Raw genomic sequence first — 72089 nt, forward strand, 5'->3', positions numbered from 1 at the left:
ATCTGCTATGGGAGATGTATAATTTGGACGTCGAAGTCCAGTACTAAGGCCATTATTGGCCATAACTCTCTCTATCATGGCAGTTAGTGTTAGAACAAGATTTGTTCTTATCAATTATCTTAGTTTTGATGATAACAATAATATGAATTTTGCTTAAGATAATATGGTACTCTAATCCAATGCAATTTCCCTTTCAGGAAATATATATAAAGAGTACGCATAATTCAGCGCTCAGAAGATGTGTCTCAAATGGTTCAGCATGCAACATCAGAACATGGTCTGGCAAGACATCAGAAGATGGTCGAAGCAGAATCAGAACATGGGTCTATGGAAGCATCAGAAGAACATGAGATCAGAAGCACTGAAGATCAGAAGATGGTATCACGCTCAGAAGCACTTCAAGGTCAGAAGATCAGAAGATGCTGTGCACCAAGCTGTTTGACTCTGATGATATTCAAACGTCGTATTCACAAACATCAGATCAGAAGGAAGTACACGTGGCAGACTACGCTGACTGACAAAAGGAACGTTAAAGCTACTAAAGGCTACGTCAGTAGACACAGCGTGAACAAGGCTCGAGGTAGTTGACAAAAGCGTATAACATTAAATGCAAAGCTGTACGGAACACGCAAAGCATTAAATGCATTCAACGGTCATCTTCTCAACGCCTATAAATATGAAGTTCTGATGAGAAGCAAGGTTAACGATTTCGCACCAATACAATTCAAATTAACTTGCTGAAACGCTGTTCAAATCTAAACTCAGAATCTTCATCTTCATCAAAGCTCACTACATTGCTGTTGTAATATCTTAGTGAGATTAAGCTTAAATTGTAAGAGAAATATCACAGTTGTGATTATCGCTTTTAAGAAGCATTTGTAAACTCTTGAATTGATTACATTAAGTTGTAAGGAACTAGAGTGATCAGTTGATCAGTATACTCTAGGAAGTCTTAGCAGTTAGCTGAGCAGGAAGTCTTAGCAGTTAGCTGAGCAGGAAGTCTTGGCAGTTGGCTGAGCAGAAAGTCTTAGGAGTGAACTAAGCCTAGAGTGATCGTGTTGATCAGTAGACTCTAGAAAAGTCTTAGGAGTGAACTAAGCAGTTGTTCCTGGAGTGATCAGGTTGTGATCAGAAGACTCTGGAAGACTTAGTTGCGGCTAAGTGGAAAACCATTGTAATCCGTGCGATTAGTGGATTAAATCCTCAGTTGAGGTAAATCATCTCTGCGGGGGTGGACTGGAGTAGCTTCGTTAACAGCGAACCAGGATAAAAATAATTGTGCATTTTATTTTTATCGCTCAAGATTTTAAGTCACACTTATTCAATCCCCCCCTTTCTAAGTGTTTTTCTATCCTTCAATTGGCATCAGAGCGCCGGTTCTAAGGTGCAAGCACTTAACCGTGTTTAGAAAAGATTCAGGAAGAGAAAAACGCTTCATTTAAAAGATGGTTGATGAAAGTGAAAGGACTATACCTACACCTGCATCTACATCTGGCTCTGCTGAGCAATACAACGGTAACAATGGTTATACTAGACCGCCGGTATTTGATGGTGAAAACTTTGAATACTGGAAAGATAAACTGGAGAGTTACTTTCTGGGTCTAGATGGTGATCTATGGGATCTTCTGATGGATGGTTACAAACATCCAGTAAATGCCAGAGGCGTGAAGCTGTCAAGGCAAGAAATGAATGATGACCAAAAGAAGCTTTTCAGAAATCATCATAAATGTAGAACTGTTTTGCTGAATGCTATCTCTCATGCTGAGTATGAGAAGATATCTAACAGGGAAACGGCCTATGACATATATGAGTCCTTGAAAATGACTCATGAAGGAAATGCTCAAGTTAAGGAGACAAAAGCTCTTGCATTAATCCAGAAGTATGAAGCCTTCAAGATGGAGGATGATGAAGACATTGAAAAGATGTTTTCGAGATTTCAAACTCTGACTGCTGGATTGAGAGTTCTTGACAAAGGATACACCAAGGCTGATCATGTAAAGAAGATCATCAGAAGCTTACCCAGAAGATGGGGTCCGATGGTGACTGCATTCAAAATTGCGAAGAATCTGAATGAAGTTTCTCTGGAAGAGCTTATCAGTGCCTTGAGAAGCCATGAGATTGAGCTGGACGCAAATGAGCCTCAAAAGAAAGGTAAGTCTATTGCATTAAAATCAAATATCAAGAAATGCACTAACGCTTTTCAGGCTAGAGAAGAAGATCCTGAAGAATCAGAATCTGAAGAAGAAGATGAACTGTCCATGATTTCCAGAAGGCTAAATCAACTCTGGAAGACCAAGCAAAGGAAGTTCAGAGGCTTCAGAAGTTCAAGGAAATTTGAACGTGGAGAATCTTCTGATGAAAGAAGATTTGACAAGAAGAAGGTCATGTGCTATGAATGCAATGAGCCTGGACACTACAAGAATGAATGTCCAAATCTTCAGAAGGAAAGTCCCAAGAAAAAGTTTCATAAGAAGAAAGGTCTTATGGCAACCTGGGATGAGTCAGAAGATGATTCAGAAGATGAGCAGGCCAACTGTGCGCTGATGGCGACAGAAGATGACGGATCAGAATCTACATCAGAATCAGATTCTGAAGAGGTATTTTCTGAACTTACTAGAGATGAGTTAGTTTCCGGTCTAACTGAACTTCTGGAACTCAAGTCTCAGATCAGTCTCAAATACAAAAAGCTGAAAAAGCAATTTGAATTTGAAACTAAGAAGCTTGAGTTGGAGAATTCTGAATTAAAGGAAAAACTTTTAAAATTATCCAATAATGTTGGATCTCCTTCTGATTCAGAAAAATCCACTCCCAGTCTGAACCATATTCTGAAAGAATATGATCTAAGTTTCAGGAAGTTCCTATCTAGAAGTATTGGCAGAAGTCAGCTAGCTTCTATGATATATGCTGTGTCTGGAAACAAAAGAGTTGGCATTGGTTATGAGGGTGAAACCCCATACAAACTTGAACCTGTTGATAAAATGAAAATTACATACAAGCCATTGTATGATCAGTTCAAGTATGGCCACTCACATGATATTAGGCACACTTCACATGCACAAAGTTTTCACATTACACACACTAAGAAGCATGTGACACAACCTAGGAAATATCATGAAACTCACATTAAGAATTATCATGCTGTTCCTCCTATTGCTTACAATGTTAAACCCAAGTTCAATCAGAACTTGAGAAAATCTAACAAGAAAGGACCCAAAAAGATGTGGGTACCTAAGGATAAGATTATTCCTATTGCAGATATCCTTGGCTGCAAGAAGGACAAAGCACAACATGTCATGGTACCTGGACTCTGGATGCTCGCGACACATGACAGGAAGAAGGTCTATGTTCCAAGACCTGGTGCTTAAGTCTGGAGGAGAAGTCAAGTTCGGAGGAGATCAGAAGGGCAAGATAATTGGCTCTGGAACTATAAAATCTGGTAACTCTCCTTCCATCTCTAATGTACTTCTTGTAGAAGGATTAACACATAACCTTTTATCTATCAGTCAATTAAGTGACAATGGTTATGATATAATCTTTAATCAAGAGTCTTGCAAGGCTGTAAATCAGAAGGATGGCTCAATCCTATTTACAGGCAAGAGGAAGAACAACATTTATAAGACAGATCTGCAAGATCTTATGAGTCAGAAGGTGACTTGTCTTATGTCTGTTTCTGAAGAGCAGTGGGTCTGGCACAGGAGATTAGGTCATGCTAGTTTGAGAAAGATCTCTCAAATTAACAAACTGAATCTTGTCAGAGGACTCCCTAATCTGAAATTCCAATCAGATGCTCTTTGTGAAGCATGTCAGAAGGGCAAGTTCTCCAAACCTGCATTCAAGTCTAAGAATGTTGTTTCTACTTCAAGGCCATTAGAACTCTTGCACATTGATCTGTTTGGCCCAGTCAAAACAGCATCTGTCAGAGGAAAGAAATATGGATTAGTCATCGTAGATGATTATAGCCGCTGGACATGGGTAAAATTCTTAAAACACAAGGATGAGACTCATTCAGTGTTCTTTGATTTCTGCATTCAGATTCAATCTGAAAAAGAGTGTAAAATCATAAAGGTCAGAAGTGATCATGGTGGTGAATTTGAGAACAAACCCTTTGAAGAATTCTTCAAAGAAAATGGTATTGCCCATGATTTCTCTTGTCCTAGAACTCCACAGCAAAATGGGGTTGTAGAACGAAAGAATAGGACTCTTCAAGAAATGGCCAGAACCATGATCAATGAAACCAATATGGCTAAGCATTTCTGGGCAGAAGCAATAAACACTGCATGTTATATTCAGAATAGAATCTCTATCAGACCTATTCTAAATAAGACTCCCTATGAATTGTGGAAGAATAGAAAGCCCAACATTTCATATTTCCATCCTTTTGGATGTATATGCTTTATTCTGAACACTAAAGATCATCTTGGTAAGTTTGATTCCAAAGCTCAAAAGTGTTTCCTTCTTGGATATTCTGAACGCTCAAAAGGCTACAGGGTATACAATACTGAAACATTGGTTGTAGAAGAATCAATCAATATCAGGTTTGATGATAAGCTTGGTTCTGAAAAACCAAAGCAAGTTGATAATTTTGCAGGTTGTGATATTGACATATCAGAAGTTGTTGAGCCAAGAAGCAACGCATCAGAAGCAGAGCTTCTCAGAAGCAAAGAATCTGAAGATCAAGTAACAGCTTCTCTGGAGGATCTAAGTATTTCTGAAGAACCATCTGTCAGAAGATCATCCAGACTCATCTCTGGTCATTCAGAAGATGTCATTCTTGGAAAGAAGGATGATCCAATCAGAACAAGAGCATTCCTTAGGAACAATGCAGACTGTCAATTAAGTCTTGTATCTTTGATCGAGCCAACTTCTGTTGATCATGCTCTAGAAGATCCAGACTGGATAATTGCTATGCAAGAAGAACTAAATCAGTTTACAAGGAATGATGTTTGGGATCTTGTTCCTAGACCAGATGGATTCAATATAATCGGTACAAAATGGGTCTTCAGAAACAAGCTCAGAATGAGAAGATGAGAAATTCTTACGTATGAATATCCTTTGATATGAAATTTTTTTTGTCTGTTAAGAAGTTCTGATAGAAATCAATTAGAAATTGTGTTGCAGTTATTACTAACGTTTCAGTGTCTAAGTTGATTCAGAATCTCTCTTCAAAGCAAAACAGCTGTAACTGACTATCCAGATGGTAAACACGTGTTCACTATTCCTGGACAAGCGTGCGTGCAGTTGAGGGGACGTCTTCTTAGGTAACTGTGCAAATCACGTCTTTTGTCATTATTATCTCTCCTCATGTCACGTAACATTAAATGCTTTTCATCATTTACTCTCTTTTCAGTTTTCTTTTTATACTCTTCAAACGTTTCTTTTCCCTCTCATATTTCTCTCTCTCTGCATTCGGTTTCTTTTTCATCTCTCTCTTTTCATATCATAAACCCTAGCTATTTCCATTATCTGGAAGTTCATCATGAATCCATCGTCAGGCTCTGGAAATCAAGACAATGATAAGAAACAAAAGAGAAAGGCATCTGCTGAACCTGAAACCAAACCTAAAAGAGTTAGGATCTCCTATGACCCTCTCAAAATATATCAACCCCTTGACGACTCTCGTCAATCACCTCCCTCTTCAAAGACCTCCACCACCTCTTCCTCCTCATTCATCCTCTCGGAACCACCTTCTTCACCATCTGATATCTCCTCTCCTTTAATCCTTCCCTCAGATATTTCTTCATCCCTCTCATACCCTTTTCCCACCAGAACACCTAATCCCTATAGCGTTGTTCTTCCCGACTCAAGGATCACTGTCAACCCTCCAACCCCTACCACTCAAACATATCTGGAGCTCTTACATGCTGATGTAAGTGGCTGGTTGGAGATTCTTGGTGCTGCTCACCTTAATCATCTGGATGAGTATGCTACAAACAACCTCTGGAATACCTTTCGTCAGGATTTTCTGGAGAAGGCTACAGACACTCAGAGAAGGATTATGTCTGAAGCTCCTGGTGTTCGTGGTCTCCGGTTGGAAGTTGGTGAGAGCAGCCATCACTGTCTCATCAGGAACAGAAGAGTTCTTGAAGAGAAGATACCTGCAGATGAGTTGGAAGAAGAAAATCTCTGCAAAGATATCGTGGTGTGGAAACCCCGGTCTTCTGTGCTCTGGTTTCCTGTGCTGACTGGAGATTTTCAGTGGCTGTTCAACTGGTTCAGAATGAACCCTTCTGAAAATGCACCTCACATGGTCTTTCCAGTAGTGGTTTATCGTGCTGAAGTTGCTGGTCCTATTCCTCCAACAAACCTTGCAGCTATTCTTCAAGCATTGGAAGATGGAGCTTCTGAGCTGCCTGAACCAGAATATACTAAGGCTCTTTCTGAGTCAGACTCAGATGAGGAAATGGGAGATGCACAAGCTGAAGATCTTCCAGAAGATCACTCTGCTGAGATTGCTGTCCCTCTGGGCAGAAATACTGGTGCTTCTTCTTCGGGTGAAACCTCAGCTCTGATGGAGACCTTGGAAACTCTTCATCAAAATCAAGATATGCTGGCTTCTCGTTTGGATGCGCAAGAAGCAGCCAATGCTGAGTTTCGTTCCTTCATGACAAGGCAAGCTGCAAGCACTGACGGGATTCATGCTGTTCTGGCGCGGATTTTGCGTAGGCTAGGATCTTAGTCTTTTAGTCTTTGTAGTCTCCTTTCCTTGTTGCATCTGTTTTCCTGCATTCCTGTCTTGTAATATTTTAATTATCAAAAAAAAAAAAAAAAAAAAAATTTTCTTTGTGTTTTACATTCCAGTTAATGTTTCTTTTGTCGTTTTATACATCTGAATCTTTTTATATATATACTTTTTGATGTTATGACAAAAAGGGGGAGAAAGATAAAAGATAAATGATAAATGATTTGATTAAATCTATCAGTTGCTGGGTAAAGGCTCCCACACATTCACTAACAAGAATATAAATGATAAATGATTTGATTAAATCTATCAGTTGCTGGGTAAAGGCTCCCACACATTCACTAACAAGAACTGCAAGTTCTATATGGTTTAAGTGTTTTGCAGGTACAAAGAAGTGAAGTGAATCTTCAAAGCAAACACTAGAAGCAAAACCATTGAAACTGAAGCAAGCTGAGTGCTGTTAAGCTTCAGAGATCAGAAGCAAGAAAGAAGAATGAATCAGAAGCACTGATAATAGAATTTGAATATCATTGTCTATCCTGTTCCGACAAAATTCTATTTGCCCTGATACACATAATGTTATGGCTCTGATACATTACTTGCTCTGATACATGTTTTTAGCCTAAAATGCTCTGATACATTTGGCTCTGATACATATCATGTATTTGAATATACATTTCATGTTCTAACTCGTTCATGCTGACTTTTGTCGTTTAGTTTTTGTTCTGTAACATTTCAGGATGTAGAGATGCTCAAATGATGCTCTGGTACATTCAACAATGTTCTGATACAAATCTAGCATGAAGTGATGTTAGTAGACATTCAAAGTTCTGAAGCTATCCGAGGGAAGCAGAAATCAGAAGATGTGAATGTTCTAAAAGATCCAGAAATTCAAGTTCTGAAGCTGTCCTGAATGGAAGCAGAAGTCAGAAGCTGTGAATGTTCTGAAGATCAAAGAAATTCAAGTTCTGAAGCTGTCCTGAATGGAAGCAGAAGTCAGAAGCTGTGAATGTTCTGAAGATCAAAGAAATTCAAGTTCTGAAGCTGTCCAATGGAAGCAGAAGTCAGAAGCTATGGATTCTCTGAAGGCAGAAGCTCATATGATCGTCTCTACCGAAATAATCAGGGAAGTCTTTTATTAAAGTTCTTCGAGTATTTATTTCAGGGGGAGATTACTTATCTCAGGGGGAGATTGTTGATCTCAGGGGGAGACATATTCATATGCTTATGCTATAGCTGTGTAATTTGTCTTTTGCCGTCTACTCTTTCTGATCGCAAATTCATATCATTTATATATGTTTTTGTCATCATCAAAAAGGGGGAGATTGTTAGAACAAGATTTGTTCTTATCAATTATCTTAGTTTTGATGATAACAATAATATGAATTTTGCTTAAGATAATATGGTACTCTAATCCAATGCAATTTCCCTTTCAGGAAATATATATAAAGAGTACGCATAATTCAGCGCTCAGAAGATGTGTCTCAAATGGTTCAGCATGCAACATCAGAACATGGTCTGGCAAGACATCAGAAGATGGTCGAAGCAGAATCAGAACATGGGTCTATGGAAGCATCAGAAGAACATGAGATCAGAAGCACTGAAGATCAGAAGATGGTATCACGCTCAGAAGCACTTCAAGGTCAGAAGATCAGAAGATGCTGTGCACCAAGCTGTTTGACTCTGATGATATTCAAACGTCGTATTCACAAACATCAGATCAGAAGGAAGTACACGTGGCAGACTACGCTGACTGACAAAAGGAACGTTAAAGCTACTAAAGGCTACGTCAGTAGACACAGCGTGAACAAGGCTCGAGGTAGTTGACAAAAGCGTATAACATTAAATGCAAAGCTGTACGGAACACGCAAAGCATTAAATGCATTCAACGGTCATCTTCTCAACGCCTATAAATATGAAGTTCTGATGAGAAGCAAGGTTAACGATTTCGCACCAATACAATTCAAATTAACTTGCTGAAACGCTGTTCAAATCTAAACTCAGAATCTTCATCTTCATCAAAGCTCACTACATTGCTGTTGTAATATCTTAGTGAGATTAAGCTTAAATTGTAAGAGAAATATCACAGTTGTGATTATCGCTTTTAAGAAGCATTTGTAAACTCTTGAATTGATTACATTAAGTTGTAAGGAACTAGAGTGATCAGTTGATCAGTATACTCTAGGAAGTCTTAGCAGTTAGCTGAGCAGGAAGTCTTAGCAGTTAGCTGAGCAGGAAGTCTTGGCAGTTGGCTGAGCAGAAAGTCTTAGGAGTGAACTAAGCCTAGAGTGATCGTGTTGATCAGTAGACTCTAGAAAAGTCTTAGGAGTGAACTAAGCAGTTGTTCCTGGAGTGATCAGGTTGTGATCAGAAGACTCTGGAAGACTTAGTTGCGGCTAAGTGGAAAACCATTGTAATCCGTGCGATTAGTGGATTAAATCCTCAGTTGAGGTAAATCATCTCTGCGGGGGTGGACTGGAGTAGCTTCGTTAACAGCGAACCAGGATAAAAATAATTGTGCATTTTATTTTTATCGCTCAAGATTTTAAGTCACACTTATTCAATCCCCCCCTTTCTAAGTGTTTTTCTATCCTTCAGTTAGGTTATTTTCTGTGGCTAGGTTTTCTCTCCTGACCCTCTGAACTACTTCGTCTGGGTGTTCTTCCCTACCTACTACCCTTAATCTGGGCCTTTCCTCCTCAAACTCTTGCTGAACGGGGATAGTTCCTCGGTTCGAAGGCTCTAAATCTATTACCCGATTCCTTTCGACCGTTGTTGTTCTCGATGGAGGAATTACGCCAGCAGTGGTTGCAGCAGGCGGAGGCACTGTATTTTGGATACGTTCTAGAATGGGGTCTCCTTCTCGATAAGAGGATTGGTTATTTCTCCGCCTGGGTTGTGGAACACCCATAAATTCTGCCATTCGATTCATTTGGGATGATATCTTTTGAAAAGTTTCCACATTCTCCCGATTAGTATTAGCAATATTTGTTGCTAAAGGATTTAAGATTGACGATAATTCTCTGGCCAGGGTTCCTAACATATCGTGATTACTTGCGTCCATCTCTTGTCGGAATGCTGCTTGATTGCTTGTCGTAAAATTGGGTATTTGGGCGGAGAAGCCAGTGTTTTGTGCGCTTCGTCCTACTGAACCAATATTTGGCGAAAACGCTGTGGGATTTGTAGTATATGTGGGTCCTGCCCCCCGTGTACCTGTCATGTATGGATTTGGCATGCCATATTGACCGTTTGTTCTCCATTCGAACGCGGATGATCCTGGGGTAAATAACTGATTTCCAGCATTCGTCGAAGCAAATTGCATTCCGCCAGCATTCGAAGACGAGGGCGCGGTAGTCGATATTGAAACTGGATTAGTCCCTGTCGTTGATGTATTATTTTCAGGTATAGCCTGAAAACTATCCATGGGTCTTGATCCAGTCGGAGCCGGTATCTCTTGCGCTCCTTGAGTAGAAGTCGAAACATGCGTGGAATTTGCCGCTCCGGTTCCTGACCCTTGTGGGGGATCTTGATCTCCCCCTGCACTGGCCGTAACGACCATTCTCTTGTTGTACCTTCGTTTGGGAATCGATTGTGCACTGTTTGTTAATTTACCGTTCCTAAGGTTCATACAAGGTCTTGATATTTTCTAGACAAAACAAAACAATCGATTAATAACAATCTGTTTGACACTGTCCCACTGGGCATGCCAATTTGTTTACGGTGATTTCCGGTAAATAACCGCTAGTCTTCCAAACTATAATAAATATGATTTGGTTACTCGCAGGATCGACTAGATTGATCCTAGGACATAGTCAAATAGGTTGTTATTCATGATAGTTTGAATTATGTCTATGATTGGTGTGTCTCGAAATAAGAAATGCTTAATCAAATAAATAAAGATTAGCAATCACCTTGTTATACACCTAAATATAACACTAGCGAAAGTTAGAGATAAAACATAAGACAAAACTTGTAAAAGTGCGAGAATCTTAAAGTGCAGAAAAGTTAAGTATTTCGAAGATAAATGACATGAAAATAAAGAGTGCAGTAATGTAAATGACAAAAAATAAAAGAAAGCGTAATAATATCGAAAGATACTTGAATAAAGGAAAATACACATGTATTTAAATTGGTGTTGGGGTCATACGTACATTTCTCAGCGAACTCTTTCTCTTAACACTTGATACTTGAGCAATATGTGAGTGATTTGTACAAAATGAACACACGGAATCCTAACATTAAGACCCTTATTTATACTAATTTCGACCCTAACGGTCCTAGACTAATCTAATGCCACGTTGCCTATAGAGAATCCAGGGATGCCATCTGTCTTCGTGCGGTTACATAAACTGTTTCGAAATTCAAATCATCCCGCCTGAATCCTCCTTCGACGCGTGGCAACATAGTTACAATCGAGAACACCACGAAAACACGCTAAGCTTCAGTACTTCGCATATTTCGCAAAAACGTCTAAGTCCCAAAGACTATTCTTCTCAAATTTAGCTTCAGTGCTCAATATCTTTGTCTCAACTTAAACATCATTCTCGAAGCATGGCCATCAGTAGCCATTCCCTATCTTCAGAGATGGTCATCAGTAACCACCTCCTTCGAATTTCATACCTTGGAAGGACACTTCTTCTTAAACGAAATCTTCAGCTAACATGTTGGTGTTGTCTTCCTTCCCAAAGAAGACGAAGGTGTTGTTGTAGTCAACCTCCTCGATGATGTTGACGAAAATGACAAATACACAATGAACAAAGTGAAAATGAGGAACGATAAATAGTGAACAATGGTGTTAGGGTTCAAATTGTGTATTGTTTCACAGTATTGAACGTTAGAGGTGTTTCGTCTTATTTATTTTTTTAATGGAAAAATGGATACTGAATAGACAAGCTAGATAGAAGTGAATAATATTTACAAAGATACCACCACGGTCAATACTGTGAACCGTGATGATACATTATTTAAATAATGAAATTTCATAAAGAAACATTAGTGTTTAACCATTTAAGAATTTTAAGTAAAAAAAACAAAATAAATAACAACGGTTGCTTAAAACAACCGTAGTGATATCCCTTTTATTTTTTATTTAAAAATAAATAAAAAGAAAAGGTGCGTCTTTACGTTAAAGGAATAAAATATTTGAGAGCACTAAGGTTTGAACCCATGAAAGTTTGATTGTATCACCACGGTGAGTTCATCAATCGTTATTATTTCCTAACAATTTTTAATAAAAAAAATTTAAAAAAAGTTAGCGCCTGAGTTTAGAGATGTCACCACGGTGTTTGAAAGAACTATGGTGACTTGGGGCATTATTGTATACGCATTTTGTAGTAGTGAATTAGTCCACTAGCTAATTTTACCATAAATTTTTTAGCATTGTTGTCAGAGAATGTTGATAATTTCAACAAGTAAATTATTGTCCGACGTTTTGTTTTTATTATAATTTAAAATTTTATTTTCTCTAGTTATTGTTTTATTTTCTATTCTTATTTTGTTTATTTGGTGCAATGCTACTAAGGTGTTGTCTGTTTGTTAATGCGAGGTTCGAGTTTGACACTTTGTAAGATTTAAAAATTTAAAGAACAACATGAGCAATTGAGAAAACAAGAAGAGATGCACTGCAAGCTAAAGAAGAACTGGAAGATGAAAGAGAATAGATGACTAATCCATCAAGACAAGCCATAGGAGATTAATGCAGGAGAACTAATGTTGCACATATGTCTTTAATTTTTCAACCTGCTAACCCGGTTATATTTTATATCAAAAACTTTGAGCTTTTAGGTTTAAGAAATAGCTCGTTCGATGGGAAAGCTATCAAAGATCCATGAGAGCATCTGACTAAACTTTATGAAACTTGTTCGATATGCAAGCCAAACGATGTGACCGAAGATCAGGTAAAATTAGATTTATTTAGTTTTTCTCTAATAGGTCGAGCAAAATATTGGTTGCAAAGTTTACCAAATGACATGGATCAAACTTAAAAGAAATTGGAAGACAAATTTCTAGAGAGGTTTTTTTTTTTCAAACGCTCAATTTGTATAGAGGATAACTGGAATGTCAAATTTTGACGAAGTGATTATGAGTCATTATCTGATGCATGGGAGAGAGTCAAGTTGTTACTCCGAAGACGTCTTAATCATGGGAGAGATTCAAGTTGTTACTCTGAAGACGTCTTAATCATGGGAGAGATTCAAGTTGTAGATGACACACTTTATCAAAGGTCTCAAAGCTCAAGCGAGAATTTGGATGTCTTAGTTGGAGGTACCACCATAAAGACTAAGAATGAAGACAAAGTGAAAGAGTTGATTGAAAAAATGTACCAAAATGAGTATCGCTCAACAAGTGACCGAACAGTGAAACCAAAATATGTGTTTGAATTAGATTTGAATACCGCAATGTTAGCTAAACTTGAAGTTATTTCAAAATAGTTAGCAACAACGCTTATATCAGCAAATGTGAGTTAAGTTCAGACACTAAAGTGTGATTTTTGTGGAGAAGTACATGCAAATAAAAATTTTGTACTAGAAGGAACAATTGCTGAAGAGGTGTGATTTTTGTGGAGGACTTGTGTACTAAAAGGAGCGATTGCTAAAGATCAATATGCAAACTATTAGAAGAATAATCCTTATTAAACACATGTAATCCTGGTTGGTAAGACAACCAAAATTTTAAATAGAGCAATAATCAAACTTTAAATTTAGATCAGATAATTTTACAGGTTTGAATTAGATGAAATCACTATTGGCGTCTTCTATGGGGGCCAATAACATTTGTGCATGCTTCAAAATATACACATGAGCTTCATTACCATAAAATTATTCTTTTAAAATATAGAGGGGTCCAGAGCTCTAGGTAAAAGAAAAATTATTCTAAAATTGGAGTATAGTGTTATATTATATGGAGAAAAGTTGAAAAAATGAGTATTGAGATAAAAAGAAAATACAAATTTGGGTTTAAAACAATCAAGTATAAGCCATTTAAAATATTTAACTAACTCTACTTACTTTATTTAACGTTCCAGTAATACAAATGTAAAAAAATATCCGGATATATTATAAAACCAAAATAATTAATTTTCACTATTCTTTTTACAGTAAAAAAGAGTTCAAAATTGGAAAATATTGTGAACTCGTGTTTTACTGTGTTTGGTTTTGAAGAAATAGGGACTTATAAGTTATAACTATACGAATTATTTTTCAATTAAATTCATTAAAAATAAATACACTATATACACCTAAGGCTAAATACACTATTCACTCAGAAAAGTTCTACACCCTTCTATCTATTTTACTTAGGAGTCTTTTTAAAAGTTAAAATTAAAATAAAAGGAATTTTTTATTTTTTATTTATAAATACCTATAATTGAAACTAGGAGTTTACTCTGGTTTATAAGTATTTGAAATCCGGTTAATTTCTATTGTAAGAAATATTTGAAGTCCGAATTCTGTTATAACAAACAAAGGGTAACCGTTTTGTTTCTCTTTGTAAGCTTTTTCTTCCTTGGATAAATAGGATCGTCACACTATTCAACAGAAGAAACTTCAAGAAGAATCAGAAAGAGAGAAAGAGAGAGAAATCGTGAGGAGGTGAAATTCAGGTTGGTTTTTGATTCATCATGTTCGTTGCTGTGCTCTTCTTATGCTTTTTTCTGGAAAAACATACAATGCATGTTCATTGATTCATCTCCGTCTTCGCATTTTCTTATGCTTTCTGATTTTTAGTATAAGTTTGTATATATATGCTCTTTTTATGCTATTTTGAAATCTTCTGTTGTAACAAAGTGTAACTCGTTTCTCTTTGTAAGCTACGTGAGGCTGAAATTTCAAGACTCAAAAAGAGATAGAGAAATCACGAGGAGGTGAAAATCAGGTTGGTTTGATTCATGTTCTTCTTCTTTCTTAATCTGTTCTTAGACTATTTTTAAAAAAAATCCAGTGCATGTTGATTGATTCTTGTTCTTCTTCTTTTGTATGCACTTTTTTTTGCTATTTTGAATTCAGAGTTCTGTTATAACCGTTTAGGTTCTCTTTTTATGCAGTTTTGTGAGTTTTAGTAAGTTGGTTGCTGTGCTCGCATGTTTTAGTAGGTTGGTTACCAACAAAATGCCATATAGAACTAGTTTGAACACACAGCCCTAACTTTTTCTTCTTGAATTAAGAAAAGGAGTACTAGGGTCCAAGTCCAACCCTTACAAGAATAATAAGATAATCCTAGGCACTTGAATGATCAAACACACAGCCCTAACTGATTTGATTTGGATTATATCCCGTGCATGATGATTAGGTTTATTGTTTCTTGTTTGCATGATCACATTTTCTTTAATTTTTGGCTAAATGCAATGTGTTGTAAAGTTTTGACAGTCACCTCATATGTAATTCTCATTTTTATGTCGATTATTTTCTTTTGCTAAAAAAAGTAAGTTATTGCTATATATGATTCTGTTATTAATTATTTTTGTTTACTACTTTTTCAAGTTTTCAAATGGACTTTTCTGCTGGAAATCCTGGAAACACTATTGGAAACTCTGGAAACACTGATGGAAACCATGGAAACACTGATGGAAACCATGGAAACACGGTTGGAAACACTGATGGAAACCTTGCTGGAAACCCTCCTGCCAACCCTGGAAACCACAGCCTTGTTGAAGAGCTTCATGAGAGGCAAAGAGCTCTAACGAAAAAACTTCGGAACCTTAGATATAAATTGAAGGAGTATAAACAGATCGTTGCTGAAAAAGAAACTGACTTGGATGAGCTACGCAGGCAGATTGAGGATTCGATAGGTAATTTTTAATTATTGATAATCTTCCTGGTTTTTTCAGAAAATGACCTTTCTTTTTCTTCAGATAACAAGGATGCAGAACCCTATGATGTACAGCCCCGTGTCTATGGCTCTGATGGAGATGAATTCTGCTATGATGCTGATCAGGAAGATGGAGGCAACGATGGTGGAGACGATGTTGAAAATTCCATGCCTATTGAATATGACTTTGCCGAGCCACGCCAAAAAGCTCCTGTTCCAACTGAAATCGACTATACTGCGATATTTGAGGAAGTTGAGGAAAACAGAGACTTCAGCTTAGACGAATATGTTCCTGAACCTGATATGGATGCTGCACCTGAACATGAAAGTATGTTGGAGTACGATGCACGAGTTCTTGATCGTGAAATTAAGCATTTGAATATGAAAAGGGAATTCATTGAAGACGAACTTGAGCCTCGGTTGTATGCTGAAAGAGAAGAAGTTCAAGAACAACTAGAAGACTTACTTTGATATTGGTGGTATTAATTCTTTGTTTGGAATTGAACAGCATTTACTTTACCCACTATCTCTTCCCCCTGGACTACACAGCACTTGCATGCATTTGGCAATGCTTTTTTTTTTCTTTTTTCTGTTAAGGACATGAACTCCTAGTGATTTTATTACATTGAGTTACATTTTCTAGTGGTACAAATGGCCGTACAGATAATGTTTGCAAATAATATCGGTTGCTTTGAAAAAGTGCTTTGTTGGTGGTTTTGTGATCAACATATGGATGGTGGTCCTGTGTTAGGAGACCATAATTCACAATATTTGCAATATTGGTGACAACATTGGGTTTCTATTCAATATTTACTGCTTCACTTCTGGTTTTATTTTATGTTAAGTTACAACTTTGAATATAACATGTTGGATATAATTGCTAGTTTGAGGATTATGAACACTTTTGGAAGACTCTAGAGTGATAACATCTCTGTGTTTGATAAACTAATATTAAAGTTTTGAAATGACGAAATAATCAACAATGTCAAGATGTTCTCCTGCCGGTGGTTAGCGATAGGAAATAAGAAGAAAGTGTTATGCAATTTCTATGAATGGAATCATAGTCCATTAGAATTTATGTAAGGGCAGGTTAGCAGGTTGGGGGGATGGCTGGAAAATGCCTGATTGTATTTGGGCTAAATACATTCTGTAGGTTAAAGCTGTTACAGGCATTTTATTTATAAAGTAAGCAGAAATCATTTTATTAAAACAGAAATCATTTCATTAAAACATATATGATATATCTCGCTTTATAGGATCCCAACAAGTCAATGCAAGGTTTAAAAAAAATAAGTTTACATATTATTTATCTCAAGACCATTTGAACCTATTCAACTTCAAATCCCTATTATAATAATAAATTCAAACTAATTTACTAGAATGAGTACTCCAACTCCATATTCTCAAATGAAATAACCCTTCAATTGCATTGACTCGAAACCACCTTGTATGGTTATATATCAACTTAAAGAGATAAGGTATGTTTACATCCGGCACATGAGAGTCTCATTGTCTTCCACATTGACACCCTCCATGATGTTGATATCAGTAGTACTGAAAACTAAAAGGTTGAATAACTCATTCTCATTGTTACAGAAAGTTGTTGGCGATATTGAGAAGCCATTACATTATCTAAAATCCAAAAGTAGTCTATATTGGGATTATATGTTCCAGCAATAAATAATTCCAATTGTCTAAGATTTTGATATTGATCCATATATTCCTCCATTAACTTGGATATCTGTTTACACATGTAACAGTTAAAGTGAACTAAAAGCAATTATATATTGACAAAGACATTAACTAGCAATGTATGGGTTTTGAGTGACTCACCTGTGAAAGGCTCATATGCATCGTGAAATTTTCAACCTGATTTAATCTTGCAATTGTAGCAAAGCTATATATATTTATCTTGTTAAATCTTGCATCCCAAAAAACCTTCAATAACTTTGGAGCCTCGAGAGAGATTATACTCCTCATGAGCTTGTGACCTCTATATTCAAAGGATAGTAGATTCGGAGCATGAATATCCATCTTACAAGAACGGTAATTCCTATGGCGACAATGAACTATGCTCAAATGACGCAACTTTGCACTGATAATTTTCAAATCAGACGTGAACCGGCACATGTTAATGGAGACATCTTCCAGTTGGAGACATTTTGAAAACAAATGAGTTAAAACATCACCATTTTCACGGAGTCCATCCAACACAATTGTTGTAACATTTGTCAGTCTAGAAAACTCAAGATTAAATATTTTAGCGCATCTGTAGGTCATGTTGGATAGCGTATGAGAGTTAATGTTCACATTGTGTAATATATGAATGTAAAACTTTGAAGAATATTCAATGGATAAGAGATTTGATGCAATGATATCAATATTCCTCCTTTTTGTCCTGATACGACCGCAGTTAATGTTCAAATGAAGCAATGATGTACTAGTTATATTTAAGTCAGATAGGAACAGACATTGATTAAGAGTCAAGTTCTCAAGATGAATGCAGTTAAAACACATATGTTGAATCATATTCTGCGACACAGGAACTAGATGCAACACAAGAGTTGTCAAATTTTTTAATCCAGAAAATTCCATAGTTGCTGCTATATGGCAGTTCTGTAGGTGTAGATATGTGAGAGAATTAGGGCCAGACAAGAAAGGAAATGAGAATTTGTATGGCTTTATTTTATAATCAGTTTTATTTGCGATGAGAAGTTCAATACGATTGGCACCCTTAAAAAGTCCTTTGTGAATCAATCCATCAATGGCATAAGTATGATCGACACCTAATGGAAAATTTATTCGAATTGAACTGATCATGTCACCGGGATATTTCTGCATGAATGTATCCAAACTTGCGGCAAATTGAGATTGAAGTTGTTGAAAGTGTGGAAGGGTTATTGGTAATTCTGGAACTGTATTATAGTCAAAGATATTATGGAGATCAAAAGTGAGGTCCTTCCTTGATCCCCATTCGTGATACCAATGTTTGGACAAAGCACTAGTTTTCACCAAATTCTTCAAACTTAACTTGGAAAAGATATAAGATATAACACAATCTGGCAACTCAATTGACTCATTCTTGAGTTTTTTAACTCTATTCATTGTTGCTGCAAACAATAATGAACAAACTTTAGAATTTGAATTAACAGCATGTTGTAATTATTATTGTTAAACCGGAAATTAAATTTCATATTCCAATTAGAAGCTGGAAAAGAAAATTGAGTTACAGGAATGATCACGACCTACCTCAGAAGTCAGAAGTAGCGGTCGAATCTACAAGGCTGTTGTTGGTCGTGATGCTTTGCGCTCTGCATAGACAAGTAGTAGGATTTTTATCGGTCTACAATTAGGGTTTATTTCTTTCAGATTAAATTTGTACTAGGTAAATTACTAGTGAAAAAGTAATGACATATAATATAGTTCGGTTACTCACTATATTATTAATGTAAACTTAATTAATAAATTAGTTTAGTTAAATTTTTTATCGAGGGTTATTTTCATATTATTTTTTTAAAAGATTTTTTTCCACAACTATCACTTTTTTTCATATTCTTTAACTTTTACTCAAAAAAAACATGTGAATATCGTGAGTAAGGATGTTAATGGGGCGGGCGGAGGCGAAGAATTCATTCTCATTATAATCTCCGCCCTCGAATCTATTCTCCGTCTCTGCCACCGGAGATTTTATCCCCCTTCTCTGTCCTCGCGGATCTCTGCGGGTTTCCACAGATCCCTAAGATTCACGCGGAGATCCATAGACATGATTTTTATTTTTTATTTTAAACCAAATTAATAGTAAAAATTTAAAAAAACTAACTACAGGAAATTTAAAAGTTATTCATTTATGATATATAAATATATTGTTTTAACAATATTTAATCTATAATATTGAGTGTCATGGCCACCAAAATTTCAAACTTAAAAAAAATTGAAACAATCATTTAGATCTCACTTTTTTACTAAGAATACATATATATTTTATATTTGTGTATAAGATTAATTATATGAAATGACATATAAACTTACATAATAATTTATATTTATATATATATATATATATATATATATATATATATATATATATATATATATTAAGGACATTATGCTATTTTAGGCGGGGCGGAGACTCCATGGAGCGGGAATATTTAAGCCACCCCTGTCCTCGCGGGGGAAAATTCTCCGTCTTTGGGGCCTCAAACGGGGAATCCCCACGGAGATTCCCGCTAATAGAGGCAAGTTGACATCCCTACTCGTGAGTGCTTGAGAACATGTGATGAGAGAGAAACTCTCTTCTCTCCTCTCTCTAATTTTTTCAAAATCATTAAATTTCTAGCAACAAAAATGGCAATAGGCAAACAGGTGGTAATAAATAATTATGATTGGTACAAAGTTTCTACTAACCAAACAACAAGGAGGAGAGGTAGGTTGAAAGCATAAAGAGGAAGTCATGGAAGGGGAGATCTGAATACAACAATTTTCTTCGTCATTGAGTTCTCGGAGAAGATGAGGGAGGAATATTTGTACAAGTACCTCAAGAATTTTAGGGAGATTGATAAAGTGGTGATTCCGACAAAAAAAAAAGATAAAAGAGGGAAGAAGTATGGATTCGTTTGTTATTTTTACGTGGTAGACGAAAGTAGGATGGCGACGAAACTAGATAATATATTCATACAGGGGAGGAAGTTGTTCGCGAAACTCCATAGGTTTCTAAGGAAAGTGTTGAAAGGGGATCAAAGGGAGATCTAAGGAGGCAAGGGATGAATAAGGAGGACGAGGTAGAGTATATTCAAAATACAACGGTTAACAAGTTGCAGCGAGATTATCATGGAACACATAAAATATTATATGCAGAGGTAACAAAGGAAAGATTCATGGTTAGTATTATAGGGGAGGGTCAATTCACAAACCATCCAAAAGAATATTTAGGCTTTGTTTGCGATTTTGGAGGGAAAGGAATGGAAGGGCTTTGAAAAATAGGAAGAATTGAGTGAAAAGAATAGAAAATTTTTGGATAGGAGGGTTTGATTTTATTCATAAAACAAAAAACCCCCTGTTAGTTGGCATTTTCGACACCACATTATTGTTGAATAAATGAAATTTATATTGAGAAAATTGAAATTTTTGACAAGATGACATGATTGAGGAAAACCTGTCGAAGTGTTTTTTGATAAGAAAAGTCGTTGGACATGGACTTAGAAATATTTTCTAAGTTTTGATATTTGGTTCGACAGAAACAAGTCTTCGATAGGAAGTTATGTCTATACGAAGGCGTAACTGCTTTTTCTCTTGATCGGTTGTGTAAAGGGACACGCGGAGCTTCGGGACAAAAGGAGAGCATGCTAAGCGCAACCTGGCACTCTATGATTGAAATTCCACTGGGACAGTTATTTCAAATTAGTATATATATATATAGGAGTCTTAGCGTTTAGATTCGGGGTGTTCATTTTGTACAAAATCTCAATAATTTACTCAAAGTAACTGTGTGTGAGAAACGAGTCATACTAAGAATGTACGTATAAAAACACCACTTTATATCATTCTTTTTTTACAATTTTATACAGTTTTAACATTTCTAGAATTTTATATTATTTTCTTTTACATTACTGCAATTTATCTTTCCATAGCCTTTACATTGTTTGTTTTACAAGTTACAACGTTATTTTAAAAAGATTCGTGTAGATCAAACAAACTTCAAAATGAGAACGTGATTCGTGTCGAATTGTTCTTCACTTTCTATGAGAATATTTAGAATATAAAACACATGTCCTATGATCAATCTAGTTGATCCTGTGAGTAACCAAAAGCTTTTCACTTTTGGAAGACAAACGCTTGTTTACCAATTTTCACGGTAAACAAATTGGCACACATGGTGGGACATGTGCTTTAATTTTCCAAATTTTCTTTATTTTGTACAGTTTGTTACGAAACTCTTTAGTATTCCTTTAGTATTTACATCTTTGCATGAGACTTAGGAGTGGTAAACTAGCCGCACACAACAAACGAATACCTAAGAGAAGATACATTAGGAATATGACAAGTCAACCACAGCCAACGAATCAAAATTCTCCTAACAATAATCAAATACCACCCCCAGTTTCTTCGATAGGGGGAACTACGGTTTCAACGCCTGTATCTGGTGCTATACCGCCCTTGACAAGTTCGGTGCCAGCACGGTTGAACACACAACTTGGTCCTGATTTGACCTACATAGTACCACAAGGTTCCGGCTCTACTGTCAATTCGGGTCGAATTAGCCAACCCTTTGAGGAAGGATTTTCGTCCCAAATGCCGAACTTTACAAATAATCCAGCGACAGTCATTAGGCAGCAAATGGACGAAGGTAATCATGACATGGTGCACAAGCAATGGGTACAATTTTCAACCCTTTGATTCAAAACACAACACAGGCGAACCAACCGATGGCGGCGCAAATAACGCGTCTTAAGTCAACCATTTAAAGTCATACTACCTAGTGCTAATAGAGAATAATTTCCTAGTGCTAATGGGTACATTAAAGTGAATGAACATTTTTAAGCCAATCATTTAATAAACACATTATCTTAAGTCAAGTCATAATACCTAGTGCCAGTGGCGGAGTCACGAATTTTAGGCACTCTGGGCAAAAACTTTACACCATTGATTGTTCATCTCTTTTAATTTTCACACCTTATTTTTACTAATTTTGCCCCTAATTTTTGTCTAAAAATTGACTATTAAATTGGGTGGAGTACAAAGAAAATAGGGGTTGAGCCCGGACGCCTGCCCGGACTAGCTGGGCCTTGGCTCCGCCCCTGCCTAGTGCTAATAGAGAATAATTTCCTAAATTCATTCTATAAATGATCAATATGTAAAAAGCATTAAACACAAGATATAACTAAAAATTGTAAGCTTTCTATGTGATTGTCGTCATACTAGACAATTCAACAATTACATCGTTCAGGTAAATTTAAGAAGTTTATCTAGAGTTCATGCATACCCAACTTGAAAGGAGGAAAATAAAACGAATTTGTTTTGTAATGAAAACTAAAAATAAAAATAAAAGAATTTACAAGTAACAATGACATTTTTATGTACCCAAAGAAAACAATGACATATTTAAATCCATACTATATAAATAAATAAAATATATATAAAGCTATATACATGTACTTTTCTCCTTCCTCCTAGGAGAACAAGTCCGTTACAGTGTATATTTTCTTACACTTTAATTCGATCGATACTGTATATATTTAAGACACTTCGTTGACTTATTTAATGAAGTCATACATAGACAGGTTCAATTGAAAATTCCTCCTATAGTTGTTGATGTCTTTGACTACTTCAACAAATATTAAGCTCACCTTATACATCTATATAAGCCCAATGATGCAGATACAAAGAAAATATCATGTAACACATTGCTTAAATTCAAAGTTGTTTTCATAATTAATGATGACAGATTCTTTGAGCGAAGATCAAATTGCTGAAATCTTCGAAGCATTTTGTCTCATTGACAAGAACAATGATGGTGTGTATTTTTATACGGGATTTTAATTTCTTCAATTCCATTTTTGGTGCAACTATATATAACTGATTCTGACTTTCTATAATTCTTGGTGCTTTTGATGATGTTTAGGGTTTATTACAGCGGATGAATTAACAGTCACAATCCGAACATTAGATGGAAATCCAAGAAAAGAAGAAATTCATGATATGATTAGTGAAGTGGATATTGATGGAAAAGGATTTATTGATTTTGAAGAGTTCTTGAATATTATGAGTACCAAAATAAAGGTAAGATGACTAAACCCTAAATCATAAACCTATATATTAAATTGATTAATTAAAGATTTGTTGTTGTTTAATGCTAATGATATTATATTACTGTAAAATTAAATGTTAATAGGAAAATATGTCTGATGAATTGAAAGAAGCATTCAAAGTATTTGATAGAGATCAAGATGGCTATATTTCTGCAAGGGAGGTAAACATGCAAATAAACTTAAGCATTTTTTAATCTATTAATAATTGTTTAGAGAAATTAATTTTCTTTGTTACTTTTGTTAAGTAAAAAATTGTTTTGCTGTGTAGTTGAGATTCGTAATGATTAATTTGGGAGAGAAGCTAACGTATGAAGAGGCTAAACAAATGATTAGAGAAGCGGATTTGGATGGCGATGGTAAACTTAACTATGAAGAATTTGCAAAGATGATGATGATGCTAAAGTGTTGAAGTTTTTAGAGAGGAAATGAAAATAATTTAAATGTCCAAAGGTTCATTTGGCGTCACTAGCCCAATACAATACACCAATATTTACAAATACATGAATTAGAGAAGTGTTAAACAATGCTTTCTTTTTTAATATTTTGTTTTTTTTTAAACAATTAAATTAGATTAAAAGGAATATTAGGGATACTCCAAATCAATTATACCTAAAACATGATAAAAATAAAACTATAGTCATATAAACATAGACCTAGAAAACTACATCAGTCAACTCAAACAATCTCATTACAGGCTTTATAAAACAAACCACTTCCAAAATCTTAATAAAAATAAAATTATTATTTGACTAAAATAATAGAATATTATATTGTTTTAATATAAAAAATGAATTAGGGTAATATAAATAGAAAAGTTAGACGGAATTTTTCGAGAACATAAATTATAGAAAAGAGAAAGCGGCAGAAAAATCTAAGGAAAGTGATCGTAGGAAGGCGAATGAGGTAGAATCTCAACAGCAAGAAAACTCAACGATCATCACTTTTGAGGTAGGGGGAATTATTTACATGTTGGATGTTTAGGCATTCGGATGGCGAGGGGTCCTGACTCTCTTATCTTCTTATTCCCCATTCTTTTCTGTATTTTGGTTGATCGTATATATATGTGGTCAAAAGGGGTTTAGGCACCCTTTGAGGTGATCGATTGCTCTATGTTTGTATTCCCATGATCATGATTTGAATATATATATATATATATATATATATATATATATATATATATATATATATATATATATATATATATATATAACTTCTATGTTTGAATCCATGTTGATATTAGGGGTGGCAAAACGGGTCGTGGTCTGCCGGGCCGGCCCGCGCATCCGTCAAAAATTGGTGGATTGTGTTGGGATTTTGAGTCTGTCGTCCATCAAAGTCCGTCCGCCAATGCTCGTCCCGCCAAAGCCCGCTGCCAACCAAAACTCGCCTCGCGTATTCGTTCAGTCTGTCTCGCCTTAAGTCTGTCCTATTTTAATTAATTCTAGTAATTTCAATTCTTGATGGTTTTATTTTATACATTTATTTGTAAATATATGTATTAATTTTCTAAGTAAATTTTATTAAAAAGATGCTTTTATAAAAAATTGTTTTAAAAAATAAGTGAATAATTTAATTAAAAAAAACTATTAATCTATTAAAAAATATAATAAAAGATGCTTTTATGCCTGTTTCACTTGGCGGGCTCGCCCGCCCCGCTAGTTTTTTTGAAGGGCGGGCGACCTGTTTTGCCACCCCTAGTTGATATTGATGATATTGTTGCATTGATATGTGACTGTGTCCCTTGGGGGATTTTTGTTGATATTTGAATCATGATCTGCCTGTGTTGTGTATTTGTTTAGTTTTGAGCGATCAATAACCGAGTTAGGTTAAGGCAACAAAAATTCCAAATGACATATTTTTCATGGAAAAGCAATAAATAAATCACACACAAAAATTATCATGGTTTCTCTATAACGAGAGTAGTCTATTCTTTGTATATTCTTTAAAGATCTTCATTTTTGGAAGGAAATAATGTGTTTCAGAGCGGACTTAGTGAGCCAAAGCGCGCTTAGAGAGCATTTGGCAATTGGAATCACGCTAAGCGCTCTATTTCCACGCTTATCTCACTTTAAGTCATTTTGATGTGCAATAATTGGATCCGCATTAAGAAAGCTCTGATTGGGCTTAGCGCGGTCTGCGATTTTTGAGTGTATAAATTCATTTATTCATATTTTTTTAGCTTATGGTTTTGGATATTTTTTTCCTAACTCCATTACAAACAATTTTTGGTAGAGAGACTTAGAAAACAACATTGGAAGTTGTATCTTGAAGATCCAAAGGTGGATTTGTAACAATCGTGTTGACACCGCGAGTTGTTGGTTCATTTTATCTCTTCTTTTTGTATTATCCATTGTTGGGTTTTTTATGTAAGTTTACTTTGATTTATGTATATGTATTGATCATGGCGTTGTATAATATCTATTTTACAAAGCTTTATCGATGTTGTTCTTGTTTACTTACTTTATGTTTGGATTTGAGTTGCTATAGACATATACTCTTCAAATATGGATCTAGGATGAACATCTATTAGGTTCTAAACTCTAGACTTAGATTTAGATATAATATTCACAGTAGGTATCGATTCTTAATGCTCCTTGTTGTTTAATGGGTTGAGACATTGTTGATTAAGTAATAAGGTAGAATTCTCGTCGGTGCTACAGACATGGGCACTAATGTGAGTGTTGCGTGATGATATTGATGAGTATTTTAGGTTGCTTACAACTAATCGATAGATTTAAGTCTTTGACGGGTATATGAAATCCAAAGCTCGATAAGTTCTCTATTCACTAAGGAATGCATTTATTTTCTTGTTCATAATTTTACTTTATGTATTTTACTCTTTTAAACCATTCAAAACCAATCTCAGAAACGTGAAGATTGTTGAACGACATTCTTTCCCTCGCACTAATCCATGTGGAGACGTTAAAACAAAAAAACTTACTTTTGCTTGCTGCTTTACCGCAACAACAAAATGGAGTCGTTGTCGGAGATTCGTGTTTAGATATTGAATTGCATCGCAATAATTTCTATGTTTTTGAGCTTTATACATATTTGTATATGTTTTTCATATTTATATATTTGTACATGTTTTCTATACTTGTGTATATTTTATATATTTTTGTTCTATTCACGTTTGCTAAAGTGATTGGTTAGGAGTAGCCATTGGTGAACAACTAGCCAAGCAAAAAGACAACATGAAGGAGCGTTTTTGCATACATAAAGGTGTAACACCCTATTTTCTACCCGACATTTATAATAAAATCAGAGTTTCAAATTTTTTTCTACAAACACGAGATGTCACATTTTAACATAACACGACAACAATCAGATACATAACACTTTATTTTGGAGGATCACATAACAACTTTTATTAATTAAGCAGTGGAACTCAAGATATTCACCATATACAGCATATTGATCTTCGTTTAATAACGACAACTTAAACAGCATTGTACTTATTAATTTCAATCTTTAATTATCATAAACAAGTCAACAAGGAACAAGCAACATAAACAACTAAGTATCCCTCGAGTACTACGTATCAGAGCAACTGAACCGACTTGGACTAACAACAACTAAGTCTTTATTCTTGATTCACCTGCGCGTTACCAACAGAGGGCAACATTAGAACAGAAGGGGTGAGATTCTCAAACCATATAAATAGGTTGATGATAAATAATATATTAGATTGAATTATATAAAATCATGCCTCACAAACATTTCAGAGCAACGCATTTAACCACATAATCATCAACATGTTATAATAACAACTCACCAAAATATATACACATCAATTCAAATACAACACAAGGAAAGATAACTCCAAGGCATAAAACCACGCCTCACAACATTCTAGGGCAACACTTTTCAACTCAAAAATGTCAACCAAATATAACAACAACTCATTAAAATAACACAATTCAACCATGTGACTCTATGCAATGCTTATGCATGTGGTACCATTGGAGCAGAACTCCCAACGTAAAAATATTGCCAATTAATAAAGACATCAAGGCATAAGCCTTCGTCGCTAATTTGCCAATCCAGGCCAACGTGGGTGCCATAATTTTAGGCCAACATGGGTGCCATAATTTCAGGCCAACATAATAATGACATGCTATGAATGCATCAACAAGAAAAATCATCTACAAAACTTAAATACACATCAACTCAAATCCACAACAATTTCAACATCAATATCAACAACGTAGTAACAACTCAACAACTTCTTCAACGTTGTGCCAATAAATAAAGGCACTCATCACATTTCAACGTTGGCCAAAGACCTACAACTTATATCAACATGTCAACAACAACATACATCAACAACCACATATTACAACAATATTAATCAACAACAAATAACCTAATCAATTACCGGAACATATTTAACGGCTTACTCATCAACAAATTATAATAACAACTTTTCAACATATTATAACGGCGATTTATCAACAAATTATAATAGCAACTTTTCAACATATTATAACAGCAACTCATCAACAATTATAATAACAATTTTTCAACATAATATAGCAGTAACTCATTAACAAATTGAAATAACAACTTTTCAACATATTATAATAACACACATCAACAAATTATAATAACAACTTTTCAACATAATATAGCAGCAACTCATCTACAATTTATAATAACAACTTTTTAACATATTAGGGTTAAATATACAAAAACCCCTGTAATATAGGCGAAATTCGCTTTACCCCCTGTAAAAAAAAATTTCGAACACCCCTTGAAATATAAAAATATTATGTCTTTTGGCCCATAAGTGTAAAGTTTACCCCCTGTAATATTTTTTTGTTTGATTTCCCCCCAGATTTGGTGTTTAAATTGCACGCTTAGGGGGTAATCTAAACAAAAAATATTACAGGTTTGACTCAAGTAATATAATTAATTCATCAAACATATATTCAACTATTAATTTACTCTACAGACATTTCTTGTGAACTTAATTGGTTAATGGTCTGACTCAAGTAATAATAAAACCATTTCAAAAGGGTTAAATACCTTTAATTATCTGCCATATATACCACCATACCCTTACATTGGATTGAAGATCGCTCTATTCCACCGGTCGAATCTTTGTTCTTTGCCTCTTTGCCCTTTTTCTTTGCAACAACTTTTCCACGATCTCTTTTTCTCCTCCCAATCCTTATTTTTCTTCCTTCAAAACCTTTCCTTCGTTTACTGATAACCAAAACCTAATAGTTTTGTTTATTCAACTTAATCCTAATAATAATAATAATTATAATATTCTTATTGGGCCTAATATTTGCATACTCTCACTTTTACTTTTTCCGACACGACCAACTAAGTTCACTTAATTACTCTCATATAATTAAATAATATTATTTATAATATTATTTTCTACAACTTCATCAATCCATCAATTTAAATAATACTTCTTAGTAATAAGCCAACAATTCCCAACTTCGATACCTTCAATAATTAAATTCCGCAATAATTTAATTAAATAATTAATTAAATTATCGTGGCGTTACAAAAGGCGTCGAGCTAATGACGTAAAACAAGTGTTTGTTGGGAGGCAACCCAATGTTTACTTACTGTAACAACTTTGTATATATGTATTATAGGTAGTGTAAGTGAAAGTGGAGGCAAAACATGGAATTTAAGTGCAAACTTGAGTTTCAAATTAGACCTGTACGCACTAAGCGCGAGTCTGATAGCGCTAAGCGCCACCTAGCTCTGTGTACATTAAGCGCACTCTGGTGTCGCTAAGCGCGCCCTGCTGTTGTGCCAGTGAAAATTCTTTTCACCTGACCCTCTTACCATTTTCAAGCTTACACAACTTTATTTTACCTTTTTCAAATGTTACACCCTTGAACTCAAAGACTGGCATACAATGCTTGCCAATTTTGTTTTCTTTCAACGCTTTTCTTTTTTCTTTTCTTTTATTTTTCTTTTTCTTTTTCTTTATTTTTCAACCACTTTCTTATTCAAAACTTATCAACTAATCTTTTTCTCCCCTACTTGAATACAACCATACATTATAACAAGAATGCTCCCAAATTTTCTAAGGCAAGGGAAATAATTAAGCACAATTTATAGTTGATGGTTCTAGAAACAAAATCAAAATCCATTAAAAAATGAACAAACTAATTACTCGTGCACAAGTACCATAGTTAAACTACAACATGAATCTTTGACAAAAAGGCTTAAAGGAGTTATCAAATTCTCGCTCACTCACAAGGTAGGTTATTTTATTTGGTCAAGTGGTTGTGCTCAATATTAAAAAAATGGCTTGATCATTTTCATGTTTTCAAACAATTCAACACAAATGTAAGATTAAACATAATAAAGTCTAGCTAAAACAAACACACTCAAACTTGAACAACCACACCATGTCTCTTCGAGCCAATAAAAAACAAGCTTTTGGACAAACACAAAATAAAATTCTAACAACCTAATAAAATTCAAATTATACTAAACTACTAAACACAAATCTATAAAAACTTAAAAACCGCGTTGGGTTGCCTTCGAACAAGCGTTTGTTTTACGTCGTTAACTTGACACCTTTATTTATTGTCACTCCTCCATGTTTCCTCTTTGCAGGCTAGTTGTTCACCAACGACTACTCCTATCCAACACTTTAGAAAACGTGAAGGGAAATAAAATATATACAATATATACAAGTATGGAAAACATGTACAAATATACACGTATGAAAAATATAGACAAGTAAATGTACAACTTATAAGTATACATATGCAAGTGTAAATCAATATAACCATTATGTACAAAACTCAAAAACATAGAAACTATTACAATACTTTTAATATCTAAACACCAATCCCCGACAGCGGCGCCATTTTGTTGTTGTACGCAACCTAAGACACTCGTCAATATCATTACGTATCACCCACAACAGAGTTTATGTCTAACGCAAAGTTGAGAGAACAACCATATTATCTCATCAGTGATGTCTCACGCAACTAAATAACACATAAGCATTAAGAATCGATACCCACTATCTAAATCTATTTCTAGAGTTTATAACCTAATAAATGTTCATCCTAAATATAGATTTGAAGAGTATATGTCTAGAGAAACTCAAATCCAAACATAAAGCAAAAAAACAAGGATGACATTCATATAGATTTGTAAAATAGATATTATACAATGCCATGATCAACAAATACACATACAATCAGAGTAAACTTACAAACAAAACCCCAACAATAAAAGAATACAAGGAGAAGAAGAAAGATGAACCAATAGCTCTCGTGGTGTCAAGACGATTGATGGAAATCCAACTCCGGAACATCAAGATGCAACCTCTAATGTTGTTTTCTAAGCCGCTATACTTCAAAGAATGGTGAACACACCTCTAAAAAATAGTAGATGCCTAAAAGAATCTATGTGAATTCTATTTATACACAATTTATAGAGCCAAATTTTCCTGGCGCCCAAAAGCTTCGCCTAACGAATTGTCACTTTAAGTCCACATTAGCCTGCGCAAAACACACAGACTGGCACACAATTTCTGAATTCGCCCAGCGAATAGAAGTTTCGCCCGACGAATTACGGCTACCAACTCGCTCAGTGAGATTTCCTGAATAAAAAAATAGAAGCTACTGGAATTTCACCAAGGTTGGCTCGCTCAACGACCTCAGAGGGAGGAATTCGCTCCTTGCTCGCCCTAGGTTCGCCCTACGAATTTTCTAGGACAAAAGCTTCTTTATTCTTTGCCTCTTTATTCCAAAACTTGCACAATTGAAGCCAAGCTTTTGCCTTTGATTCCAATGATTCAACCATGCATGAATACCTACAAAAATAAGATAAAAATAATCAATCAATACAATATTTATACGAAAATGTGACTATACACAATATGTACATATTTACATACAAGTTGAAGTTTATTTACGATATTCCAACGAAATAAGTCAATAAATGCCACCAAACTATACACAAATTTAACTACAATTTGACATTTATTATAAACTGAATAGAAAATTGTTGTGATATGATTGATGTATCTCTCCGACTATTTGTTTAGGAGCTCTTTGAACTTTTTGTTGTAGGTTTTTGTTCTCGATATTTTCCTATATTTTGATGGGTTGTGCACCCTTATGCCTTTTAATTAATTTTATTTACCTATAAAAATAATTGTCAATTATTAAATAAATATAACAAAAGCAAATTGAATTTTAAATAAAGAGATTAAAACATTATTATAACTAAAATAGGAATTTCTATAAAATTATATTCATAAAATAGATTTTAAAATAAAAAATCAAAACACATTCAAATTGCTTTCAGAGTGATGTTTGATCCTGTTTATCTATACTATTGAAAAACGCGACACGGAGACGGTTCCGAGGATTTAAAAACGCCATACCGATATCGGAAGCAGCAGCCGCAGTAGCCACCCTGCGACGGTGTTATCACAATCGAGCATTCAAATTGCTTTTATCACTCGTCGGATTTTCTCAATCATTCTTCTTCAATCTGTACTATTTATCTTTCTCGAGTTCTTCTCTCAATCAAACCAGTCATTCCTTTCAAACCCTAACCCTAACAATGGTGATGGATGCATCCGAAGACCGCACGAATTTCGAAGACGACTACTCACCTTCATCAACCGTTTTCAAATTCGACCGCCCAATCCCCTTACTTCGAGGACCGTTACTGGCAAGTCCTTCCGACGATCCATCCGCGGGTCCTTACGTTCTGGCCTTCCGTGACTCACAAGCTTGGGCCTCTTCATTCATAGCCTGCGAGCGCAAAATCGTTCAGCAATGCGAGGAAGGGGCAAGGATTGGTTGCGCTATCAATGCTTCCAGCAAGTGCAAGCCTCCTTGGTGGAAGGTTCTGTCCGGTCCCAAACTCTCGGATTTGAAGGAACGGGAGATTTGTGAAGTGCGTGAGATGGAAGAGTGTTTCAATGTGGCGAAAGAGAAATGTGTTGGGTTGGCTAGGGAGAAGTGTTTGGCTCCTTTTAGGGATGCGAGGATTAAGGTTGGGAAAGGGGTTTTGAGTTCGAAGGAAGCTGTGAAGTTGATTGGATGGACTTCAATGCCAACGAGTAAAATGAGTTCTAAGTGTTTGATTGGTGGTGAATTTGGCGTGACTAATCGAAGGGCTAGTGAATTGTTGGATTATAATGATTTTGTGAAACGAATTTTGGATGAGAGACAACACGGGACCGAAAGTTAAAACAATGGATCGAGTAAGCACGTCCTGCATGATTTTGTCATCTAATGTGTCAGGTAGCAGTTCCATGTTCTAATGTTTGTTTAAACTTATTAGTTTGGTTCTTTGTTATGCCGTGCATGTAGGAAGAACTAGTGATAATACGAAACTTGTTGGTTTGTTGTAATGAAAATCAAGAAATCTCTATTGCATTTGAGCTTTGTGTATATTATACTGTAGACAGGCATTTTCATACTAAGGAAACCTAGATGCCATTGTTTTAAATGATAGTAGCATGAGAAATTGGGAATGTTGGATTGGATTACTAGGAATCTATGATTTCTATACTTGGGGGTATTCTATGTTTGTGCTGAACAGATTTTGTTTTAAATTTGAAACCAAAGCATGTTTTTGAGATCCCAGGAATTGATGTCTAATATGGTGCTCTGGTGTGAAAATAATTTTTCACTACCAAGCACCCTTAGTTTATTTGTATAAATTGATGTCACACATTGAGTGGTAATATCCCTCATTGTCATAGACATTTAATTGTATTTGCAATTGAGATGACTTCAACATATAATATTTTGCGTCTTCATTGACTGATGCTATTCAATCTATCACATTTTCTGGTATGCTTGAAAATGTCAACCACGTTCAAGTGTTTTTTTGTGTCACATAGGTTTCAGCTTGATAAAGCTAGGTTTCAGCTCATCAGATTTGCATTCACTCATCTCATTGACCATTTGACCTATTGGGTTACTTACAAACTTTCAACAATAGGTTTGTTGACATTTTCTTCTTCGCGACTTTGGTTATGTTAGGAGCTATGGGATCGCATTGGGATGTTAGATGCATCTATGGAGTTGAGTGCTACAATTGTTAGGTTAACGTATAATGAATTATGGACCCATATCATTCGGTTGGTGCATTTGGGCCTTCTAAAAATACAATGAACCACTATCATTTTAGGCATGTAAAGGGAAAATTTTCATTATGGTGTTAACTTGGTCAATCATCCTCAATTTCACAATTCTGTAGTCCATACAAGCTACCCAACTTTTTTCAGGAACAATTAATAAGTGGATTAACTTTTGGGTGCTTAGGGTTTATAACTCGTAAAATTTTGAAAATTATTATAGCATTGCGGAATTTGGATTAACTGCTATTGTAAATGGCATCTAATTTACTTCCCAAACCTCGTAGTGTGTAGTAGTCCCTTCAACATTAAAGAAAAATCATGCTCATATAGAGCGTTGAATGGCACTATTTTGGTTGTAGCAATGCAGTTTGTATTGAACCAGAATTCAGTCACACATAACCTGCCTTGTGCTTGTCATGCAGTGCAATAAAGTTTTCATACAATGATTGATCATTCTTGATTGTCTATTTGTTGACGTCACATTCTACTAAATTACAATTGTGTGCCTGCCTTCTTAAATTGCTAACTACAAAAATGACTCATGAAAATCTGGTCTCTTTTCGAAATTATGGATCAGGGAAACCCATTTAGTTGGACAATTTTCTTTGAATTACATTAGTATCCACCAGTGTCCCATAACTTGAAGTAGAGTGACAGAGAAAGGTCTGAAACATGAGAACATATGCTTGGATCAGATACTCTATTTCTATTTTGAATAGAGCTTGAAACAACACACGTCTTTTGGCCAAAAACATGGACTGTGATGTGCTACTTTTGGCTCGAAAACAGAGCTTGACTGCTGTCTTTTTTTATTTTGAATAGTGCAGAATTTCTGTGTTTTCTAAATTCGTGTTTGGCTGAGTAGATTTTAAACTTAATTTTTTTTGGACAACATACTAATCTTTGGGCTGAGTCCATCATGTAAAAAAAATATGTCAACTTTTGTGCGTAAACCTTTCCATTGCTCACCTTCCTTATCACGTCTGCGCGTGCACGGTTTGTCGCAATTCTGGGATGTTCATACTTACAATCACACATATCTTACTTTCAAGAGGTTTCAACAATGATGACTGCTGGTCTAGCCGTTCAGGCGGTGGACACTCAGTCGGTGCATTTCTGAACCATATGTCTCTAATTTTCAATTTTGCAAGCTTTCTTAAGTGCAATGGTCATGTTAACGTCAGCGGATTGCCGAACATGCTTCAAACCCGCACTTCAAAGCAACATTTGTCTACCATCTGACATCTCATTGCTTCTTTCACTGGATCCAATACAATAACCTTCTCTTTTTCTTTAATATTTTTCTTCATCTTGATTATTCCTTTGCAATACTTAAATTGGTCTTCGCACAACACATTCTGCGCTGTCTTCTTTATCGTTGTATTTCCTGATATTTGTCATTTCATATTCCTCTTCACTTCTGATTTTCGCTTCAGTTTCAGATGCTTCTAGTTCTTGTTTCTTGTCTTGAATTTCATATATGCCTCTGTCTGTGTCCTTCATTTTATGAATCTAGCTTGCACGCCCACAACTCTGGTTCAAATTTCTTTATGACCTTCTCAAAAACTTCCATATTTGCTTTCTGATTACTTTCTCTCCATGAAGACCACCTGATCGGGGCTATATTTTCCCCAAAATGTTGCTCCTCATTGATCAGCATCAATGACTCTATTCCCATTCACATCTTCCTCCATAAATTCATCCACTAACATCACTTGATATGATACTGCTTTTTTATGCAGAAATGATCCCGTCTATATATTTAATCACACCTAAGACACAGTTTATTATGTTAAGGGAAATACAGAAGGACTAAATGGGAATATCCACGTGGCTGCGTGTGGGAGGAGGATACGAGAAGTGAATTGTTTAAAGAAATTTTGCTGTTAGGCTTCTGAGTGAAGAGATAAAGCGAGCGAAATCTCTGATTTTGTTAGGCTGAGAGCCTCGGTTCTCTGAAGTAGCTTAGCTTTTAGCTTTGTGGACAGTAGGATCTTCAGAAATAACACACTTTAATTTCCATTACTGCTCTGTTTACTGCCATCTATTGTTTTTGCATTCTGGGTTCACATCACAGTCCCCTCTTAATCTTGTCTTGCACTCCAGCTTCATATTGCCTTGCATCTCATCCTTGTTGACAAGCCCATTGTTATTACTGGACCTGGTCCATCTATTGTCTGCATTACAGAACCCTTTCAGCCACCGAATCTGTCTTAAGTTCAAGAGATCCTCAAAGTGATTCTGAGTCATTGCGACCTTAAGCCCCTCTCAAGATATGTTGGGTTTGCAACCAATGAAGCCAACTGAGAGTTCTTCCTTCTAGTGCTATCACGACCACCACCATTTCCTCTTAATATAGTTCCTTTAATGCGAGAGTACCACTCTAATTTGTTGACCCAATTACATAATCTCCTGAAAACTTAGGAATACCAGTTTTTTTAATGATGCTTATCGACATATTAACTAACACCTTCTCCTCCTGATACAATGTGCTTCTCTGCCATGGCTTAATATCAGAGCCTCTCCTGCCTCTTGGGTCTTCTGCTCACCAATTGGGTGAGCTTTTCCATCATTTCTTCAAACTTCTTTAGCCTTTGCAAATCCTACTTGGTCTCTTGAATTTCTCCATGCCGCCTTGCTTGAACTTGTTCTTTCTCTCTTTATCTCATGCAATTCCATTCCCTGAGCACCATCTTCATGGACCCTAATCTTCCCCCCATTCTTATGCCAACTATGAATCCCGCTTCACATGATACCCACAACTTCTAGATGGATGGATCTATGATACCAGTTTACAAAATTATACTAATAACTGGATTAGAAAAGCAATTGAATTGAAATTTTATTGAAGAACCCTAATTCACAAATTCTATGCTGGCAGGGTAGTAGAACTAGGCTAGGGTAAAAGATATAATGAATACCTTTACCAATGCTATTCGAGAGACCAGGACTCCCACAACAATGATCACACTCAATGTCCTCCCCTTTTCTTCTCTTCCCCTTTTATTTCTCTCTCATGTCCCTCAACCAGACTTACACGTTCTGTTACACTTTATAACTATCTTAACTAATTCATAAGACAGGGATCACCTGTTTGCTTTCTGTTTCCTCATACACGCCCTCTTAATTGGCGGCCTCTGCTTGTCATAAAACAATTTTAAATTTTTTCATAATCTGAAAAAATTATTTTTTTAAAGCCCGAGGCTAGATAGGTAACTTATTTCTTCTTTGGTTGGTGCAGAACCTTATCAGAATTGCCATTTCATAGAGCTTGGCGTAACAAAGTATCCAGGTTTTTCTTCCCTCTAATATTTACTATTGCTGGCTTTTTTGGGTAATAAATAACAAAGATGTATTTGTTTATTTAGTGGCATTATAACTTGAAATCAAATGCTCCATAGTTCCATCTATTTTGATATTTCATATGGTAGCGCATAGATTCTAACCTCTGTATTCTGGAGTCTAACTGAATTGAATATGTTAATCAAAATTTCCATGTACTTCCTTTATACAATGATGTCTTAATGTTCTTCAATATGGCCAGTTTTAACCCTAATCTATGGAAACTCGAATTTTATGGAGTGCAACCATAATGTGTTCACCGCCCCACCATATACACGGACATAATGATGAAAGGGATTTTGAAGGGAACTTTAATTATTTATTCTTGTACATGTATAAATCGACTTGGTAGGTTAACTCAAGGACAAGGTGCAAGTTTACATTTCAATTTTACTTGCTCTAGCTGTTTGATTGCATTTGGAATGGAGCTTCATTGTTTGTCTATCAATGAATGCTAGTTAAGTAGATATTCTGTCTTACTAGCCTTGCTAGTGTCTTTGGTCAAGAGTTCAGCCTTATACTCAGATGTGAAATTTGTTGTATTTTGTACTTTTATTGACTGATATACTGGTTCTGTCTGAGTTGTCTTCCTGACCATGTCCATTTGTATCTGATGGACAAAGATTTATGGTGTTTTTAATTGAGAAGTTAACTAATTTAGTGGTACCTTTTAGCCACTTGGGAATAGCTCAAGTTATAAGGGACAATTAAAGGTTGGGTCAGAATGCTTCCCTTTATGAGCGAAATGTTGGTGAATATGTGGTATACTTTATGGGCCAGATCTACTTTGCAAGTTTTGACCCATTAAATAAGTGAATTACTAATCCCACCCTATGAAAATCTGAAAATGCCCCTCTGATTCCAGAGATGTATCTCCGGACGCACCTCAAGTATACCAAATACATGTGTAATTAAACCACACCTTCATTTTGCAAAATATGTCTGGAAATATACTTCCGGAATCTGGAAATACATTTCCAATTTGTTTTGCCCATGTACTGTTTATCTTTATCTTCATAAACTCACCTTTTGAAGAAAATAGATGTCAGGAAGTTGAAGCCAATACCTAATAATTTATGTTGAGAGAACATTTTCACATATTGAATAGAACTTTATGCATTTACAATTTGACAGTATATGACTTTTTGTTGCAGTCATCTTAATCAGATAGTTTTACACACTAAGTACATTATTTAAGTTTTGAGATTCATAATTTGACAGATAGGTTGATGTTAATAGGGGAAATCATACAAAAGTATATTTCATGATTTTGGTTTCGATTACTCCACGTAAGCAATTCAGAAATTGCCGGAGTTGCTGCCATCGTTTTTGGACCCAAGAAATTTGAAGCCACTACCAAATGAGAATGATAAAGATAAACCTTACATGGGCTAGCAATGAAAACAAATTCTACGGAAATGTATTTCGGACTATTTTATTTTTACAAAATGAAAGTGTGATTTATTTATGCATGAATTCGATGTATTTGGGGTGCATCCAGAAGTGTATCTTTGGAAGTCTTAATCATGACGAATTAATTTGCGAAATAAAAAAGCAAGTCTTAATCCAAGCATTATTGGCACATAGCAATCATTTTGAAGATGATGTCTATGTTTGTGGTGGTGATGATTTAATAGCAACCTAGTCTAAATTCCAAAGTTTGTTTTTTTGCCATGCCCCTTTGTTCCGTTCTTCTCACATCGCAAAGGGCATGTTGTATGAAATAGATGAGTAAAATGGTTTTTTTTAATAGAAGTAAAATTGGGTTTCTTCTCATACTTTAATGTAGAACGGTTTATTATCTTATCAGTCATTTTTTTACAATAGCAATCTAATCCGTTCGCATGTTATAAAATATTTTTATTAACTAAATTTGAAGATAGATAATTCATAACTTTAAGTAAAATTTCTCCGAATGTTCTACATAGGACTGCGAGTGAGGGTGTATAAAATGAATTACGGCACAGCTTTAAATATTTTAAGATAAAATTGTGGGTAAATAAATCCTCATAATAGTCTCTCAAGGTTAAATCCTCATAATCGATATTGAGAGATTTCTTATTTTCTGAGAAATTATTATCAGTGATATTAGTACTATATTTGAAGATTTAATTTTAGAATGGTTATTTTACATATACATTTAGTCAATAGATTTTCTTGGTACATTCATCCTACAACATTTAGTCAATATTTTTTCTTGGTTAATGTATATCTTTGTTATTGGATTATATACTTTTCCTCCTTATTGGTGTTTAGAGGGCATTCTTTGGCTCAATCAAAAAACAAAAAGAGAAGAAGAGAGTATTCCTTTGCACATTCTCAAACAACCTATAACAACCTTTTCATTTTTTTTCCACAAAGGTGGAATTGTAATTTTTTACTCAAACAATTTAATTTTTAGTCTTGTCTTGAGCAAACATTTATCTATTGCAACACTCTCATGTGTGAAACCATGCTTCTTTTTCGGCTAATTGTTTAAGTTACTATTATTTACTTTCATTCGACAATATGAATCTTATAGTCGGGGTAGTAAATTTACAATATACGATAAATCCAAACTTTATTATATTAAATAGGGTCGGTTACATGAATTAATTTCTGTCATAATGTTCTATCAAAGCTCATGTTTTTTTACAAATTCCTAATTTTAAAATCTTTTTTAATAACTATTCTTATTGTTTTTGTAGGTTTTCTTATATCTCTAGGTGTTTGATTCATCTCAATCTGATTTACTGTACACAACTTATTAAGAATATTATAATTGCTGATGCAATTTTTTTTTACGTGTGGTGGGGATACTAGAATTCCCATGTTAACTAGGTATATGGCCCGTGCGTTGCACGGATTTGATTAGAATTTTTACCTTAATATTTTTCAAATGAAAAAAATATATTTAATTAATTATAGTTAATTATAATCTTATGATTAAATTTGTTTTAAAATTGTATTAAATATAAATAAAATTTTAACATTATGAAAATACTTAATGATTATATATATATATATATATATATATATATATATATATATATATATATATATATATATATATATATATATATATATATATATATAAATTCAATTATGTTTTTTAAATTTGAAAGATCACATTTACGTGAAATAATGCAATATTTTAAAAATAGTTATGTTTAATTGTTTGTATATATTATTTTTGATTAATCATTAAATTTATAATGCGAATAAGTGTTTAATCTATAATTTACAGAAACTATGAATTTTTTAATTTAATGTCAAGTCCAAAAAAGTTTTAAATCATATATTCTCTAGATTTTTTTTTTTTTAAATCATATATCCTCTATATTCTCTTAAAATTATAATATATCATACCATATTGATTTTTTGTGTAGTGTTACTATGTTAATCAAGTAACTCCATTTTATTTCATGATTTTCTTGTTTGTTTATTATAGTGGAAGAGATATGTTGTGACATGATTGATAAATTGTTTACTTCATGAGATATAAAAAAACTATTATTTATTATAGAAAACTATTATTTATTATGGGTTAATGTTTATCAGTAATGAATATAAATTTTTTATATAATCATGTCAATAAATTAACTATTTTCACATCAATAATTAAATTAAATTAAAGAAAAAATGATTTTGAAAATAAAAATGAAATTTTAAAGAGTTTTTCTCCTCAGTTTTATATACATGGATGATTCTAAAATTTATTAATTTAGGTTATTAATATTTTAGCCAAACTATCTTAATTTTTTTATTAAATAGTGATATTTAGTTGTCACTATGATAAGTCATCATATTTTTTTATCCATTTCATATAATAAATCAATTGTTCATAATATATATTATTTAAATATTATAATAAATTAAATACTCTATTATTACGTATTTCTTAAATAATATTCATAGTTATGTAACTAACAATTAAATCAATTATAACATTATATTTAATTTAATTTTGCAATTTTAATTCCCGTAAATAATTATATAACTTAAAAGGATATATAGAGATAGTTAATAATTATTATCATATTAATAACAATAATATTATAATAATAATAATAATAATAATAATAATAATAATAATAATAATAATAATAATAATAATATAATTTATACAATTCAATTGATGTGTAAAATAAAATAGAAATTATACCTATTATTCATATAAGACGTTATTATTAAAATGATGCATAACAAAAATAAACTGTTTTTTATTATAATACTTAAAAGAAGAGAGAAAAAACTAAAAACATAAAAATAAATTTCTTCCCGATGAATAGGAGTTGTGAATCTGAAGATTGTTATTGGTGGAGGCGAGCTTTGACATAAAATCTACAACTTGATTTAACTTCATGGAGAATGTGGATAACATCAGTGTTTTTAAATAAGATATCTTTGATATTCTGGATGACTCATAGTTCTGCTCAAAGGAAAGTGTGAACCAAAACCATTAATAATAATACATGAACAAACAATTGAGGGAGTTCCAATGAAAAGTGAAAAAGACTGAGTTCCAATGAAAAGTGAATACGATTGAAAAATAAATCTTTGAATCGTGGTTATAAAGACTAACCGGTTATGAAAAAATAGAAAATTAAAGGGATACCATCAAAAATAATAATGTACGAAATTTAAGAATATTTTAATGAAATTTAAGAGTGTTTTGTAACAATTTTCTTTTAAGAGTGTTTTAATGAAATTTTAGTGTAAGAACCGTTACTTTTTACATAGTAAAAATTATATATATATATATATATATATATATATATATATATATATATATATATATATATATATATATATATATATATATATATATATATATATATATATATATATATAGAGGATTAAACTAAAAGAATTTTTTCTTATATTTTCAATGTTATTACAATATTTTATTCTTTATATGCTATTAAATGTTTTTTTTAGTATATAATGTAAAAAATATTAATAGACTATTAAGTTGTAAAGTGTGAAAATTAAAGAGTTTATAATGAATATTTAATGTAATAACCTTTTTTTTTAATGAATTTTTAATAGCGTTAGAAAATGAAGATTCTTTTAATTAATTGTTAGTACACTAAGTTAGAAATTAAAGAGTGTTTTACGGAATTTTTAATCTTAAATTATCTATTATGTTTATTGTGAAACACTCAAAATTAATTTATTATTAATTTATAAATAATAAATAATTATATTCTAAAATTATATATTAAATTTAGATTTTTAAAAACTTTATTTTTATTTTTTAGATATCCTTAATAAATGGAATAGGAATGTAAACATTTTTATAAACTTTATTTTTTTAAATTTATCAGTTATAAATTTTTATTAATTTAAAAGTTACAAATTTAACTTCACTATTACAAATATTTTTAAATAATTAATTTATCCCAAATTTATTATATCACTATTTATTTAAAGAATAATCTTAAATTAATTTTTTAAAATCAATTTATAAATTAAAATTTAACATTGATATAATGGGTAAATACATGATCATAGTTAGAAAGTAGATGAAATAGTAGTTAAAAGGATGTTGATATAAAAAAGAAAATACTAAAAACATCTAATATTAAAGTAATAGACAAAATTACCAAAATTAATAGTTTAAATAAATAAAAAATATAAAATATAAAAATTACTTTAATAAATGAAATATATTTTGGTTTCTTATACGTGTAAAATTATAGGCAAATATAATTTATCTTATAAATTTATTAGATATTTTATAGCTGACAAAAAAGTATTAGTAATCTCACGCTTTAAATATTTTTTTACTTTTTATTTTTATTGAAATTAATATTAAATTTAACTGGATTGCAATAATAAATAAATAATTAAAATTTACATAAATCATACTATTTTTAATAGTTAGTGCTAGATATTATATTATTATTATTATTATTATTATTATTATTATTATTATTATTATGATTAGCTAAATATTAAATTATTATTTATTATTTTTATTATTATTATTATTATATTATATTATATTATATTATTAATACAATATTATTAAGTTGTAGTAGTATTATTATTAATAATAGTAGTCATTGAATATTATATTAATATTATTATTATTATTATTATTATTATGATATTAGTTAGATATTATATTATTATTATTAATAGTGATTGTTTAGTTTTATTATTATTATTATAATTATAATGATTTATTATTTATTTTAATTATTTTAATATAAAATTTCTATCATTAGGGTTTGTATTTAGAATTATTATATTATTAATATAATATTATTAAATTGTGGTAGTATTAGTATTATTATTAATCGCAGTGGTTGAATATTATATTATTATTATTCTTAATATTATTATTACTATGATGTTAGTTAGATATTATATTATTATTATTAGTGATGGTTTAGTTTTATTTTTATTATAATTATAATTATTTTATTATTTATTTTAATTATTTTAATATAGAGTTTGTATAATTAGGATTTGTATTTAGAATTATTAGCAAATGATGAAATGTGGCAAAAATTGTTATCAAGATGACATGTGGCTAGGGTTGCCATCACGACTTCTTTACATTTATTTATATTAAGTAGATTATTAAAAAACAAAGAATGGGTCATGTTGAAAGGGATGTTTCCTTTATTATTTCATATGCTGTCGACATTGTAAGGTGCTGCGAAGTTGCACTGAAGACAACAGGGCATTTATATTGCTTGGCATGTTCCAAGTCTTATTCCAGCTTGACATTTCAAAAATATCATTTTCTTTAGATTACTTGTTTTTACTAGCTTCTTTTTTGGAAGTCCGAATATACTGCTAAATATGTAAAAAAGTCAATAAATTTTTAGGTACGAAATTACTAGGTAGTTTCTCTTAGTCAAACAAAGACTACCTATCTATCATAATCCTAGTCCTTGTCATGCAATTACATAGTGATCACTAGCTAGTGTTTGAAGGGGTAAAAATGGAAATATGAATATGTGATATGACAATATGACACATCGCTCCTTTTAATCGTAGTGCAATTAGGGCAATCTTGGGAAAGTAGGATAGAAAATAGAGTTCTAGATGAAATTAAACTTGTAGAAATAAAAGATATCACGGATGGAAAAAGGCATTGTACTTGTACAATTAATGTATGACCTAGCTTGTTTCAATGTGAAGATTTGTTTAACTTGTGATATGTGAAATAGTTAAGTCAATTGCCTGGTCTTTATGATAATTGTTGATCTTCTCATGTAAATTGTCTCGTGGAAATTCATTGCATTTTTTATTTAAAATTTCATTGCATTTTTCTACCTACTACACATGTCATGTTTTCGATCATTATTACCAGCCTTTTTCATAGTTGAAAAGACTTGTTTTATAAATAAATTGTTGAAACTATAATGATGTACTAGTATTTCTAAGCTTTATTTGTTTTTTTCTCTCTCAATATTGAGTTGAAGGGATTGTTGTTTATAAGGTGATTCTATCAATAAAAAAAAGGTGATAAGCACGAATTTACTTATATTTTATGTTTGGTTTCACGTTTGAGACATTCAGAATTGATTTCGGATGTTTAGAATTGATTTTAACATGTTTGGTTGTTCTCAAACATAATTGATTATACTTTTAAGAATTGATTTTAGTTGAAGTTAGGATTTATAGCTTTTGATCAAACGTGATTTTTACAATGAAATTTATTGTTCAACTCATTTTTGCAAGAATTTCTCCAAACATAAATCATTTTACCTTTAACTCACTTTTATCTAGAATCAATTTTACATAATCAATTGACTCAAAATCAATTTTTTTCATTGCAGAACCAAACACACACTTAATGCATGTTTGGTTTGGCTTTTGGAAAGGCCAAAAGCAATTTTAGAGATATAAAATTGATTTTTGGTGATTTTAAGATGTTAGGTTAGACAAAAGTAGAATTAATTCTGTCTCCAGAATTGATTTTACTTGAAGCTATAATTTGTATCTTCTGCTTTCAGAATTGATTCTAGATGATTTTTATACTCTAATTTATTGTTCAACTCACTTTTATATAAATGTATTTAAACATAAATCAATTCTACCAAATTCAATTATGTTAGAATCAATTCAGTCCACCGTCAATTCAAACACACCCTTAGTCGTCAACCCTTAGTCGTCAATTTGATGGGTAATCTATTGTGAATAGTATAATAAATACTCCCAATTTATAAAGAGAAGTGTTTTAAAAATTGGATCGTCATCATATAGGTGAGGGTATTGAGTCCATGAACTAGTCGAATCACATGGCTACCCGAATTATATTGGAAGATTCGGTTGATAAATCGGTCTCTATATTTGAACTTAATCGTAAATTTGAACCAAATTGAATCTTAACAAATCAAATTTACACTTATACTATTTCTTTTGAGTAATGGAATTTCGTCTAAAACTAAGTTTAATTTTTGTTATGATACAAATTGTCTATGGTTCAACATATAACTTTTTTTTCTTAATAAATAATAAGTTTTCTTTTTTCCACGGCCTCTAAAAACTGATCTTCGGCGTGAAGTTTCTTCAACTCAACATTCTTTGCAATAAGAATGGCGATCCTATTTTCGATCCTTTGCAATTGTTCTTCAACAATTTTCTTTTGCCTTGAAAAATTGGCCACTAAGGAATCAAATCTTCATTTCTTCTCATAGAGAAGAGAAATTGGTCTCTCACGTCTTCTTAATCTCATACTTCCCTCTTACAAACCTTATACTTTTCATTCGCCACCTCTAGAACCTCCAGACAAAGTTGCAATCCATTTCTCCTTTCAACGAAGTTAGCGTGCAATTTCTACACTAAAGCAATAGAGGTTTGATAATCTTTGAATTTGCGCAAGGTTATTTTTAATTCGTTCCTCGTTAGAAGAAACTCACCCTTCAAAGGTTAATGAAGGACATGTAAGGTCTATCTAACAAGCCACATAAGTGATTCATTTTACTATTGTTGTTTGACACTCCAAGTGAACCTGATTGGCCACCATATTAGTGTGTGTATCAAATACTAAGTAGCGTAGTCCCTAGGGGTTGAATAAAGCATAACAAAAACCAAAGACAACATTTTCCTTGATTTGACGACCATGTTGGCTGGTCTTGATGAACTGGCAAACAAAGGCGTCTCCATTGCACACGAGACACACCCTTATTTAGTCTCTTAGAAGAAACCAATCCTCGTTTATAGGCAGAGAGTTAGAATGAGTGAGATGAGAAGGCTCTATTGAAAAGACCTAGTCGTTCATGGATTATCTTCATTATGTTTCTCGGTGACACATTTCCCACAAATATAAATAATATCACAACAACAAAACAACATATATAACTAAACGACACATGTAACCTACCAAGTATGGAAAGCAATTCGTCTTTTCCAACAACACATAATGTGGGAACATCTATTCGACATGACAAATTCCTTTTTCCAAAAACAAATTATGTTAAATTTATGCAATTAATGCCAAGTTTATTCTCACTCTCCTAGAAAGATGGCGACTGAGACATAAACTTTCCATCTTTTAACTAGTGAATGTACCTTAACACTCGAAGACGTGTATATGTTGTTGGATCTCCATGTTAATCGTAAGGAAGTAAATGATTTAGTCAATGTAGATGAATCAATATCCGAGGAACTATTAGTTAAGTTGTTGACATCAGATGAAATGAGGAACCCAGATAATAAACTTAGCTTAATAATTTATACAATATCTTAGTACTCCCTCCGTCCCACAATGAGTGACTCAGCCTACAATTTCACATATATTAAGAAAAATGTAGAAAAGTAAGAGAGAGAATAATACTTTTACTATAGTACCCCTAATCATGTATTGGAAATTGTGAAAGTTTAGTTAATTAGAGGGTAGAATTGGAAAAGATTTAGTGAAAATTGAAATGGGTTATTCATTTTGGGACACTAAATTATTTCAAATGGGTCACTCATTATGGGACGGAGGGAGTATTAACCTAAATGTCTTCCAAGCCTGAAAAATAATTAAGACTAGAGTTTATATCATGTTACTAGTAGGTGTATTTTTATTTTTAATTTGGATACTTCGAGTTGTAGTGTACATATAATGTATTCACCTTTTTTAAGAGTTATAGATAAAATAAGATCATATAATTGGGGTTACGATTGTTTGACGTATTTTTATAGATCTCAGTGTAAAACTGCAAAGGTAGGTTATCTACCTTTGCAGTATGTGTCGTATTGCTTCAAGTATGGAGTTGGTCGAGAATGTTGTCCATTGCTCCAGTCAATCGTCGCAATTTTTGATTTCCATATGCATCAAAATAAGTTTCTAACGTCATAAATATATCTATTTACTTAATTTGTATTATTAACTATAAATAATTTACTTTAATTTTGGTTTAGTTGACCCACTCATGGGATAGATTACGAAAGATGTCATCGACACTTATCGATCTCTCATAAATCATCTGGGACTAAACGATATATCACCGCTAAACGGTTGATTTCTTAATAATTTATTTTTAATATCAACTTAGATAAACAAATAAATATATTTTTATGTTATAATTTATTTCGAGGCCGTATCTGAGTCTAGAAAATCATAATACAAGGAATGAAGACGATGCAACCGTCTGGACTAAAACAAAGCCAATTATCATGTTTACTATTCTAGGAAGGCACCATAGTGATAGTTGCAAAACTACAACTCGACATGCATTAAAACATCGCAACTCCTAAAGATGCTTTAAAAAAAATACCAGAATGAAACTTCTAGTAAAGCACTTCGGAAGAATGAAACAAGGCATCTACAACAGTTGTAATTTCGTCAATGCGGAAGCAGTGGTCACTACAACTACAATGCACCGCGTCATAACTGATACTGTAGAAACAGTTTTCACATTTGTAATCCAACTATAATCAGCAGGTGTCAGAATATAATAGCTTTAGTCATTCGGTTTAGCCTTGGCTGGTGTGAAACATGCCGCAAATTTTGATGTTGCATCCTGTAGAATGTAGAATGTAGATACTGCTGTTGTAAGCAAAATCACCACACGGACACGGTTTTTTAACAAATGTTCTTAAGACTTAAGTTATAAATTGTTTTTATATTTCATTTCTAACATCAACTAAAATAAATAAAAAATATTTATTTAAAAACAAAAAACATAAAAAAGTTCCATGTAACTTAGTACTTATCGCGTGTACGCGACCTTCACGCGCAATCCATGTCCGTCCAGGACGGCACCCCATTACTCAAAATCAAAACTCTTTGCAAACTTCTCATTATCATCAAAAGGAAATTAATCAACTTAATCTTACAATTAAACGTGCAGCCACTTTAAAACTATTTTTATTTTTGATTAAAATATTAATCATCTTTTAATATTTAATTTTTAAAAAATTAATAAAAAAAAATGTCTCTTCACTCCACCTAGATTGTGCTCTATGTATTGACTATTAAAAAATGAAATAGAGATAATGGTCAAGAACAACTCATGAAAATGCATTCCACTAAGTTCTTTTTCATTCCACACATCATAGATCGTGCTGTTTTTATTTTGAAACTTCAATTTTTCATGTGAATTAGTATCAAAGTTCTTACTCTCTTCTTAGAAAAAACCATTTAAATTGCATAGCAACAATGTGTATATATTAAAATACTCCTTTTTGCAATATTTGACCAAATTATAGATAACAACAAAAACAACATTGTATTTCTAGGAAGTTACATGGAAACTGTTTCATCATGTACTCTTTAACACGAAATATATCAAACTGTTTTTGTATATATATATAGGTGAGATTATTCTTGTATCTATAGAATGAAGTTCTTTCCTAGTATTTTCCTCTAGTTACCACTAAAATTCCACCATGTCTAACAATCATAATCTACAATATGATGGTACCTCATTCATCATTGATATCACCAATACCTTCACAAAAGTCACTTCTCAATACACCAACAATGCAAAAAGAAGGTGGCGTTTTGCATATACAGCTATTTATTCTAGAAGGGTCATGCTTTCCCTTGCAAAAGAAGTTATATCCAGAAAAAATTCAAAACTCTTTCACACACAGTCTTCTAGCACCACTCTTGATGTAATTGAGCCACTGATTACTCGACGCTACGGAACCGATCATTACTCGTTGGTTTCTCATGATGTTGATAGGATCAAGCTTGCTGATATGGTTAAGGACAAAAACTTGAAGTCATTAGGTGAGTTTGGAGGAGTTGAAGGAGTTGGAAATGTTCTTGGAACGGTTCCGAATAAGGGGATTGTGGGAAGTGATGAAGATGTTTCGAGACGGATTGAGCTTTTTGGTTCGAATACTTACAAGAAGCCGCCCCCGAAAGGGCTTTTACATTTTGTGCTTGAAGCTTTCAATGATACAACTATTATTATTCTTCTGGTTTGTGCTGGTCTTTCCCTTGGTTTTGGCATTAAGGAGCATGGACCAGGGGAAGGTTGGTATGAAGGTGGAAGTATATTTCTAGCGGTTTTTCTTGTTGTGGTTGTAAGTGCATTGAGCAATTTCAGACAAGAGAGACAGTTTCATAAATTGTCTAAGATAAGTAACAATATTAAAGTGAAAGCTGTGAGAAACGGAAGGCCGCAGAATATATCGATTTTCGATGTTCTTGTGGGAGATATTGTGTCTCTCAAGATTGGTGATCAGATTCCGGCTGATGGAGTTTTTTTATCAGGTCATTCATTGCAGGTGGATGAGTCTAGCATGACAGGTGAGAGCGACCATGTAGAGATTGAGCCATTAAGAGCGCCTTTTTTGTTGTCCGGCGCGAAAGTGGTGGACGGATATGCTCAGATGCTTGTAACATCTGTTGGGAAAAACACGTCGTGGGGGCAAATGATGAGCTCGATATCGCGAGATACTAATGAGAGGACGCCGCTGCAAGCTCGCCTTGACAAGTTAACGTCTTCGATCGGGAAGGTTGGACTTGCGGTAGCGTTTCTTGTACTTCTAGTATTGTTGGTTCGTTATTTTACAGGTAATTCGCAAGAAAAGAAAGGGAATAAGAAGTTTCAAGGAAGTGACAGCGATGTAAACGATGTTTTGAATTCTGTTGTGAGTATTGTTGCGGCTGCGGTTACTATTGTGGTTGTGGCGATCCCTGAGGGTTTGCCGTTGGCCGTGACGCTCACGCTTGCTTACTCAATGAAAAGAATGATGGCAGATCATGCCATGGTGAGGAAACTTTCTGCTTGTGAAACTATGGGATCTGCAACAGTTATCTGTACTGATAAAACAGGTACATTGACATTGAACCAGATGAGGGTGACCAAGTTTTCTCTCGGCCTCGAAAATTTTATCGAAAATTTTTCCAATGCAATGGCTCCAAATGTTCTTGAGTTATTCCACCAAGGAGTGGGCCTTAATACAACCGGAAGCGTCTATAAGCCGCCATCAGGTTCTGAACCTGAAATTTCAGGTAGTCCAACGGAGAAAGCTATACTTATGTGGGCGGTATCGGATTTAGGTATGGACATGGATGAAATGAAACAGAAACATAAAGTCCTTCATGTTGAAACGTTTAACTCGGAGAAGAAACGAAGTGGCGTTGCAATAAGGAAGGACAGCGATAACCGAGTTCATGTACATTGGAAAGGAGCTGCAGAGATGATACTTGCAATGTGTACAAACTATATTGATAGTAACGGCGCGAGGAAGTCCCTCGAAAGAGAAGAACGGTATAAAATCGAGAAGATGATTCAAAGCATGGCTGCTAGTAGCCTAAGATGCATTGCTTTTGCTCATATGGAGATTTCAGATTCAGAAGATAAAGGTTATATGATCGAAAGCGAGAAAAAGACACTACGAGAAGATGGATTGACCTTGCTTGGCATTGTTGGTCTTAAGGATCCATGCAGACCAAACACAAAGAAAGCTGTGGAAACTTGCAAAGCTGCAGGAGTCGAAATTAAGATGATCACCGGCGATAACATATTCACTGCAAAGGCAATAGCAACAGAATGTGGAATATTAGATCCTAAGGATCATGCAAATGCTGGAGAAGTGGTGGAAGGTGTTGAATTCAGAAACTATACAGATGAAGAGAGAATGGAGAAAGTCGATAAGATCCGAGTAATGGCAAGATCGTCTCCGATGGACAAACTTCTGATGGTACAATGCCTGCGAAAGAAAGGCCATGTAGTTGCAGTCACAGGCGACGGTACAAACGATGCACCTGCATTAAAAGAAGCCGATATAGGACTCTCAATGGGAATCCAAGGAACCGAAGTCGCCAAAGAAAGCTCCGATATCGTTATCTTAGACGACAATTTCAATTCCGTCGCAACTGTTTTAAGATGGGGAAGATGCGTTTACAACAACATCCAGAAATTCATTCAGTTTCAACTAACTGTCAATGTCGCAGCACTCGTGATAAACTTTATCGCAGCAGTTTCTTCCGGCGATGTTCCCTTAACAACAGTTCAACTTCTTTGGGTGAATCTCATTATGGACACACTAGGTGCACTGGCACTAGCAACAGAAAGGCCTACAAAGGAGTTAATGAAGAAAAAACCGATCGGTAGAACCGAGCCTCTTATCACAAACATCATGTGGAGAAACCTTCTAGCGCAAGCTTCATATCAGATCGCGGTTCTTCTGATTATGCAGTTCTACGGAAAATCAATCTTCAACGTAAGTAAAGAGGTAAAGGATACACTAATTTTCAACACTTTTGTTCTCTGCCAAGTTTTCAACGAGTTCAACTCGAGAAGCATGGAGAAACTATACGTATTCGAAGGCATTCTGAGAAACCACCTGTTTCTCGGAATTGTGGGGGTAACTATTGTTCTTCAAATCCTGATGGTGGAACTGCTAAGAAAATTTGCTGATACAGAAAGATTAACATGGGAGCAATGGGGAATTTGTACCGGTATCGCAGTTGTTTCATGGCCTCTTGCTTGCATAGTAAAGCTCATACCTGTTTCAAATCAACATTCATTCAACTATACTAAGTGGGTTAAGTTATTAGTCTTCAAGATTAAGAAAGCTTTTTAGGTTTATCTTAAATTGCACTCAAATTTCAAGTATCTTAGGCTCTAAGCAAATACCTATATATGTGAGAGTGTATAATAAATATAACTACCTGTATCTATTTTTTTGTGAAATTGGGTGGGTAGGAATTAAGATATAGGTGATATATTCATGTTAACTTGAATCAAGTGTACCAAAAAGTATATAAGCTATTAGAGTTGAAACATTCAAATTGGTATGAGTAGAAATGCATTCATACATTTAAAATATATTATTCAGCAAGTCCTTCAAGTAATTCTGACAATGGGAACTAATAGATACTACACTTTACAATGGGAGATATCTATACAATAATAGGCCACACTTGTGTCAAAATGTAGGATTGATGAGCAAGTTTATGGAACAATCCAAAGTATCTCATCTTCTAGATGCAAAGTGGATATTAAGATATGTTAGACACTTAAATGATCATGGAAATTTGATGTCAACATAGAAGAATGTCAAAAGAGATACAGTGACATAAGCCTACCAATTTCATTTAAACTACTGTCTAACTCTAATATACCTAAAACAGTTAATGTAATTTAAAAAATTAACTACATAGCAAAACATGAAAAGAAAACAAAATTTAAAAAACTTATCAAATGAAATTGATCGATGAGAAATAGAAGTTTGAATGTCATGACATGTTGAAAAAGTGAAAAAAAACTCCAATCTTGAATGAATAAATGAGAAGTAAAATCGTTGCAGAGTTCACAAATGATTTTTTTTTTTTAGATTTTTTTTAGAAAATGAAGAGGGAGAATGAGTTTTTTTTTAGAAAATGAAGAGGGAGAAAGAGAGAAGAGTCTAGTGCAAGATATGTGTTAAAAGCGTATGAAGATGCATCTTTGAACTACTCATAACTGTTTGAATAAATAATATTTACGGAGATATATTTTGAATATACTTTTTTATGTATACGAAAATGTATTTTCAGATTAAATTTTGATATAATACAAGTGTCTCTTCAATTTAATCGGCAAAATATTTAAAATAAATGCTTCTAGATATACATCTCTTTAATGCTAAGATCATTCCAAACATTTTATAATGGTGTGGAATAAAGAGTATTTCCTTAAAATAATTAAGGAATATGAGCACCCGTGAGACAGGTGGCAGTGGTCCAAGCAAGCATATTTAAAATTTTATCATGATTGAATACCGATCCATCAAAAGCTTTGAGTACTTCAAATAGTTTATACATCAACCAAAGAGAAAGTGCAAACCACTAACTATATGACTTCGTGGGGACCATATACTTGGCTTCTTAAAAATGTGAAACAAGAGGAAACAAGTGTTTCAACTTTATTAACAATGTCTTTTCTCTCTTTTGATTTGGAGTAATTAACAAAGGTTTTGTTGGGAACGGAATTATTTAAAATCAACTAAACATAATCATGCTTCACTTATTTAATATATACTCCCCTTACCATGTTAAGTGTCACTTAAAAAAACATTATCGCATCTTCATCTTATTGAAGAGTAATTCAATATTCAGAAGATGGACTGATCTTCTGATGGTTACTCAGAAGATAGTATTGACCAGAAGATGCTGTCTGGGTCCCATTAGCTTAGCTGTTTAGTAGTAAGGGTACTTTAGTATTTTGTAGTACTGGTAGTACTGTTTGTACTTTAGACTTGTTCACTAAGTTTACTGTTTTAGGGCTTATGTGGCAAGATTTTCTTTTCTTTTCTTTATAAATAGCCTTGTAGTAGCTGTCATTTATAACAACGCAAGTAGAATACAACATTTATTCTCTCATCTCTTTTGCGCCGTTATTCTATTATTCTCTTTGTCACCATCTTTATTCTTTGTGCACCAACAATTGGTATCTAGAGCCCCGGTTCCAAACACAGGGAAACACGAGTGAACGTGAGTTTGTGTGACTGTGTGATTGATTTTGTTTCTGGGAAACAAAGTTGTGTTGAATCACATTTTTTCTTGATTGTTTGTGGGTTGGGAAACACTGTGTGAGTGTGAGTGAAATCTGTTTTTGTCTGCACAAGTTTAAAGATGAGTGGAAGCAACTTGAATACCAAACTTCCAGTTCTTGATGGTAAAAACTGGAATAGATGGATGATTCAAATGCGTGTATTATTTGGTGCTCAAGATGTTCTAGATCTTGTCACTGGAGGATATATTCCGGTTGCAGCGGATGCAACGGAAGAACAAAGAGAAGCGCAGAGAGAGACGAAGAAGAGAGACCAAAAGGCGTTGTTCTTCATCCATCAGTGTGTGGACGTGAATGTGTTTGAGAAGATTGCTGATTCTATGACGTCAAAGGAGGCGTGGGATATACTGGTCAGGTGTTACGGTGGTGACGTATCAGTGAAGAAGGTGAAGCTTCAATCCCTGAGAAAGCAATATGAAAATCTCAACATGAAGAACAATGAGAAAGTCTCTGAGTATATCTCTAGAGTGATTGTGATCACTAATGAGATGAAGGCTTGTGGAGAAACTCTTTCTGAACAAGTAATCATAGAGAAGATATTAAGGTCACTTACTCCTCAATTTGATTATATTGTTGTATCCATTGAACATTCTAAAGATCTGGAAACCATGAGAATAGAAGAGTTGCAAAGCAGTTTAGAAGCACAAGAGTTGCGTCTGACTGAGAGAACTTCTGAGAGAGAAGTTGAGCAAGCTCTGAAGGCTTCTTTTGTCAAGAAGGACCAGAAGCATAGACGTGGTGATAGATTCCAGAAGGAAGCCTCAACTTCTGATGATAAGAGATATCAGAAGGGAAAGGATAAGAAGAAAGTTCAATGTTACTGTTGCAAACAGTTTGGCCATTTTGCTAGAGACTGTTTGGCAAACAAAGGAAGGAGATCAGAAGAAGCAAATATAGCCAGAGGAGGATCAGATGATGAACCTGTGCTATTGATGGCTTCAGAGTCGGACAAAAGATGTTTGTCAGAATGGTGGTATATGGACACTGGGTGTTCAAATCACTTGACTGGAAACAAACAATGGCTGATAGACTTTGACTCTGAAAGGAGGACAAAGATCAGATGTGCTGATGATAAGTACCTATATGCAGAAGGTATGGGAAATGTCAAAGTCAAGGTGAAGAATGGAAAGACTGTTCTGATCAAGGATGTTTGGTATGTTCCTGGAATCAGAAGCAATCTGATGAGTGTGGGTCAGCTCATTGAGAAAGGTTTCTCAGTTGTTATGAAGAATAACCTCTTGAAGTTGTATGATTCCAATCAGAAGTTGATTATGCAATCTGAACAGGGAAGCAACAGAACATTCAAGGTGAATGTAGAAACAACTGAAATAGAGTGTCTGAGTGCTGAAGGCTCAGAAGGTAATAGTAAGCTGTGGCACAAGAGGTTGGGGCACTTGAACTATAGAAGCCTGGGGCATCTAAGTTCTAAGAAGCTTGTACATGGCATTCCAAAGATTGTGAAGCCTGAGAAGTCATGTGAGGTATGCATGAAAGGCAAACAACCCAGATTGCCATTTGTATCAGAAGTTGCTCCAAGAGCAAAGCATGCTCTGGGAGTAGTGCACTCTGATGTGTGTGGACCATTTCCAGAACCTTCACTTGGAGGAAATAGGTATTTTGTGTCTTTTGTGGATGAGTTCACAAGAATGACGTGGGTAACTCTCATTAAGTTTAAGAATGAGGTGTTTACAGAATTCCAGAAGTTCAAGGTGAAGGCTGAGAAGCAGAGTGGTCAGAAGATAAAGATTCTCAGAACGGATGGTGGAGGCGAGTATAACTCTACAGAATTCCAGAAGTTCTGTAATGATAATGGAATTGAGCATGAAGTTACTGCTCCTTATACTCCTCAACACAATGGTCTTGCTGAACGTAGAAACCGTACTTTGCTTGATATGACGAGAAGTATGCTTAAAGAGAAGAAGCTTCCTCATAATCTATGGGGAGAAGCTGTTGCTACTGCAGCATATGTGCTCAACAGGTGTCCAACGAAGAGGCTGAAGGAAATTGTTCCTTTAGAGAAGTGGACTAAAGAGAAGCAAAGTGTTAGTCATCTGAAGGTTTTTGGTTCTGTGTGTTACAAACACGTTCCAGAAGCTAGAAGGAAGAAGCTGGATGATAGAAGCAAAGTGATGTTATTGGTAGGGTACCACAGTACAGGTGCATACAAGCTCTATTGTCCAGAGACTAACAAAGTTGAAGTCAGCAGAGACGTCATTGTGAAGGAATCAGAAGTTTGGGATTGGAAAGAGTCTCAACCAACTTCTGATGTAGAGATAACTTTTGAAGAAAAGTTAGAGTCAGAAGATGAATCTTCTGAAGACGAGTCAGAAGATGAAGCATCTTCTGAAGATGAGTCAGAAGGAGAATCTGATTCTGATCCAGATTCTGATGATGATCCAGATTCTGGTGGTAGTCATGATTCTGGAAGGGAAAACTCTGAAGACATAGGGTCTGGAGGACAAGCTTCTGGAGATGATCATGGAGGTGGTGACTCAGGAGTAGCTGACTCTGAAGTAGCTCAGCGACCACAAAGAGTCAGAACTATACCAAGAAGGTTTGCAGATTTTGACATGTTGCAAGACACAGAAGTTGACTCAGAAGGAGAGGTCATTCAGTGTGCTATGTTAGTAAATTCTGAACCAGTGAGTATAGAAGAAGCGCTCAAGAAGAAGGTCTGGCTGAATGCCATGAAAGAAGAACTTGAGGCTATAGAAAGAAACAAGACTTGGAAGCTGACAGAACTTCCAAAGAATAAGAAAGCCATCAGCGTCAGATGGGTTTTCAAAGTAAAGCTAAAGCCAGATGGATCAGTTGGTAAACACAAAGCAAGGCTAGTGGCTAGAGGTTTTCTTCAGAAACCTGGACTAGATTACTTTGAGGTGTTTGCTCCTGTAGCTAGACATGAAACAATCAGACTGGTGATTGCGTTAGCTGCGAACAGAGGTTGGTCCTTGATGCATCTGGATGTAAAGTCTGCATTTCTGAACGGTCCATTACAAGAGGAGGTATACGTGTCACAACCCCCTGGCTTTGTGAAAAAGAATAAGGAAGGGATGGTGTACAAATTACACAAAGCTCTGTATGGATTGAAGCAAGCACCCAGAGCTTGGAATTTGAAGATTGATTCATTTTTCAAGAAGCAAGGGTTTCAGAAGTGTGAGATGGAATATGGAGTTTATGTGCAACATTCTGGAAGCAATATGATTCTGCTGTGTCTGTATGTTGATGACATATTGCTTACGGGGAGTTGTACAGAAGATTTGATGAAGTTCAAGAAGGTGCTGATGAATGAGTTTGAAATTACAGACCTTGGGAAAATGTCATATTTTCTAGGGATGGAGATTCTGTACTCAGAAGATGGTATCATTCTGCATCAGTTGAAGTATGAGTTAGAACTTCTGAAGAAATTCAAGTTGGAGAATTGCAAAGCTGCTGTTACACCGTCAGAAGTGAATCAGAAGTTGGACTCTGATTCTGAAGGTGAAGATGTTGATGCTACGGTATTCAAACAGCTGGTTGGTTCTCTAAGGTATTTGTGTAATACCAGGCCTGATATATGCTATGCAGTTGGATTGGTTAGTAGGTTCATGAGTAAACCTAAGTGGTCCCATTACCAAGCTGCTGTCAGAGTCTTGAGATATGTCAAGGGAACTCTGAAGTTTGGCATATTGTTTCCTTCTGGGAGAAAGGAAGAATCAGAGTTATTAAGTTATTCTGATTCTGATTGGTGTGGAGACAGAGTTGATAGAAGGAGTACTTCTGGATATTTGTTCATGTTTCTGGGAGGCCCTATGTCTTGGAGTTCCAAGAAGCAACCTGTTGTTGCTCTATCAACCTGTGAAGCTGAGTACATCGCAGGCGCTGTAGCTGCATGTCAAGCTGTGTGGCTTCTGAATCTATTAGAAGATCTGAAGATTAGAGTGAAGAAGCCTCTGAAGCTGATGATTGATAACAAGTCTGCAATCAATCTTGCCAAGAATCCGGTGTTACACGGAAGAAGCAAGCATATTGAGACTAAGTATCATTTCTTGAGAAGCCAAGTCCAGAATGGAACATTAGAAGTTGTGCACTGTAGCACTCAGAAGCAAGTGGCAGATGTTCTGACGAAGGCAATCAAGACGGACCAATTTCTGCTCCTGAGGGATGGAATTGGCGTTGTCAGTTTTGATTGAAGAATATGAATTAAGGGATGGTATTGAAGAGTAATTCAATATTCAGAAGATGGACTGATCTTCTGATGGTTACTCAGAAGATAGTATTGACCAGAAGATGCTGTCTGGGTCCCATTAGCTTAGCTGTTTAATAGTAAGGGTACTTTAGTATTTTGTAGTACTGGTAGTACTGTTTGTACTTTAGACTTGTTCACTAAGTTTACTGTTTTAGGGCTTATGTGGCAAGATTTTCTTTTCTTTTCTTTATAAATAGCCTTGTAGTAGCTGTCATTTATAACAACGCAAGTAGAATACAACATTTATTCTCTCATCTCTTTTGCGCCGTTATTCTATTATTCTCTTTGTCACCATCTTTATTCTTTGTGCACCAACACATCTTATGTTTTTCTTTTGCATATAGGTATTATGATTAACCTTCAATGTTGTCCATGTTGTTCTTCGACAAATTCAAGTAAGAAAATATAGGAAATTAAAAAGGCACTTTAAGCTGTTCTTTTTTCCTTTTATTGAATTTGACTATTTACATGCCCCGGGTGTATATGGCATGTAGGTGTTCGCGTGGTTGCAAAAGGAAAAAGTGTGTGGTTCGGTTTAGTTTTGTTGGCTTTTAGAAATAAAACTGAACTGAACTAAATCAAACCAATGTAATTTGGATTTGTTTGGTTGGTTCAGTTTTTTTACAAAAATATATTGAATCATACATACACATATTGATGATAACATAATTTTGTATTTAGTCATTTATGCGTTATCAAATAACAACAAAATTCATCATATTTGAATAACAATTTTTCATTTAATATACAAAAATAATATTAGATAAAAATGGAATAAAAAACATAAAATAGTAGCATAAAATAATATAAAAAACATTATAATGAAATAGAAAAAAAAGGAGATGAAATATTAGAGAAGATGAAAAAGAAAGAGCAGAAGAGATGCAATTAGATAAGAAGAGGAACATTAAAAACGTAATTGGAAGAGAGCGCAGTAGAATAAAAATAATAAGATGAAACAGAAAGAATTTAAGAGATGAAAGACTAGAAAAGAATATGTGATATGTATTTGGAAAAGAAGATGAGAAGAATATGCAATATCGCTAGGAGAGATTTGAGAAGACTTAAACTGAAATCTTAAAGGTGAGGAAGAGAAAATCATTTGTAATTGAAAGGCTAAGGCATAATAGGTTTGAGCTTGGGTTGGATATAAGTTAACTGAAGTTTGGGGGGTTGTAACATAATGCGGTTTGCTTCGGTTTATAAAATATAAATCGCAAATAGAACCGAACCGCACGGTTTGTTAAAAAATGACTCAAACACATCCGAATCAAATGTGGTTTTTGCGGTTTCGGTTTGATTTAGTTCGTTTTTACAATTTTCTATTGGGCTGATTTAATCTTGAACACTCCTACATTTAAATAACCGATCAAATTATTTGTTTTTAAATCATTCAATCATTTAGTATTACATTTTTTATTTTAATTTATAAAAAAAAAAAGTTAAAATTTTAAGTTATTTTCTCTACAAGGATATAGATGTTCTTCTTGACTTGAGTACTATTTATGGTGAGTTTTTTTTTGAGACAATCAAAATAACTATTTATTTCAAAAGGTTTATTGGTTATTTCATAAAGGTTTTTATCTCTGATAACTCTTTTGGCGAATTTATTTTGAAATAACCATGTATTAAAAAATAATTACATAAATAATCACGTTTTGGAAAAAATTACGCAAATAACCATGTTTCAGAAATGGTTAAAATCGATCATCCATGTGGGATGGCGCCTGCATTGAACTTTTTAGAGGAGGCGTCATGTGAGATGGCGCCTAGGTGCATCTGTTTTGCAATGAGCCATCTCAGATGGCACCTAGGTGCATTTTGTGGCATTTTTAAATACAAAAAATGACAATTTTGTGGAGAAATGAAACTTCAATTTTTATTAATACAAAACGATTACATCATAGGAATAAAAGTTATATAGCATTTAATGGTTGCCCGAATTTTGATAACGACTAGAGCGTCCTCGCCTAACTCATTGTGGTACTCTAAGACCTTCTTGTTGTGATTGGGTCGGGGGTACCGCGAAGTCAATGCGTTCAGCATTCATGTAATATGTCAGATCAAAATCTCCCGGAGTCCCGCTTTCAAACAATCGTTGACCCATGTTGTCAAAGTTTGATCACATCGGTGGGGGTTGGGTCCATGCGAACTTGATAGCTTTGCTCATCCAAAAAAGTGGGGTAACTACGAATTGGATTTTGTGGAGTGTGATACACATATGTTTGTTGAATGTTGGGTCGGTTGGAGAATATTCTTCAGGTATGCCCATGTCTGGGCTAAGGTGAGATGATGAAGGTCCCTCATCGGGATGTCGGAAATATTCTTCTGCATTAGACATATTGTACAAAATTTCACGCGAGTGATTAAAGACAGAGCTCTTCGCAAATTGGTTAGGAACACAGGGTATGCATTAACTCAACCATCGTTCAAACATTATCACATAGAGATCAGATTGTCAAATCCAGATGCAGGTAGTTGGATTGATAATATTCCAGTGGAGAAATGGACTAGGTCATACGACAATGGACAACGATGGGGCCACATGACAACAAATCTTGTTGAATCAATGAACGGTGTCTTCAAAGGAATACAAAACCTCCCTGTATCTGCTTTGATAAAATCAACATATTTTAGGATGGCTTCGTTTTTTGCACAAAGAGGTTAAAGGTGGGACGCGGTGTTACGATCTAGACAATTGTGGAGTGAATGTTGTACAAGATTTATCAAGGAAGAAAGTGTGAAAGCCAACACACATATAGTTACAAGGTTTGACCATCATAACCATAATTTTATGGTCAAAGAGACAATCGACCATAACGAGGGGCTAACAGGACAAGAGTATAGGGTTCTACTAGAAGAACATTGGTGCGATTGCAGAAATTTTCAAGCATTTTGTATGCCTTGCTCCCATGTCATTGCAGCATATGCGCATTCTCACATAGATGCATTAACACTTGTCTCCCATTTACAAATCTGAGACCTTGCTCCATGTATACAACAATGGCTTTGTAGTGGTAGCAAAAGAGGATTATTGGCCTGCGTACGAGGGGGAAATTGTTTAGCACAACGACCAAATGCGAAGAAATAAAAAAGGTCATCCCAAAAGAAATCATATCACACCTGAAATAGACGAGCTTGACAAGCTAGAAAGAAAGTGTGGTTTATGCCGTCAAGTCGAACAAAACCGAAAAAATTGTCCCACTCTTGCTAGTGGCTCAACCAATTAAAATTTGTATGCACACTTCTTTTAAGATCTAAACATGTATTTTTTTTCATCAAGAACCTTTGTTACAACACATACGCTTGCTAAAAATAAAATGACACAATGACTAAAAAACCACACATACGACAGATAAAAAACATCAACAACACGACAAAATATCTAAGAAATTACAAGCACTAAAACAATGTCATCAGAACCGTGCATCATCATGTCTATGTCTCTTTCAACTTCCTCTAACCAAGTGTGAGACGTTCTAGCTGCAAGTGAGGTGGCGGTTCTACTTCTCTGGATTCTTCTAGTTTCTTCACCATTTGAGATGTCCCCGTCTAGCCAGCGTTTTAACTCTCTCTTAAGACGCCCTATGAAATGGATGTGCCAAATTTTCATTTTAATCGGCGGTTTTATGGGCGAGAAAAATACATACCCATCTCTTGTGAAAATATTATAAGCCATGATGACAAAATTTGGGAGGAAATGAGAAGAGATAGTGAGAAAGTGTGAAAAATGGTTGAGAAAGAGGGTATTATTTATAGAAAATGTTTTGGTCTAGGCCGAACAGGCCCAACACCTCTTCTAGACCGAACAGGCCCAATCACGCTAGGCCTAATAGCGCTTCCAATAGCCATTATTAAGTTCGCTCCACACAGGAGCACGTGGTTAAGCCAGCCATGCTCATCCAGAACGCATAGTTACTTGTTGTCTCAGCCCTAACTCAGGGGGGCTGGTTGTTTCCTAGCACGTGGGCCTCCAATTGGATGTGGCCCAATTAGGATTGAACATGTACTTGAACCCCATGGTACATGGTTCGATTCCCACGAAAGCAAAAAACTCTTCTAGAGAGGGGGGTAGAGAAGTTCATGAGGTAATAGTGTCGGGAGCGCCTTGCGAGGGGCCTGGGCTGTTACAAAAAAAGGCCATGAAATTGGGGGACCAAATACTTGAAAGAAATATCCAGTTGTACTTCTTCGATCTTCTTTATCTCCACACCAATCAACATTTGAGTAACAAATAATAATATCTTCTTTTCTCTCAGAGTCTCGTCGAAATAGGATTCCGCAGTTTATTGATCCTTTTAAGTATCTTATGATTCGCCTTGCAGCCTTCATGTGTGACACCCTTAGTTCACTCATGTATTTGCTCACTAATCCGACTTTGAAACCTATATCAGGTCGACTATTGCACATATACCTCAGAGATTTAACTATTTGTTTAAATAAAGTTACATCGACTTTGTCTTCCTATCCATGCTTCTCCAACTTCAAATTTTGTTCGACGGTGAAGACGGTGGAGTCAAATCATCCATCCAGAATCTCTTGAATATCTCTTTGACATACTTCCTTTGATGTAGCACCATACCTTGCTTCAAAATTTGAAATTCCATGCCTAAGAAATAAGAAAACTTTCCCATATCCAACATTTCAAATTCTCTCATCATCAGTTCTTTGAACTTTGAAAAATTCTCCAAGCTATTTCCAGTTACCAGCAAGTCATCGATATATGAGCAAAAGATTGTTATATCTTGTGCCATAGCCTAAAAATAGACACCATACTCATATTTACATTTTAAGAGTTTAGACTTGACTAAGTATGAGTCAATCTTTTTGTTCCATACCCTAGGTGCCTACTTGAGACTATAAAGCGCTTTAAGAGAAAATAAGGAAATTGGGATTTATATTCAGTTGAATTATAATGGTGTGTAAAAATAATGATATAGACTAAGACTATTTATATACAACCCTAATAGAGCTTGAGCTTATACAACTTGGATTATATGTGATATTATTATATTAGATTATATTTGATATTATATCTAATATTTCAATAATATATCAATCTCAATAATATCTTAGCATATCCCCCTATAATCTAAGTTCTTGATCTTACTCTAATCATAGTTTATCTGAACTATTCCTAATTTCTTTCTCAAATTCAAGAATATGTCGATCCTCAATCATTTGGTAAAAACATAGGCCAATTGTGCTTCGCTTGAGCAATTCCTTGCTTCAAGTTCACCTCAATTTATCTTTTCCCTTAAGAAGTGAAATCTAGCCTCGATATGCTTACTTCTTCCATGCAGAACTGGATTCTTCGCCAGGTTTATAGCTGACTTGTCGTCGATTTGCAACACAAGAGTTTTCTTCACTTTGACCTCCATTTCTTCGAGTACTGATCTGATCCAAATTGCTTGACATGCAGTATAGGATCCTGCTATATATTCAGCTTCACACAATGATAATTCCCTCATAAGTTGTTTCTTCGAACACCATGAAATTGGAGCACCAAATACTTGAAAGAAATATCCAATTATGCTTCTTCGGTCTTCCTTATCTCAACACAAATCAGCATCTGAGTAGCAAGTAATAGTAGCTTTTTTTTCTCTTAGAGTCTCGTCGAAATAGGATTCCACAGTTTATTGATCCTTTTAGGTATCTTAGGATTCATCTTGCAGCCTTCATGTGTGACACCCTTGGTTAACTCGTATATCTGCTCACTTATCTGACTGTGAAACCTATATCAGATTGAGTGTTACACATATACCTCATAGATCCAATTAATTGTTTAAACAAATTTACATTGACTTTGTCTTTCTCTCCATGCTTCTCCAACTTTAAATTTGGTTCGATAGGTGAACATGCTGGAGCCGAATCATCCATCCTGAATCTCTTGAGTATCTCTTTGACATAGTATCTTTGATGTAGCACCATACATTTCTTCGAAAATTGAAATTCCATGCCTAAGAAATAAGATAATTTTCCCAGACCCGACACTCAAATTCTCTCATCATCAGCTCTTTAAACTTCGACAAATTCTCGAAGCTATTTCCAGTTACCAGCAAGTCATTGACATATAAGCAGATGATTGTTATATCTTGTGCCACAGCCTGAACATAGACACCATACTCATATTTTCATTTTACGAATCCCATTTTGACTGAGTATGATTCGATCTTTTTGTTCCATGCTCTAGGTGCCTGCTTGAGACTATAGAGCGTTATGTGCAACTTATATACTTTACTCGCTTCCTTCTGAATCACAAACCCTGGAGGTTGGGTGACATAGATCTCTTTGTCTAAAGGACCATTCAGAAACGCTCATCTCACATTTAAATGAAATGTCGACCAACCTTGGTTGCATGCCAAAACTACCACTAGTTGAACAGTCTCCGATCTTGCTAATGGAGAAAATAATTCAGAGTAGTCAAGTCCTTCTCTTTGAAGAAAACCTTTAGCTACTAATCTTGCTTTATGTATTACTATGGACCCATCAGCGTGGTTTTTGAACTTGAACACCCATTTTACTTTGATAGATTTTGTATGTGCTGGCAATTCGACTAATTCCCATGTGTTGTTTCTTTTGATTTTCTATAACTCTTCGACCATAACAGAATTCCATTGTTTAGTCTTTAAAGCCTCACTATAGTTGATTGGTTTAACACCTGCAAGTAAAGCAAAATGAACAAATTATCCATCTGGCGCGACTTCATCATCACCATCCACTTCATAGTCTCGAAGTCTTGCTTGAATAATTTGAGTTCTTTAAGGTCTTTGGCTTGTGCTAGACACACCCTCTTTGACTTTGACATTGTCGAAAATGTCAGCAACTGCTTCGATTTCATCAGTTTCTTCGTTGAAAACACAGTTCATCAATGGTTTGTTGATTACATCACTAAAATTCTAATCCTAGGCATAATTGTCATCATTCATAATAGCTCGACTTAACACAATCGTCTCGTTAATTGGATTGAATAACCTGTATGCATCAGTCTTGTGATATCATATCAGAATCATAGGTTCACTCTTGTCATCAAGCTTCCTTCTTCTTGAATAAAAAACATTCTTGTAACATATAGAGCCAAACACCTTCAAATGACTTATTGATGGTCATTTTCCACTCGACACTTCTTTAGGAACCTTGTTCTTCAATATGTAGGGAACTTATTCAGAATATAAACTGCAGTTGAAACATCTTCACCCCATAAGGACTTTGACAAATTCTTCTACTTCAGGGTGCATTTCGACATATCCAATATGGCTTTGTTCCCTCTTTCTGCCGTTGGGAAGGAAGAAAGGCCACTTCACTCTCAGCAACTTATTGGAGAAAATACGCAAGACCAAGTCTTGGGGAGAGGAGTAGGTCCTTTAGTTTTGACCGAACCTCTATAATTTTGCGTGTCCTTCTTCTTCCTTTTACTTTTACTTTCTACTATTCAATTTTCGCTACTTATTATTTAAAAATGATTTTGAAACTTAGATCTTGACCAACAATTTTGATCTTGACCAACAATTTTGCATCAAAGATCTTGGCAAAGTCATATTTTTCTCTAGTCTTGAAATTTCCAGATTAGAAGAATGAACCGTAGTTAATCAAAGGAAATACACCCTTGAGTTGCTTAAAGTCATACATTACTTAAGTGCCAAGCAATTTTCCGTACTCATCAATCCTACCACTCAAATTTCCCAAAATGAGGGAAATCCTCTAGAAGACCCTACTTCGTATAGAAGACTCATTGGAAGACTCATATACCTCACTCACACTAGACCTAACTTTTTTTCTGTGCAACACTTAAACCACTTCATAGCAAAACCTTCGACCCTTCATTTCAATTTTGCTACAATTATTCTTAGATACCTCTAATCATCAGCAAGTAAACACATTTTCTAATCTTGCATTCTCCAATCAAAATTCATGGATTTGTACATTCTAATTTGGTAGAATGTCTTTATTATGGGAAGTATATTGCTTGTTATAGTGTCTTCTGTTAAGTGCCAAATTGTAGTTATTTTGTGTATGTAAATAGTGGCACTTATCAATGCTTTTTGTTAATACCGTTTGAATAATTCCCCGTTTTTGTGTAAATACGTATACTTTGTGAATAAATGTATTTTCATACACTTTTCTACCGTTTGATAGTTTTGTTGTATTTTTGTAGGTATTCTTGCGTTTTTGGAGCCTTGAGGAATAAAGTGTCGAAGACACGGCTGCGAGAGCAAAGAGGAAATAATTCTGCTGTTCTGGTGCAGGGCGCTTCGCGCGCTGTAGGGCGCGTCGCGCCCTCTTTGAGTTTGAAGAACAAAAGCTGGCAGAAGTTAGGGCGCGTCGCGCCGGATTAGGGCGCGTCGCGCGCTAGGGCGGTTTGGTAAATTTATACAGGGCGCGTCGCACCGAAGTAGGGCGCGTCGCGCCCACTGCGAAACTCAGTTTTGTATAAATAGTTAATAACAGATTTTTTAGGTTTTTTGATCACCTCTTCTTGACAAGTTGAGCTCTGATCCTTTTTTGGTAGTTTAGAGGCTTAGGAAACACCATTGGGTGCGACGTCAAGTGGATTGATCATGGATCTGACTCGATTTCATTGTACCGGTGAGATCTTTCCGGTTCATCTTCTCTCTTCCCTTTGTTTCATTCCAATGGTGGGTGTTGTATGTATATTTCTACTCTTATTGTATGTATATTTGTGGATCTTGGGATCGTTTATATATTCTCTTTACAAATCATCATTGTTGTTGTTCTTGATCTTTTTGCTTAAATGCTCTGGATTTGTGTTGTTGCAGACATGGACACCATAGATCTTGATTAGGAATGATAACTGTTAGTTTCTGGGTTGCAGACATGGATTCAGGACTAACAATCGTAGTGGGTATCGAGTCTAATGCCTCCGTGTTGTTTGTGTCGGTGGAGAAATCGCTGATGTGAATAGTACGGTTGAGCTTTCGTTGGTGTTGCAGACATGGACACCGATATGGCATCTCGAGCGATGCCCGGTGATGTTGATGCGTATTGTGAGTGTCGAGCGATAGATCTTCAGATTTAAGTATTCGACGGGTAGAACGAAATGCAATTCCATAACTATTTCTCTTAGACTATTGAGATTGTTTATCTGCTTTTATTTACTTTTCCCGCATTTACCTTTCTGCACCCAAATCATGAAACTTAGAACGCGAGATAGTCGAACGGAAGTTCTTCTCACCAATCTCTGTGGACACGATAATTCCCGGATAAATACTTCCAAATCTTTTGTTGCTTGCCACTTTACCGCTCCAACAAAATGGCGCCGTTGCCGGGGATTGGTTGAGATTAATCGCATTGCGATGGTTTTATGTTTTAAGTTTCGTATAGTTTTGATTAAGTGTTTGGGCAGGTCATTTTCTTTAGGTTGCGTTTGAGGCGAAAGCATTGGCGTACCGCGAGGAAGTTTCTTACCATTCGCGAAATAATAAAGGCGTCGAGCTAACGACGTTAAACGAGCGCTTGTTGGGAGGCACCCCAACGGTTTTATTTTTCTGTTTTTCTGTAATTGAGTTGTGTAGGTGTTAAGTGGTGGCTCACTGGAAAATCTGTCTTTTTAGACTGGTCTGGTTTTTCTGGTGTAGCGCGCGTCGCGCGCTCATGGGTGCGTCGCGCGCTGGGTTGCTTTTGGCCAGTGACCTCTTTTTAACGGGTCACTCGGCTCGCCTTTTTCCCACTTACACCAAGGCTTTATAGTATAGTATTTTATCGATTTATTTTTAATTCTTTTGTTTGTGTTTAGACTCAAATTTTGGCCCGATTACTTGGAGTCGCATTTGGTAATTCTTCTATTTTGATTGATTCAACAAGCCGGTTGTGCGGTAATGATTGATCGAATTTGTACGTTGCAAGGTACTCGTTTATCGCTTTCTATAGCATAGCATGTTTAGGAGACTTTTCATTTGTACAATTTTCATACTATTCATTCTTTTTGCATAACTTGCTCATGACTTGAATCACAATTAGTTTCCCCTTTTTACCATAAATGTGAGGTGGCTTTCCATTGTGTATATATGTGAGTGACCGACATTTCTTGTTTTAACTGGATATTATTATGTTTAATCTTTCGTCTGTATCGATTTTGTGAATGCACGAAAGTGATCAAGGCACTTGTTTGATTTTGAGCACAACTACCATAAGCCAGATGTCATTTTACCTTGTGAGTGTGTGACCATTCGTACCCCCTTTGAGCCTTTTTGTCATTGTCCATTTTGTTTTTGAACTTGAGACATAGTTCACCCTTTTTGATGGATTTTGATTATCTTTGTTTTCTTGACCTTAACTATGATGTTTAGTTGGATTTTTACCTTGCCTTAGAAAGTAGGGAGTATTCACTTTATGTTATGGTTGAATTCAAGTTGGGGAGAAGGTGTTTGCCTCTTTATGTTGTGATTGATGTGAGGTTAAGAAAAGAAAAAGAAAAAGAAAAAAAAAGTGAGAAAGAAAGAAAAGAAAAAGAAAGAAAAAAAAAAGAGAAAAGCTTGAAAAAGAAAAGAACAAAAAGAGTTTTGAATAAGAGTGTGCTAATAAGTTTTGTGTTTGGTGTGAAATTTGTGATGAAGAGAAAAGTTGGATTGAAATTGTATTGTTTGAAACTTTGTGGAAGTAATTACTCCCTTAGGTTTAGGCAAGTTTTTGTTTCGATTAGCTTTAGGACTTATCACTTGTTTGTTAACCGAGCCACATTACAACCTTAAAAGCCCTTGTGATTCGTGTCGTTGCATTTTCAATACTATTTTTAGATGAACGCATAATTTTGTCTATTGTTTGCAAGATTGTTGGATGAGTGTTCAAAGTCCTCACCTTTCGGTGTTTTTCATCTACCGATGAGTTTTTGCTAGGCGTGATTCATTATTGAGCTTGTTTTGTTTTAGAATGTTTTGTATGACTTCTGTACTTAGGATTCGTTTCATTTTCATGTTCGTTGTAGGATTGTGGTAAGTGTTTACTTTGTTCGTACGTTTTTGTTTGAACCGTACAATTGTTTCGTTTTTCCAAATCTTGTTGATTCTTGATTCTTTGGATTTTTACTTTTGATTCTTTGAATGTTTGGCCCTGTTTGAGGACAAACAGATTCTAGTTGGGGAGAGTTGTTAAGTGCCAAATTGTAGTTATTTTGTGTATGTAAATAGTGGCACTTATCAATGCTTTTTGTTAATACCGTTTGAATAATTCCCCGTTTTGTGTAAATACGTATACTTTGTGAATAAATGTATTTTCATACACTTTTCTACCGTTTGATAGTTTTGTTGTATTTTTGTAGGTATTCTTGCGTTTTTGGAGCCTTGAGGAATAAAGTGTCGAAGACACGGCTGCGAGAGCAAAGAGGAAATAATTCTGCTGTTCTGGTGCAGGGCGCTTCGCGCGCTGTAGGGCGCGTCGCGCCCTCTTTGAGTTTGAAGAACAAAAGCTGGCAGAAGTTAGGGCGCGTCGCGCCGGATTAGGGCGCGTCGCGCGCTAGGGCGGTTTGGTAAATTTATACAGGGCGCGTCGCACCGAAGTAGGGCGCGTCGCGCCCACTGCGAAACTCAGTTTTGTATAAATAGTTAATAACAGATTTTTTAGGTTTTTTGATCACCTCTTCTTGACAAGTTGAGCTCTGATCCTTTTTTGGTAGTTTAGAGGCTTAGGAAACACCATTGGGTGCGACGTCAAGTGGATTGATCATGGATCTGACTCGATTTCATTGTACCGGTGAGATCTTTCCGGTTCATCTTCTCTCTTCCCTTTGTTTCATTCCAATGGTGGGTGTTGTATGTATATTTCTACTCTTATTGTATGTATATTTGTGGATCTTGGGATCGTTTATATATTCTCTTTACAAATCATCATTGTTGTTGTTCTTGATCTTTTTGCTTAAATGCTCTGGATTTGTGTTGTTGCAGACATGGACACCATAGATCTTGATTAGGAATGATAACTGTTAGTTTCTGGGTTGCAGACATGGATTCAGGACTAACAATCGTAGTGGGTATCGAGTCTAATGCCTCCGTGTTGTTTGTGTCGGTGGAGAAATCGCTGATGTGAATAGTACGGTTGAGCTTTCGTCGGTGTTGCAGACATGGACACCGATATGGCATCTCGAGCGATGCCCGGTGATGTTGATGCGTATTGTGAGTGTCGAGCGATAGATCTTCAGATTTAAGTATTCGACGGGTAGAACGAAATGCAATTCCATAACTATTTCTCTTAGACTATTGAGATTGTTTATCTGCTTTTATTTACTTTTCCCGCATTTACCTTTCTGCACCCAAATCATGAAACTTAGAACGCGAGATAGTCGAACGGCAGTTCTTCTCACCAATCTCTGTGGACACGATAATTCCCGGATAAATACTTCTAAATCTTTTGTTGCTTGCCACTTTACCAACATCTTCCTTCGCACTTAACTCATCTAAGGAAATTCCAAAAAGCAAAATACAATTTCACGGTCCTTAACCGAGGTAGAATATCAAGCTCTTACTTCTCTGACATGTGAACTTCAATGGCTTCACAATCTTAGCTAACTTTTGCATCATACTTCCTCAACCTTCTTCCATCTATTGTGATAGCAAATCATCTATATGTCTAGCACATAGCCATACATTTCATGAACGAAACAAACATATTGAAATAGAATGGCATGTTATTCGAGAGAAAATCCAAAATAAACTAATCATTCTTCTACCTGTCAGTCGTTCCAATCAGCTTGTAGATGCCTTCACCATGCTCCCTTACTTGCCAGCAGCGGGGGGGGGGGGGGGGGGGTGGGTGTTGTTACTTATGTATGTTTCTTGGTGTGTACGTGACAACTTTTTACATTGCTTTCCATAATTGAATGTTAGTTAGGATTAGTTCGGGAAGTTGATTAATTTGTTAATTAACTTCCTCTTGATCCCTTCATATATAGAAGACCATCTTTGTATAAACTCTCACGTAATTCTCATTCATTTATTAATAAAGATAAGATTCTTAACTTTCAAGAGTTAATCCATTAACATTACTAGAAGGAATTTTGGAATTTATTGAAGGGGTCATAAGAATGACCGAATGTTGAAACTAACCCTGCCACTTAAGGATTTTCAACTAATTTTTTTACTAGGTTCTTGTATAAGTTGCTGTCCTGGGTATTAGCATCGAGAAAGGATAAGGTACCTCCATTAGCATTTGATGGGGTTTTGGTTGTAAACTGAGCCAAAAAAACAAAAAGATGTTAGATAACATTTCAAAATTGAATAAATCCAGGCTTTAATCGTGAACGAAAAACTTTCCTTATATTATTTCATGCACTCGCAAATAACTCGATTGCTCAGGTGTATCGTGCCTAAGGGCCCCCACCTACAAACCGCCTCTACGTCCACGCCCTCGAATGTAACATCCTCTAAACCCCACGACAAATATATTGCAGAAATCAGATTAAAACATGCATATCAAGAGAGCGTCACATGTATTTCAAAATACAACAAAATAGAAACGACATTAAAGCTTTTGGTCATGTTCATAACACACGTTTGAATACCATGTTTCATATGCACATCACAGTAGAATAATAAAAATGATACCAATTAACATTATCTCGATATGTAATAATCCATGCCTACAAGCATTAGTCACTAAGGCCATATCACAAAATCCAGCATATTCAAAATCATAAAGAGAGTAATGCAATATCTCTCAAAATATAACAATAAACATGAAATCAAACGAAACCCCCAATGTGTTACATAAGTAGAGCATGAGTTTAATCTATACATAACAAAAAGATAAATGGAAAGGGAAACTCTTTGGCTATATCCTCGAAGAAACGAGCTTCTCTACTCTTTGGTACCTGGGCAATGTCGTACAAAACATCATTCCAACAGAAGGGTCAGAATTCATATCGTTATGAAAATATATAATAATAAGTAATGCATAACAAACATTCACCAACCGAATTCATCACACTTCATATATTCATGTATTCAACACATTCCAATACATTTCATATATTCACATATACAACATTACTCCATAACTCAAGATACCAAAGATAATCATTCACAATTACTACAAATGTAACAATTACATCAATTATCACATATTGCACACTAAAACATAACATTCACATCGACACATGTGACTCCAATGCAAATCAATGTAATATGCATGTGGTGCCAATGGTGAACACCAATTTTACCTTGTTCGAGATCCC

At 34.8% G+C, this 72089-nt stretch overlaps 5 protein-coding genes across 6 annotated transcripts; 4 read left to right on the top strand and 1 right to left on the bottom strand.

Moving 5' to 3' along the window:
- The first annotated feature begins 14484 nt into the window (after positions 1 to 14484).
- Positions 14485 to 16118, top strand: LOC131621699 (uncharacterized). Its single transcript, XM_058892735.1, has 3 exons — positions 14485 to 14551; positions 15157 to 15464; positions 15528 to 16118. Exons 2-3 carry the CDS (start codon positions 15164 to 15166, stop codon positions 15953 to 15955), a joined length of 729 nt encoding a protein of 242 aa, XP_058748718.1. The 5' UTR covers positions 14485 to 14551; positions 15157 to 15163; the 3' UTR covers positions 15956 to 16118.
- Positions 16119 to 17045: 927 nt separating this feature from the next.
- LOC131621644 (uncharacterized) lies at positions 17046 to 18589 on the bottom strand. Its single transcript, XM_058892676.1, has 2 exons — positions 17318 to 18589; positions 17046 to 17225 (listed from the first exon to the last, which is right to left on the bottom strand). Exons 1-2 carry the CDS (start codon positions 18587 to 18589, stop codon positions 17046 to 17048), a joined length of 1452 nt encoding a protein of 483 aa, XP_058748659.1.
- Positions 18590 to 22915: 4326 nt separating this feature from the next.
- Positions 22916 to 23698, top strand: LOC131621645 (calmodulin-like protein 11). The gene is made up of 4 exons (XM_058892677.1): positions 22916 to 22994; positions 23103 to 23260; positions 23373 to 23450; positions 23558 to 23698. The coding sequence occupies exons 1-4, from the start codon at positions 22916 to 22918 to the stop codon at positions 23696 to 23698; spliced, it is 456 nt and encodes a 151-aa protein (XP_058748660.1).
- Positions 23699 to 31598: 7900 nt separating this feature from the next.
- On the top strand, positions 31599 to 36925 carry LOC131621700 (uncharacterized). Of its 2 annotated transcripts, none has more exons than XM_058892737.1 (2): positions 31599 to 32543; positions 33149 to 33165. In XM_058892737.1, the coding sequence occupies exon 1, from the start codon at positions 31855 to 31857 to the stop codon at positions 32488 to 32490; it is 636 nt and encodes a 211-aa protein (XP_058748720.1). In that variant the 5' UTR covers positions 31599 to 31854; the 3' UTR covers positions 32491 to 32543; positions 33149 to 33165. The 2 variants fall into 2 exon arrangements, with proteins under 2 accessions (XP_058748720.1, XP_058748719.1); XM_058892736.1 differs by lacking the exon at positions 33149 to 33165 and adding an exon at positions 36630 to 36925 and having other exon boundaries at positions 31600 to 32543.
- Positions 36926 to 48290: 11365 nt separating this feature from the next.
- LOC131621702 (calcium-transporting ATPase 12, plasma membrane-type-like) lies at positions 48291 to 51923 on the top strand. The gene has a single exon (XM_058892738.1). The coding sequence runs from the start codon at positions 48554 to 48556 to the stop codon at positions 51707 to 51709; it is 3156 nt and encodes a 1051-aa protein (XP_058748721.1). The 5' UTR covers positions 48291 to 48553; the 3' UTR covers positions 51710 to 51923.
- The last annotated feature ends 20166 nt before the right edge of the window (positions 51924 to 72089 follow it).

The sequence above is a fragment of the Vicia villosa genome, unplaced genomic scaffold (assembly GCF_029867415.1).
Source record: "Vicia villosa cultivar HV-30 ecotype Madison, WI unplaced genomic scaffold, Vvil1.0 ctg.000010F_1_1, whole genome shotgun sequence".
Taxonomy (NCBI): domain Eukaryota; kingdom Viridiplantae; phylum Streptophyta; class Magnoliopsida; order Fabales; family Fabaceae; genus Vicia; species Vicia villosa.

What these genes read in the sequence shown, in the direction of transcription:
- LOC131621699 (XM_058892735.1), top strand. Translation starts at nt 15,164, where the DNA reads ATGGACTTTTCTGCTGGAAATCCTGGAAACACTATTGGAAACTCTGGA. An exon ending in GCAGATTGAGGATTCGATAG is followed by an intron (nt 15,465 to 15,527) that starts GTAATTTTTAAT and finishes CTTTTTCTTCAG; the next exon opens with ATAACAAGGATGCAGAACCC.
- LOC131621644 (XM_058892676.1), bottom strand. Translation starts at nt 18,589, where the DNA reads ATGAATAGAGTTAAAAAACTCAAGAATGAGTCAATTGAGTTGCCAGAT. An exon ending in TGCATATGAGCCTTTCACAG is followed by an intron (nt 17,226 to 17,317) that starts GTGAGTCACTCA and finishes ATGTGTAAACAG; the next exon opens with ATATCCAAGTTAATGGAGGA.
- LOC131621645 (XM_058892677.1), top strand. Translation starts at nt 22,916, where the DNA reads ATGATGACAGATTCTTTGAGCGAAGATCAAATTGCTGAAATCTTCGAA. An exon ending in TTATGAGTACCAAAATAAAG is followed by an intron (nt 23,261 to 23,372) that starts GTAAGATGACTA and finishes AAATGTTAATAG; the next exon opens with GAAAATATGTCTGATGAATT. An exon ending in GCTATATTTCTGCAAGGGAG is followed by an intron (nt 23,451 to 23,557) that starts GTAAACATGCAA and finishes TTTGCTGTGTAG; the next exon opens with TTGAGATTCGTAATGATTAA.
- LOC131621700 (XM_058892737.1), top strand. Translation starts at nt 31,855, where the DNA reads ATGGTGATGGATGCATCCGAAGACCGCACGAATTTCGAAGACGACTAC.
- LOC131621702 (XM_058892738.1), top strand. Translation starts at nt 48,554, where the DNA reads ATGTCTAACAATCATAATCTACAATATGATGGTACCTCATTCATCATT.